The sequence below is a fragment of the Betta splendens genome, chromosome 9 (assembly GCF_900634795.4).
Source record: "Betta splendens chromosome 9, fBetSpl5.4, whole genome shotgun sequence".
Classification (NCBI taxonomy): domain Eukaryota; kingdom Metazoa; phylum Chordata; class Actinopteri; order Anabantiformes; family Osphronemidae; genus Betta; species Betta splendens.
The window spans coordinates 14,415,021-14,487,109 of NC_040889.2; the positions used below are offsets into that span (position 1 = coordinate 14,415,021).

Below are 72,089 nucleotides of genomic sequence, written 5' to 3' on the forward strand. Positions count from 1 at the left end.
AAGAGAGAGAGGAAGAGTCTGCATGCCAGCGCGTGTGCAAATGAAAAGAAAGCAAAGTTACAGAATGTGGCTGACATTCGACCAAACGCCACGATGCAGTGATCATCAGGAAATTAAGTATGAGTACAGGGTGAAAGAGCAGAGAAGTATGACAAAGCACTGGCTTTTAAAATTGTATAGGTGATCAGTAGCACTGTTTGGTCTGACTATGTAAGAGGCCAGTGGAGGGAAGCTGAACCTGATGTAATCAGGTCTCATTCTTTAGAAGAGAGCGTATCAATAATCCAGTCTGGATGACTCAACGGCGCGAATAGAAGTCTCTTTCATCTGTCATGGACTGAGAAGATAGCAGCTTGCCTAGGTACAGTTGGGGAAAGAAGCACGTTGTGGTGATGACTTTAATTTGTGGATCAAACGAGTGGACAAGATCAAAACTTGTGGGTTCATTGCGGTCTGGCCTGAGAAATCACACCATTATCGAGAGTCGTACTGGGATCAAACTGAAAGCAAAAAGGTGAAGCTGAGAAGCGGTTAAGTGGCTACGGGATGTTTTTACATGGGCTTTATTGTACTGTAGTTGACTTCTGTCTTACTGTAGGTTTATTTACAGTACACAAGCATCCACTAGTTATGAAAATATGGATGTCTTAATCAGAAGGAAATACTGTTGCTCTGCAAGAATCTTTTATCTTCTCTATCGTTGTCTGTTCCTCATCATTATCGTTATGATGTGGTGTTACAGTGTTACTGTCATCAAGAACTCGCATCTCGCTCCAAAATTGGCCATTATTGCTTTCATTCTGTATTCAATTGAAATTATTGTCTTTTTTTCTAAATAAGCTAAAATAAATGTACAAAAAGAAAATGTTCCAGCATCCGTATTGATGAATGCTTTATGCTTTATACCAAATTAAAGCTGAAATTCTGTGACTGTAATTACTTACCAATAGAAGAACTGCTTCAGTGTTTGCACCTTTTTCTTTTACCTTGTACTATTGTGTTTTATGCGTCCTATGGTTTTGTGCCATGATGATGAAATAAACATCTTCAACTCCCTTCTGAATATAAACCTAACATTTACTACAGTGATGTAATTGAGTGCTTAGCTTGAGGATAACAACAATTTACTCATTGTATTTCCACAGAGTGAGAACCAGTGGGTTGGCTGGTAACTGGGAGGACGTAGATGTTGGTAGCCTGGATCTTGTTATTGCCTTTTTTTGTAGGCATTGATATAGATTTGACACCTTTTTTATCACAGAGGTCTGTAGCTATTGCCTAGAACACTGGGGCCTGTTTATATCCTGACATGCACTGTGACATTTGGGACCTTATCTGTACAGGTCTGCGCATTTGTAAGTCCTGGAGGTTCTACACACCGCTATCAGGATGTGTCAGGTTGACATTGGAGCCCCAAGCAGGTCCTTTTTTTAAATGCCGTATGTTTACATTTTTCCTTTTCAATTTTCTGCAGCTTAATTAATGCTTCTTTAGTTTTTCTTAACGCCACCTTCACTATAATGAGCTTCCATCTCTGTGAATAGCACATGCCACAATGGCTGTGAATGAAGCCGATGCCATATAAATTAGTGAGATGCTTTGCTGGTTGTATGATACAAAGGGGCAGATGTTCAATGTGCCTACATGTACGATTAATACAGATCTTACTGCTAATGAAGGTGTATTTTACCACACAACTGAAGGCTCAGCCATTAACCCAACCACATGTTAAAAATGTTACTGTTCATAGATTTTATCATGACTGTTTAGTTCCACAATGTTAAAATGGGCTGCATAATTCTGCACGCTCACCAGTTGATGACAGAGCAACATTTAAATACTTACTTTACAAATAACAATAATGAGTACAATCTCAGTGGCGACTTCTCCTCAAAATAGATTTATGAAACAAAATTAATTAGTTAACATAGGTAACATAATTTTCGAAAATAAAGGTTTCACAGTGAGAGTCTAAATATTAGCTGTTATCTCTGTGTTTCTACATAGAGTGCAGTACGTGTGAACACAATGGATGTCTAAATAAATAACAATTTATTATTTTAGCATCACATAACAAAGAGCAAACAGTTATACCGAAAATGAAACAGACACAATTAAGCATGAACAGAGATTTTGTACAATTTCTCAAAAGAATTGGATATTATTTAACCCTTTTCATGAAAAAAAAACTTTTTTTTTACCCCTATTGGGGTAAGTACAGAATCTCATATATTGTGATGCCTCATATAGGTTTAATTTTCAGAGCACTTGTGATTATTTTTTATTAAAATCTAAAGGGTCCAACTTTTTGGGGAAAAGTATCCACCCTAGAATCAAATTAATGATGTGTAATGGGTACACTGAAAAAATAAACCACCTTATTTTACAGTTGAACCCAAAACAGTTTCCTATATTTTTCTTCCATAACTGGTTTAAAATCCATAGACAAATATTCATTAAAAATCTCGAGTGCAAAAATATAATACCTTATTATGTGAATAGGAACAGCAACACTGTATTACTGTCAGTTACACGACATGAGAAAATATAAATGGTTGTGTAATAAACAGATCACATACAGCTGTCGGCAGTTGTGATTCTCCTGAGGCGTCAAAACGCAACACTGCAAAAATACACTAAAACATTAAATGCTGAGCACTGTCTTCAGATGTCAGTAGTTCAAATGAATTAGACCATAACAACAAACATTACGTTTCACTGTGCAACACACTGACATTGTTCATGACGTTTTGTCCGAGCGCTTCTAATGCATTTATAAAATACATTCATATAGGTGCACTGCATATGTAAACAACAAGCTCACTTACTGTACTTAACGGGACATAAAATAGTGAAGTACCCACTCCTGGTGCAGAAAGATACAATACCACCACTGATCTGCATGTTGACAAGCTCACAACCCAGGAGCACATTCAATTTACACAATAGCGTTGTGTGCTTAGCGCAAAAAAAAAAAAAAACAAGAACAAAGAGTCACACACAAGAGCAGCAAGTATTACAAACAAACCTTCAAATCTTTTGTTGTTACTTTTTCTATTTTATACAGTATAAATTAGGTTTATATTTGTTTATTTTTCTTGTAAAATACATTAATTCTCTCATCAGTGAGAAAGCAGCAAAAATAATTTACCACTAGTTAACAGCAGTTAACCAGCTGGTCTACAAGCACAACCGTATTCTGTTAAATGCTCTGTTTCAATGTCAGCAGTGCAAACAACCGTGAATCTTAATTTAAGTTTTAGCTACAATCTTTATTATAGTACTATGATTGAAGTGATATAATGTACTATAATACGCGCTGAGAGACCCTGGGAAATGTTAAGTGAATTAGGTGTTAGCTGGGAAAGCACTACAAACAAACCATAATCCTCATATTTCCAGGAATATTGTTAGGTGAACGTGCTTCCTAATTGTGAATTATTAATCAGTAGCAGAGCCTCAGGCCTTGGTTTAATCAACCAAATCAATTCTCTAGTTGCTTTCATTGTCTTCTCTTTAAGAGGAATTTTGAGTTTGTTAGAATTATGACAATCTGTCATTCATTCAACCAGAATCATCCAAAAACTTGCTAAAGCTAAAGCTAAAATACTCATCTTTAAAAATAAGCCAATTATATACCATGGAAATGTTACCAGGGTGATATGTTTGTAGTTATATTTTGGATGCATAAATTAACTAAATAGTTAATTATTATATTTACAATCACATCAATCCAGAGTAATAGTAAATCTGCCTCCACTTTTCGAATGTTGCATTGATGTTCAGTTCTTATACAGTATGAGGAAACAAACCCTTATAGCTAATGGGAGTGTACTGAGCTGGTATCATAATGTAAGATTAGTGGCGTGGTCTTTCAGTTTACATATATACATGTATATGTATGTAAATATACACATATTATATACACAAATTACATAATCTATGTAATTTGTTTTATTTTTAATCATGATATTTGGCTGGTTAGAAATAATGGCGCATAGATGACACTTAAATTCACTGTCATGTTCTCAGTTTTTCCGCAATAAACCAATGTTGGATGGTGCAAGTGGTTTTATTCCAATGAGATAAATCAATTATGCACAGTTTTCTACATGTGACTTATACATATACACGTCAATAAACTGTCTCCAACACAATTGTGTTATGTTATTGTGTATTTTTGTTCTGCTTTTGATCTGCTGATAAAGCTCCATTCTTTTCAAGTGAGCACACTCCTGGGAGGATTGGAAAATTAATAGTTGCCAGAGCAACAGCGAGATCAGTTATGACCACCAGTGTCAGATTCTGGGAGGCTACACGGGCTTAAAAACAACATTGACAACAATGTCCAGACCTTGATATGTTCGTGAAAGTGTGTCTCATCATTTCTGGTACTGACCACTGTGAAGATGTAATTCAGAACTTCTGTCTCAGCTCTTCTTGTTCTACTCTAGACATAAAGACACCTGTCAGCCTTCAGTCTGACAACCTAAGCATAGTTCATTTCTAAAAATATCTTTCCGGTTCGTGTGTCATAAAAAGCTGCTTCTGCAACCTGCATTTTGCTCCTTAACCGTGGTCATGTTGATGTAAAACAGCAAATTCTTTTCTAAATGCTAAGTTTATATTTGTACAACATCTTCTACGTTTACAATTGTTTCACATAAGTAATTAATATAAATTTTCAATAATTTTCTACAGTAAGTCTTAACTGCAGCTTGTCATGCAGATAAAGGCAGAATAGTCCAACAGAAGGGATGAGTGTGATAACATCATTTGAGGTAATCTACCGTATGATTACTACTTTTTTTGGATGTTTCCATTTCATGGGGAACTAACCCTAAGAACATAAACAAGCAGCTTCTAAAAGCAGCTACAGTAAAACCAACCTCCAGGTGTGAAGGGATGGATGGATGAATAGATGGATGGATGAATGGATGGATGGATGGATGGATGGATGCAATGGATGTTTTTTTTTTCCTTTCCTTGTTTTCAGACACATTTTAATTTAACTTGAAAGTCTTCATTGAAGTCTTTGTTCCAAGCTGTAAATTATTCAGCATAAACGTTACTACTATAGTAGAGTCTGGGCCATATCAAGCTGATGTAACTCGCTCAAACAAAACACACAACAGCAAGAAAATGCCAGAGCATTCGTAAATGCACTAGTTGGATCAGAACATAGAGCACTGACTTGAATAACACACATACTGTACAAAGGCTCGTGGTACTTCACAGGCTTCTGCCTTTGAAAGGTTGTCTTGACTTGACCACTCTTCATAGCGATTCCCCCAGAGATCAGACTTAATGAGAGGCACCTCGTGCCATGGTCCAGTGCACTGGGGGGTTTGAGGTTGGGCGCATTCTGACACCTGAAGCTCTTAGCGCACAGTGAACATACAGTACAGATTCAAAGTTGGCTTCTGTGCTCTATTTGGAGTGTGATTTGTGCTATACCATTATAAGAGCTGGCCCTGGCTGTAGGTCCTAGTAGGACCACTGTCTGTTCATAGGGCACCACTGTTTGATGAAGATTGTTTTTACTGATACTATTTTATGTACAGTAATAGTAACATGCCTTCTGGTCTTGTGCTGTACCATGTTAGTGGGTTTACGGTGATTGTCTAGAATCTGTCTGCTTTATGCCCTATGTTTTCTTTCAAAGAGGACGAGTCATGAAAAACGAACTGATCGGTTATGTATTTAAATGATAATGTTTAGCATTTCTTTACAATACTTCATGCATAGTTTTTCTGTTAAATAACAACAAATATCCACCGCATCTGCATGTAGGGAAAAGACTGTACAGTAAGTCCTCTTGCTATAGACTTCGTGGCTGTCGTCGTTCATCATCAAAATATTTTAAATCTTAAACTGTGTAAGAGACACGTGCTTGAAGGCTGGTCCAGTGGTGTCATTGGTTCTCTTTCTGATCAGCATCATCAGGATCATCACTAACAGACTCCATCTCCATGTCTACCCTAACATTATCCTTGGGACCTTCATGTATTACTGTATGGCTTGGTTTGTGTAAGGCCTGGGTACAAGTTTGCCCTAATTATCCCACGCCTGGTAAACCGAAACTGCCAGTGAACTAACCCTCTCTGATTCTTCGCTGCTAGTCCCCTTTGGATGCACGGTTGCCATTTCTATGCCTCGATTTGAAGGACTCCTCTCCGAGTGGACCAGCGCGCAACCTGCCCTGGCGCTTTTGTTTTCCTCCGCTGAGTCGCTCACCTTGTTTTCGTTGTGGACTCTGTTTCTCAACCCCAGCATGAAGTGGTTGTGATTGCTGGAGCCGTCTTTTAGGTCCGTACTTTCACAAGCTGCTTGCGCAGGCCTTCTTTTCCTGCCCCACCTGGCCATCCTCCTCCACAGCTGACACCGCACAAGGCAACAGAAGGGCCTGGATTTGCACACTGCCTGAAAGCCCCGCTTGAAGTTCTCGTTGTAGTAGCCGTAGATAATGGGGTTAACGCCGGAGTTGGAGAAAGCCAGCCAGTGGGCAAAAGGGAAAATGTAGCCAGTCAGAAGATCCATTTGGTCACTGTCCAGACCTGTGTAGTCTGTCATCATCAGGAGGGTCCAGAGTGGCAACCAGGACAGCATGAAAAGCAAAGCTACTATGATGAGCATCTTTATCACCTTGATCTTCTTCTGGGAGATCATCGGTTGACCCCCCCTCCTGCCCCCCACCTGGACTGTCGCATTGGCCAGCTGTGGCTCTCTGTTTGCAACCACAGAGGAGCACAGTTTGACCCCAATGCTTCCATACATCAGGGTGATGACAGTGAGAGGTGCAAGGTAGATGTGAGCAAACAGGACTGCTGTGTAGATCTTTCTCATCTCAGGATTGGCAAAGTTCTCATAACAGGTGTATAGAGGGAGCGTGTGGTTGAAGTCATTATTGTACACCATGTAGTGGAAAGGGACGATCTCCACAGTCAGTGCGATGGCAGCGGGACACATTATCAGCACCGCCACCACCCAGATTAACACGATGGCTGCCTTAGCAACGAGTACACTTGGTCTTGGTTGCAGAGGGTAAACTATGCAACGAAACCTGTCAGGGAAAGAAAGCAACTACATGAGTAAACATGGCAAAATAACCATGTTGCAACAGCATAAAAGACACATAATACATAAGAAAATAGGTACACAATTGTTAAAAGAGAAGCAAAAAAAGGGACCAGAACTCCTCAGGTTTACTCTAAGGTTTACTAACGTTTAACTCTAACCTTTCTAACCCTGCTATGAAGTGCTCTCTCATTTCAGGGGCTGATCATGAACCTGGCAATCTGTAATGTACTAATATTACACGATGAAGTAAAGATGAACTAAAGCTTCACAATTCAGGGCCCTTAGAGGATGAACCGAGCTATTTTTGGAGAAAACAGCATAAATTCTCATTCACTACGAATGCCTACTGAACAGTCTTTTGCATTTATCATCCTCTTTTTTGCAATTAGTAGAAATTGATTTAAAAGCATTGAGCACAGGTGGGGCTGGTGAAGGCGGCACTAATGGACTAATCCTGACATTAGACGACAGCAAACACCAACCTTTCGACTGCAATCGCCACCAGGGTAAAGACCGACGCCGACACAGACACCCCCTGCACAAAGCCACTCATCTTGCACACCATGTTGGAGAAGGGCCAACCTATTAAAATAAATGACAAGTGCTCTACAGAACAGTTGTTCAAAGTTATAACTTGTAGGTGTACAGTAGTGATGATAATGTTCCATCTCTAGTGAAGCTCAGTGAAGCTGGATCTAGAGAAAAAGAATCTTCAAATCACAGGTCACCACTTGAAGGCATTGACATTACATGACATGTTTTTTATTTAGTCGAGGAGAAACACAAACTGAGCTATGACAGGACAGAGAGTGCTGCATCTTCTATAATTTCCATATGATTTGAAAATGGGGCTTCAATCACATAGTTTAAGTTTGTCCTCCCATTCATGCCGCATGGAGAAGGACACATTGATTGGACAGAGCATGATGGGATTGTAAGAGAAGACTGGCAGTGTGAAAAATTGACATCACCAAATCGCTGAACCCTTGAGTTGGCAAAAACACGTCCTACTAACGTGTCCTACTAAATGTTGCAGTAGTTTTGTAGCAGCACTTCAGGCAGAATCAACATCTCTGATTGCAGGTTCTCAACATCTAGACAACTTTAGGATTTGGACTCGTTTGTTTAGGGGTGATTAGAGTGAACTAAAATGGAACACATTCTGCGAAACAAAACAATGAACAAAGAAGAATTTAAATAAAGCTAAGAGGATTCATAAAAGTAGGCATGTGACCTATTGTTATTAGAACTTTCATTATCCTGTGCTCTTCAAATGTATTTTACTTTATGTAAAGCAACAAAAAAAAATCTGATTGTCTATATATACGCTTCACTTTGGCATTATTTATTTAAGAGAGATGAATATTTTGTTTTCTTTGTCCACTTCTCATTTAAAAAAAAGCTACACTTCAATTTATTATTACTATGACAGGTGCATTAGATCCTCTGGTTGTTCAAACTTCACAATATACCGTAGGACAGATAGAGTGAGCCTTTGCACAAAGAGCACCAACTAATTTATTCATGGAAATTAGGCAGGAGAGTCGTTGTCATCTTCCTTGTCTCATTTATATGAATGTTTCTTTCATAGTTTCTTTTCATTAGCCTCATGTTTTATGCTAGTATGCACATCTGTGTTCTTTCATTGTTATTGTATAATTTTTTAGTTTTGCACCTGAAGTCCACAGTCTGTCTCAGTAACTAGAATCTCAAGTAAGTGGGTTAACTGACTCAAGTCAACAAGCAGTGCATCATAGATTAGATCAGAATATTAGCTTTAGACACAGCAAGTACTGTAATGTATTTTTGAAGTACCCCCTCCTTTCCAATGAACCTGTGCAGAGGATAGGTAAATAAACATTATGAATAATAAAAAACAACAAACCACCAACTCAAAATGAGTTCATTTCATTTAAAAGCTGTAAAACGGTGAAGAAAAGCCCAGCTACTGGTAAATACTGAGTGATAGGGGAACATATGTGTGATGTATTTATGTTGATGGTACCAGAGCTGCCAACACTAACGTAGTAAATGTGAAACCTATCTTCTTACGCTCTCAGTTTTTCATGCTTTCATATTTATACACCTAACAACTCTCTGCAGAAAACCCAATCATCCATATCCAGCCTCATTCTGACAAATCGCACATTTTCTGCCATGTAAATGTAGCACTCAGGATATGATTGACAACATTTTATTGAAATCCTTAAGCAGGATGACTTGCCCTGGGTTACGGGAACAAGAGGCAATGGACCAAATAGCAGAGGGAACAAGGAGTTTCTGCAGCCACAATGATAACAACCCACAAACACACTCAAAACAGGACTCGTCCATGTGGGTGGTCCAATACATGGTATCACTGCCCATCGCAGTGAGGAGCGCTCTGAGCTTTGGGTCGAACAAAACTAAGCAAAGTGTACAGCGTACAGCACAGGAAGAGCAACACAGGTCCACTATAAAAAAAAAAGGGATGAGAGACTTTAAGAAAAGGGAGCGCTAAGAAAATATGGGTAGAATAAGAAAATCTGGTGAAGTATGCAGCTGTTATTTTTATCTGTACAACACTTAATGGATTTATGGTTTCAGTTGATAGCGATGATTTGAAAGTACTAAGCAGCTTATCAGACTGTACAAGCTGGAATGTTAAACCGCACATGATACAGTGCGTTTGCCAAAGCGTTACACACCTGGTTGTTAGAAAATCAACACTGTCATGGTGCTTTTCTCCATTTCTTTCATCTTAGGTATGTTGTTGATTCAGATGAAGCCTGGTAGGTTTGTAATGTGGTAGCAATTTGTGATTTTTGTGTATGCTTTGGAATAATGATGTGTTTAACCTTGGTCATTCATTTTTTCGAAGTGCGGCATTACAACATCTGTCGTGCAGGGACAGCATGTGAATGTAAGCCTTTTGGCTGTCGCATATTTATCGTGATGTTTGAAAATTGTTGATGTCAAGTCAATTAGGGCATCACAAACAATGGACATGGACAAAATTCTGTGACAGGACAGATTTCAATGTTTTTTTTAATGCCGTTGTTGATGTTTGAATTAATTTTAAAGGAAGATTTAAAAATTACATTAAGAAACCTACATTTAAAATCTCTATAGTTTACTTCCTGTCATGTCTTCAATTGTATAAAAGCAAATAAAAATAATGTCAAAAAGTTATTATTTAGAACTGAGAAGACAACTGAGATTCTAATTGTAGAAAAAATTAAAGGAAAACATGAAAAGAAAATGTGTGGTGTATTCACACTTTCAGTCCACAGATCCAAACCTGGGAATCCCTATAAATACACAAAAGGATTAAATTAATGACACAGTGTGGATGGCAGAATGTAGTTTTCCTTGACAAGAACTGCTATTACATGTCTGGCGATAATAATAGGTTGTACAGAACCAGTAGCAACACCACACTGGTGAACGCAGGGAAGGCCCACTTCACATGCTGCCACCCTGGACTCACCACACTCTTCAGACTAGACCAGAGTCTGCAATGCTGCACTGAGGCACTAGACTAGGGAAAAACCATTATGCCAAAAAGAAAAACATGTCAACAGCAGGAGTCCACAATCTGTTGAACTGTTGGGTCTGTGCAGAGGAGAACATGATACCTTCCTGTGTTGTCATCACTACTGCCTGCTTTGAATGGCACTGCCCACAGACAACATCTACAGACATAATTATTCTAATCTATGACTCTGAATGGGAGACTGAGCCTTTTCATTTTCAGACTACTTCACCATTTCCTAAATCATGCCTGGGCAAAACAGCCCTCTAATCTTAATTTTGGAGCAGCGTGAAGCCCACTGCCGGGCCATCAACCTGTTAGAGATCCCAGTGCCTCCCGCTGGACATGTGCGACACGTGTTCATCAACCAGGCCACGTGCGTTGGGCCGGTGACAGAAGCCACGGTGCTCGGGGAGAAAGAAATTCCCTTCTGTGGTACCGTAAAACATACCAGTCAAATCAGCTGCAGTGCTGTTTATACCATCAGCTCGGCATTCAGGAATTTACCGCTTAAATGTGTTTTTGCTTTCTTTAATACTAACATTTTAAACACTTTAATGCTACGTGAGCGCAAGTCTTAATTAACAGAGTACACAAGGTTTGTTTAAACCCTTTTTAACCTCCTACTGCTGTAGCTCCCATTTGCTTTGGTTGGCGTTTCCTCAATGTTCTCTCAGTCAGTCACTCATGAGCTTCAGCAGCTGGAATGGTTTCACAACAATCCTGGAGCGCTTCCCAGAGGACTTGAGGATGTGCTGGCTGCTTTTCCTTCGCTCTCTGGTTGGACTCATCCCAAAACATCTCAGTTAGAATCAGATCAGGTGGTTGTCGAGGCCAGGTCAATTTCTCTGGTCCTCCATCACTCTCCTTCCTGGAGAAATAGTTTTAACAGACCCTAGAGGCGTGTTTTTGGGCATTACATGATGTGTGGTTTGCTGTTGATGCAGGCTTTGTCAAAACAAAACATTTTTCCTAAAGCAAACAATAACCCGCATACTGTAGCACTTGATCAACACAGAACAAGTACATTTAAACTAAAACAATATTTTAATTACATATTATATTACATGTGTTAAAATAAACACTTTTGGATTGCTGTTTAGAGTTTATTTATAATAGTTCAATCAACTGTTTTGTTTTTAGGTGGGCCCCACTTTATTCTTTCAACACAAGAATCTTCACCAGTGCTGAGTTTCACACATCATAAAAAAAATTTTGAAGAGGCTAAGTATAGAAAAAATAAAAAGTAATTAAGTAAACCGAAGAAAAGGTCAGAAAGGGGTGATAATGAGAGATGAAGCCCATTTAACACCTGGGCCAGAAGCCAGAATGATTTCAGTGTGAATTTTACCAGCTGTGGTTTCACCTCTTGTACTTGTACTTTACATCAAGCCTGACAGCTTGAATTGAAAAGGCCTAAATAGAGAGGGAGAGCTTCACATGATGCGCTGAGGAGAGAGACAAAGCTTTAATTGTCCCAGTGAAGACCGATTAGAGAGGAAACCAGCTAATCATTTCACCTCTGGAACCCTAAAGCTGGTTTAGCTGTAACTGTTAACAGCACACATGTTCCATAGGGAAAAACATGCAGATCAATATTTTTGCTAAATTAACTATTAGTTCCTCCAGAAGGCTTCAATTTGATGTCAGTAGTGGGTGCACAGCCTCTGTGACAACACAACTTCAATCCACATCAGTCATGAGCAGCAGAATGACAGCAATAGGATCAGCGTTAACTACAGGGAGTCTCTTTGTATTGTGAAGGCACTTACTTTTTGGAAACAGCAGTGACCAGTGTGAATTGTAAAGTTTGACAGGAGCATTGTCTACCCGATATCACAAACACTATTTAAACAAGTAAGTCACAAATGGCAGCTGATAGAAAATGTCACAGTAATATTTCAATTTCATTTACGTACAGTATGTAACAGCTACTGTAGAGAGAAGAAATGCCAGGGAGCACAAATGTCTTCAACAAATGTTCAGTGTTTTTCATTGTGAGATAAAATTGTAGGCACTTAGAATAAAATATACACCACTAAGTGTGAAAAACATAAATCAGTATAATTTGCTGCAGAACTCTGTTCCTTAAAAATTCAGTGATATATGTCTTTCCTCATCTCATAAGAGAGGAAGAAATGAAAAAGATCCATAACTGAGAAATACTAAGCTGTGGAATTGCTTGATTTTCCCACGAGCCTTTTAAAATAGTTTTTACAGACAAGTGTACCAATAGATTGTTGTGATATATCAAGCAAGCCCGTGTCTGCACAGGTCCCCTCAGCCATCTAATCAGCTGCTAGAGGAAAGTGTCACGACTCGCACGCCGGCTCGACTGAAATGCTGACGGGCTGCAGACAGGCTGGTGGGGCGCAGGAAAATGCTGCATTCATCACGTTAACGGGTTTACAACTGAGCCCACGTAGACAAAGATCTGGGATAAATGGAAAAGCAGCAGAGAAGGAGGTGTGTGCTGTAGAGGTTTGCGGTCCAACAGCATTAAACAATTCACCAACTGAATTACAAATAAGTTAATTTGAGAGAGAAGAAAAATCAGGCGGGCTCAGTTCTGTCGCTCACCTGTGACTGTGGTTGCTGCTTATACTGTATGTGCTGACGGCTTTATTGCAAGTGAGATCGCATGTGTGCGCGTGCGTGTGTGTGTGTGTGTGTGTGTGTGTGTGTGTGTGTGTGTGTGTGTGTGTGGGTGTGCGTGTGTAGTAGGGAGAGAGGGAGCACTGAAGCCTAATTTAATTAAATCCCAGCGGCTGCATCTGTTGAGAGTGTGCGAAGGCGTGCGTGAAGGCGTGTGTGACAGGTGACTGGAGAACAGAGAAAGACAGAAAATACACACAAAAAAAAAGCAACACCCAAAAACAAACTCGAGAAAGAATTATGTCAGCAGAGCTCAGTGTGCCGCTTCCTACTACTGGGTTCATTCACTGAACACGGACAAGAAAAAGACTTTGTCGCCCCCGGATGCAGCAACACAAGGAATTTGAAGCCCCGAATAGAAATATAAATAAAAATGGAGACCTTTAATCGAGACTCAGGCTTACGTTCTACCATAGATCAGTCGATGTTGTCCCTTGTCTGACTGCGTGTGAAGACACAAGCAGAGGCTTTTGTCGAAAGACACCAGTGTTATTTCAAATGCATGCTAACAGGCCACGATGCTGCCATAACGACGTCCCTCCATTATCCCGAGCAGCGCTGCTATTACAGGCCATGGGGGTGCGTCAGCCGTCCCCAGCTGTCATTAGACCAAAGGCAGGATCCATCACAGCTGATCTTACTGTGCATGTATGGAAAAGGCACCAAGCTTTTTAAGACAAAAGGTAAAGAAGAATGAGATGATATTTAAGATGCAGGAAATGAACCTCATCACATACACACTGATAAATGTGGTTAGTGCTTACACACATGTTGTAAAAGCCTCCTGTTATATTCTCTCTCTCTCTCTCTCTCTCTCTCTCTCTCTTTTTATTTATTTGATCATACAGATCATATGGATGGTGGCAGTGAATGTTTTATCTCTCTGCCCACAGCATTACTGGCTCCTTCCCTGACACTGGACTGTAAATCAGGTTCAGCATGGTGTCACTCTCACGTCGCCAGCCAATTCAACCTTTGAGAAATTAGTCTTCAGGTATTTCTGGCCCTCTCCTGACACTTCGGAATGTGTTTTTTATTAAATATTGGCTGTGATTGAGCCTTTCTCACCTTGCCACTGGCTCAGAGGACTTGCTGGCGGCGTGTGCTGCTGCATATTGTAGATAACTAGGATAACGATGGCACTAGGGGCTGAAGCGCCCCCGAAAGTTGCATTTTTTAATCTTTCACAAATTAGTGACAGTTACTGTGGTTTGAGACACTGTGTACTCCTTTTCACTTGTGCAGTGATGTACAGTATTTTATGTTGTACAGCAGTCCAAGTTGCTTTTCGTATGTAAATGTTGATTTGCTAATTATAAAGCAGCTGATGGATCGTAGACGTCTGGCAGCTTGTGCTTGTTCAAACGTGATTTATATGTTGTCCGGAACGCCATTATTTTCACTTGCAGATGGAACAACTGATTGACTGACACATTTAGCTTAATCCTTTATATATTTTGACAGCACAAACCCCAAGTTTTAAAATAAATCAACATGTTTGACATTACTTTATGCAATAAAGTGTTGCAAAGCTTAGAATGTAATTGCTGCCTCCTCCACACTGGACTTTTCGTTGGTGGGGTCTCTCTGCTTTTATTTGTTCAATAGATTTAGTGCATTTTAATTAAAAATAAGTGTCTGGGAGCAACATCTGAAATTCTAAGTTAATTACTTTACTCTCTTGTTAATTAGCAGGGAAGAACATAACAAAAGGCCTCCCCAGTTTCTAAGTGCATGGCCAGAACTGTCGGGGGCGTTGAGAATCCCAACAACTTTGAAATCTTTAGGTCGAAGGTGAAGCATCTTAAAAGAGAAAAGCTGTGATGAACTTGATGTACTTCTCGGGAAAAGTAGTTACTAGAGCTGGTCACAGAAGGCGGCCAGACTAAGAATCTGGACCTGAACCTAGACCTACTGTACTGTACAAACAAGAGAGTAAAATTAAATATACTAAAAAACAAAATCAGCAATATGAATAAATGCTAGAGCTAAACATCACAAAAACATACATATATACATACGTATAGTTCACTGTGTTTCTACTTTTTCTGTGTTGTCACGATATATCATCTGTCTTCTCTATTGGTGGCATTTAACACTTAGTTGATGTGCAATACCATGATTTTCTTGGCAGCCAGTTTGACGTGTGTTCCCTCTTAACATCTGGGTCCCTGCAGTAAGTGTGCAGTCAAACAGTGGTTGGACAAAACCAGCTTATAGAGAAACAATGCACTGACTGACTGCCCTCTGTCACACATTGCGCTCACTTGTATGGCATTGTTTGCAGTGACCACAACCACTGAATTGCAGTAACTAATAAAAATAAAATGTACTGTCAAATGAAATCCCACTGTTGACGGATGCATGCACGAGCTGCTCCTTTATTCTAGTTTAAGAGTCCTTGATGAAGTTCGAAATTAGTCAATATTTTATATATTAGTTTTCATACATTTTAACATAGCTGTAGCAGAAATGCATGTTGTTTCCCTCCATTATTCGGTTTTGATTGTGCTAAATAAAATCTTTGTGTCATAATAAGTTGCAGCAGAAGAATCGTGTTTTTCTGGTCTCTGACTCTGACAGAGTTCCTGAATTCTTGGACACTTAAATTATTTTGTGTCAAAGCATTGAAAAGTGATTCACAGCCGCATGGACCTCTTTGTGTGACTGACTGATCAACTGAATAAAAACTGCAAGCACACATTCAATAACTGTGGCCCTCAGAGCTTTCTGCTCCTTCTCTCTTTCCTCTGCTCCCTCAACGTCTCCGTCTTCGCCACACCTCTTTTGACCGACCTGTCTTCTTTGATCCACTTTTTCAAAGCCAACAGACCGTTCAGGAGGCCGCCCCCTTATCTGCTTGCTAGTGAGCAAACTGCAGGTCAGGCAGGTGCTTAGATTGCAAACAGCTGTGTTTGCCACTGTTTACTTTATTTTTTAGAGATGTCATCGTGGCTGCAGCAGAAATGTAGGTTCTTTTGATTGTGTTTTTTACATGAATTTCAAGACGTTTTTCTGCGCTAGCGATGTGATTCACCGTTTGCTTAAAAAGCAACAGAACCTGAAGGAGATGCTGTTTAGACAAGAACAAAGAAATGCAGATGGAAATTGTAATTGCATAATTGTTCACACTATGAAGCCGATCACTGAGCTGTCACTCTAATCCTTGATTAAGGCTGATCCGCAGTTAACTTCATCAACTAGTCACCTCATCCATATTTACCCTTTAGAGGAAGACAATTGTGATGAGCTCATCTGAAAAAAAAAATAACACCTCAATGAGTAAAAAATCTTTTGTGAATTCATGATTGTTTAGCCAATCCACCCTGACTGTGAACTGAAGATAGTGTTGTTTTGCCACATCGCCTCGTATACAGTTAAAAATGAACAAATGACCATCGCTTCTGTTTCAAAAAAGGTCCTTCTGTGTGAATTGAATCGAAATAGCTTTATCATAATCACACCAGCAGCCTCTCATTACAGGTGCGAGCAGCACATTCCTTACTTGTAATGCCTATTTTAATTGTCTTCAATATTTATGAATCATTAATTTCTCACCTCATATCATATAACAACAAATAGCAAAAACAAATGAAAAGCTGTCACTAGGTCTTACACTGGACACATTGAACTTTCTTCCTCTTGAATCTGTTTTAATATGAAGAGGCAAAACAAACCTATCTGATCACGTAACTGTCTGCTAAAAGCCATTAGAGACTAAATTAAAGCTGAGCAGTCAGAGAACTGTCTTTCAGATCATCCAAACTTCCAAAACTGAGATGACATTGAGCCTTTTCAACAGCGGCCATTTATCCTTTTTTTAATATACCTAAATTTCACAAATGTTGGGTTTCTAGGCTTAATCAGTCCAGCAAATTAAACCCCCTCTTTTTGGGCATTTTTAAAGTCATATCACTCTGGCTGATTATAAGCAATCAGTTTGACTGATTGCTGGCTGATTTAATCGTCTTCCTAACGAATAAATAAATGACACAAACACTGAAAACAAACTGCAGCAAACCCAATCAATAGTGTTGAATAACCTAATTTGTCAAAGTAATCTTTGATAATTTCTTATTTAATATTAGCATATTTCCCAGAATCTTACTGCATTTTGCAGAGAGTGAGGTTGATAGCTCTGATTCACTTCTTGCCTTACATTAACCTGCAGGCAGTAAAATATTAAAATGGCAATTGTCTGCATAAGATAGAGAAAAGAAATGAAGTAGATGATTTTCAGTCTCAGTTAATTGCCCAGGGCTCACTATTACACTATAGTACTGTATGTTTGTGCTATGAATAATGCAAGTGACCACACTGACATACTGTACAGTATAGTCCTATGACCGAGCTCAGGAGGCTATCATTTATTTATCTGGAAGGTGGTGGGTTTTCAAGCATTATTTATTAGTCTTTTTATATAACATTGCACTACAGTACAATATGTCATGATTTAGCATACTGTCTGTGGCATTCAACCCTAAAGCCACTGGTTTCATCTGCCGAGTTGTTGTCACTGGAGTTGTCTGTTAAGCTGTGCTTAATAACAAAGGATTATGGCACAGCTACAGGCCTCCTGAAATGTTGAACTCCATCATGGCACATGTGTTGTGTGTACAGTATACGTAGAGCTACAGTCAATAAATTACTTTACCTTGTTAAGCATAAGTAACAAAAATTCCTCTCCGTGACGTCACTAAGGGCCTATTTTTCTTTCAGTTCACCTATGATATTCCACATAGAACAGTTCAAAATTGCTGTTCTTAGTCAACTGAAAGTGCATTAGTGACATTTTATTTATTTAAATTGATGCAGTATCAATAGAATTTGGTTAAGCACAAAAGCAACCATAACCAAACCTTGCTCTGATATCTACAGGTTCCTGTAAGCTGTTGCTGCTACTACTGTTCACTCATTCAATTATATTTCTGACCAAGAATGATTCATGAGGCTCATTAACAACAGCTCTTTGTTCAGAAAAACAGGAACACATCATGCAAACCACAGAAACGTGCTGTGACAGGAAGAAGGAACAGTTCCCATGAGTGACAAGCAGCGAGCACACAAACAATAAGAAACATGAAATAAAACAGTTAATAGCAAAAATGTACCATATAAAACATGTTTTTGGTGCTCTGTTACTGTATCTAAAGTTTGATGTCAAAAATGTGCAGCTCTGCCATGGACTGATGACCTGCACTGGACCTCGCCTCTCAACCTAAATAACAGCAAAGTGAGGCCCCAGCTCCCTTCACAACCTCTGTGACCCCTACGAGGATGAGTAAGTATACTGTAAATGTGAAAACATGCCTGAATCATCAAACTAATCTAAAACAGAAAGTCCCATTCCTGACAGAAATTAAATTCGAACTGAAAGGGCTGTAGAAAAGCAACTTGAGGCTTCAATATTGCTCAACATAATAATTAAAATGACATTTTCATGACCATATAAGACACACAGTGGTTACTATACACATTTCTACAGTACAGTACACTGCTGTGATTTGATATTAAATCCCCTGTTTACTACACAGTCACATTGGCCAACTATGCCACAGTGGTATGGACAGTAGATGTATCTACAGCTCACCATACACCTCACTTTGCATAACGTGTCAGTAAAAATGTTTCTAACTGATCTACTTCTGTACAGTACATGTTACAATTGCCAGGCATTGCTGGGATTTGAACCTAGGATCTCCTTCTACTGGACAGGCACTTTGAACAGCTAAGCCACAGCGCCTTGTAATAATAATTCATAATAATTCATTTATTATTAGTTACAAAAAAGTGTCACTACTGTGATCTCAAAGGAGATTTTTCCTTCACTAGACAGCTACTTTGACATAGACAGACAAACCTTTCCTGTAACTGTACAGGTGTGTACAGTTTACCTTGTACTTTGCTTTAGACAACTTCTGACAATGAAAATCTTCTAAATCATCCTATAATAATAATACTCACAAAATACTGTACATACAGCACATACGTATGTTACCAAACGGGCTACAGTTTGCACAGTATGTGCTCCAACCTCATGTGTGCTGCTTTACTCTGCTTACTGTATGTGATTACGATCAGACGAGCCTTCACAGAATACAGGTTTCAGGCTGAGGTGAGATGTCAGGCTATAGTGTGTCTACCTGTGATGAGGTTGTCCACAAGTGTTGTGGGAATGCAGAAAATGCCCACGAGTAGGTCACTGATGGCCAGGTTGAGGATGAAGAGGTTGGTGACCGTGCGCATGCGACGGTTCTCCAGCACAATTAGACACACCAGGATGTTGCCCACCATGCACAGCAAGAAGATGAAGAAGTAGGCTAAGAAGTAGCTGGCAGCCACACACAGCGAGTGCTGATAGTACGGGAAGAAGGTCACGTTGGTGACGTTGACCACCGCATTCACACTGGAGTTGATGAGGGCCACACGCGAGGCGGAGCCCTCCACGTCGATCCCTTCTTCACTCATGCTGTCCAAAGTCTCCATCTTTAGGACAGACCCGCACTGCAAAGCAAACCAGAATGACGTCAGACGAGATGAAAAATGATCTTTTTGATTTTATTTTATGATATGTCGTTTGAAACAGAGGTTTTACTCTAGCAGCAGCAACAACACAGTCCAATTTCACTGTTCACTGTCCACACTGCTATGATCTACTGTAGTAACGTCTCCTGCCTTCGTGGTTTCTGGTGACGTGTCCCTGGATGAGGAAAGCTTTGACTCCGTTCAATCACTAATTCTCACACAGCAGCACTACAGTATTTGTTTCCCTGAACATTTGAACAGTCCATTTATCTGTTCAATAAACCATTTAGACCCACTGTTTATTCTCTGGCTACTCACAGGGGAGCGGGAACTGACTCCAGCTGACTTTAGCCATGAGGCAGGTTACAGAGTCTTGCATTCTTTTCTTGTTTTATTATTATATATCTGTATTTATGATGCTTTTCATTTCTTTGAACAAAGCTCAATGTATTCGTTTTCTGGTGGTGTGATGGCCTTTGATCTGTTTTCCTGTGGTTCAGATACATAGTGTATATCAGACCCTGAACGTCAGTCTGTGGGAATTGTTAACTGTATATTAAATGTAATGAAAACAATGACAAACACTGACTGGTAGGTCTACATGTAACTGTGGGAATGTTAAGCTATTCATTCACAGAAAATAAACCCTTCCATGTAGATGCTGTTACTGTAGAATAAAATAAGGGCATGAATAATTTCCAGCTGAGGTTAGAAAACCTTCCCGTCTTGGGTTGAATCCCACTGTAACTGATACTTCTCATCAGTCTGAAATCTTCACTGCATTATTTAGTTCAAGCTCCAAACAATTAACACAATTTGACTCAACACTGTCTTTTCCTTTCAGCTGTGGTTATGTGTCGGTGGAGAGAGCAGCAGGGGCCAAGACACGTTGGATCTTTGGTTCAATAACATTCATTCGTTGTAACATTTGAAAATCGATGCCGTTGTAGTTCACACCCAGTATTAGATTTGGTAGACAGCGTATTATATGCAAAACTCAGGGGCCTTGATTCCCCACAACTTTCACAAGAGATGCGTCAGCCTGTGTTCTTGGGATCCAAGTGCACTTGATGTATACAGTTGAACTATCTACTCTACCGCACATCCCCCAGATTGCAGGTTCACCAGCACAGTGACTTAAAGGAATGAAATGAATAGTTGATTTTCGGAAGTGACATAGAAATTAGATTTCTTAAATATAAAAAAAAGAACCTGGCTGCCTCAGTGGCAGGGAGTCAGTGCTAGTCCTTTACAAGGAGAGAGCCATGGAGCTTTCATCGCTTTCTGAATCTCTGTCAGCTCTCCGTATGAAGCCGCCGATAGCAATCAGCCACGGAACTGCAAATTAACTTTGAGCAGCAGAAAAACCTGTCAGGTCACAATGTGCTGGGAAGTTTGATTATAGTTAAGTTCATTGAATCAGGACGACGTCAAAATGCCAGTGTTTGACAATCCATGAACATGTGATAGATAAGATGGATGGATGGACACTTTGTTCTGTTTCAGTGTTCACATCCAGCTACAGATGAAAAGGGCCACATTCATACAGTACAGTATGTTGCTTGGGATCATGCTGTTAAATCGGTACATCTACAACAGCAGGATACAGTACTGTACATACATGTATGTGGCATAAAAAGGCAAACCTCATGCTCCATAACCTGCAGAAAACTTATAACAAGAAAGCTTGGCCATACACAAAAAACAACTTTTATGTGTACACAAATCAGAAGCAGAGCAAAAAGGAAAACAGAGCAGCAGCAGGGGTGCACGTCTTCAGACACAAATGGAATGTGGCTTCGGTGAAAGGAAAGTGAAATGTAATTCACACCTGTAACATCCTGCTGTGTTCAGAGAATATACAAAGTTGTTGTTAAGGCGATAGTTGTGGTGATATCGACGTTCGTTTTTTTGTTGACAGGCATCAGAAGCATCCCTGAGAGCTTTGGGCTGAATGGATGCATTTATACGGGAGATTGTTTGATTCGACTGGAGCACAGAACCGCGACGTCGGGGGATCGGCTGCACTGTTGACAACCTCAGCGTAGCGTGTGAGGGAACTGTCACAGATTGCCAGCCCACTGCTGCCAGCCAAATCCAGAAACATACAATGGCACATGGAGAGTGTGTGCTCGGGGCAAAGTCTCCTTCAGGGTAAGACAACTCCAGGGAAAACTGTGGCCTGCAGAGGCACCGAAGTGGTCGAGCAAAAAAACAGCACTGAAACATGCGGGGTGGAAGCTGGTTCTCTGCAAATCTGGCCAAAATGAGTTAAATGTTATAGCTTTGTTCACTAGATTCAAAACAAGTTGTCTGAATCACGGGGCCCTTAAAATTTAAACATTATCTCGACTATACTGTAATAGTTCATAGGTTCAGACTGTAGTTCTTCTGTGGAAAGAGTGTATCTCAGATTGGATCATGATCATTATTCATTATTAGGACCAACAACGACTGTACTGCTGTGTGTATTTGTAAGGTTGCATTCGTACACACATGCTTTAGAGCGTAACTCAGTGGAAGACTGAACTGATCTCACTCATTTCACTTCCTGTCTCCTCCTCACGCAGACTTTTGTGAAATTGTCACACTAGTCGTGTTGACTTCCTAACCCTCTTTACCTTCTTTACTGTGATCTTTGGGCTCTTTTTTACTATCCCCAGCCAATGTTGTCACAAAGACCTCAAAGACCCGGATTCAAGTCAGAGCCCAGCTCTTTGTCTTTTGATACTATTTATTGTTAAATCGTGACTGTCTTTGTTAAAGATTCTGTAACTACTCTTGCTAAAGATGTTTTTATTTAGGAATCATAGCAACGGCTACTGTATACTGTAATTATTAGGAAATTGGTTTTGATGTATTTTTGTGAAAGAGTCTCAGAGGGAGAGATCTTTATCCATGGGTTTATTTTTCTGCAGTATTTGTCTCTGTCTCTGTTTTCCATCAGTTCCTGACCTCTTCACTGCCCTTCACCTGGACCAGACTTCACCTCTCATCAGACTAGGATCATTCTCGTCCATATTCTCTTTATCTCCTTCCCTGAACTCCAGCCCCCATTTGATCTCTTCTCTTTCTCTTTACCCAAGAAGATGAAGCCATGCATAGTGATGAACCAGGAGCAACCAAGACTCACTGCATCAGCACAGGATCTGGCAACCGGTCCAACCATACACCTACTGTATTGACACTCAGTGCCTGTAACGGTTTGCTGCCTTCCTCCAAGTATATCTTCCCTCGAACCACCACCGAGCCACAAACAAACCAGTCATGCCGAATAATGTTACAGGCAGCATAACATTCTTCTCCGGACCCTTTTACTGTATGTCTGTCAAACGTGCTCAGGGTGAACCTGCTCTCATCTGGGAAAAGCACAGGGCATCAGTTGACCTGCCATTTCTGCTGTCCTGTGACGAATGCCATTTGAGCTCCATGCTGGCAGGGGGCCCACTAGATGTCAGGCCCTCAAACCACCATAATGTCATTTTATAATTTCTTGGTCAGATATTCACACCAGTGACTTACTAGAGGTCAAATTACTGTACAGTGCTCTGCCAGTGCTCATTGTTTTCCTCCATGCTCAATGTAACAGTAACAAATACTGCTGATAGTCAAGGACCTTCTGCAGCTCTATTAAACTGTCCTGACTTTAAGTAACAGCTGAAGATTCTTTACAAGTTATGAGCTGTTTTCTGTGCACATTGGCCCACGAAACTTAACATACAGTATAATAATACAATAATATGTTGTAGCTTAGTTGAATATATAATAAATAATAAAATGCATAAATTTTGAGCAATAATAATAATTATTACGTGAATTATGAAGACATCCTTATAACAAAATAATACTAGAAATAATATATGCAGTACTAATAATCTACACTGTAGCTAAATTACAGTTTATTGATCAATAAACTAAATTAAAAAATGGTGCTGCCCAATTGTGCTTGTGTGTGTTGAATGTGCTGGTTGTGATGTGCCACTTTTTTATCACTTATAAATACAGGCTGTTAATTGATCAAAAATAGAAACATAAAAGAAGAAGAAAATAAGTGAAAAGTAGAGTGCGTTATGTCAGAGCTGTACTTCAGCGGATTTTATGACCAGAGTTTTGATGTTCTTTTCTGTACAGTATGTTTCTTGAGTCTTGTCACTTATTTTGCACATTTAGCTGTTTCTCTATTGAGATCTGACAAACACTGGCCTTCGCACTTCTGCATATGTTCATTTCATTCACTGCAAAACTAAACTGAAGTACTGTACTTCTCTTTGGATTTTCACATTTTTGGCTAAAATAAACTGCTTTCGGTTTATCCCGTCAGGGGTCGCCACAGTGAATGATTCGCATTGATTTGCCAAGTTTTTACGCCGGATGCCCTGACGCAACCCTTCTCTGAAGGGATTAAACCTGTGACCTGGGCAACAGGAGGGCGACACGCTAACCACTGCGCTATGGCTGGGGACACGTTTGGCTAAAATAACACATAGAAATCATACCGTAATAGGTAATAGATATTGATAGATAGCTTTTTCATAGTTGCTACTGAGCACAGGATGATGATTTTAACCTAATGTACGTATTTATGCCTGCACTTCCAGTGGAGCGAACTGTTACCTCCACGCACCTCAACTGCACACTCGTAGAAATCCAGCCAGTCCAGCTTAGATTGTCCCCATCTTTCAGTTACCGTGTTATTGGTGTTAGTGGTACCTTAAATCCATTTAAAGTAATAAATCCAATAAAGTAATGAACAAGATCCTGTAAGCATATTATACTGTAGGCAGAAGGAGAAGTGTTTATAGTTCAGAATATTTAGAAATATCACTATTATTTAATACATTAATACAGTTAATATATTACATAAATATATTATTGCTGATCTTATTGCTATGCTTTTTAGTGCAAATATATGTTTAGATTTGGTCTATGCCATCAAACCTCAACTTATTTTCATTGTATTCTATGTCTCAACTTTTTTTACCTTATACCTATTTTTAGGACAGGATCACTTTTTGACTCATCTGAATAGTCACACTAAAAAATCTGAACCATTCACCCACTGCAGCTCTGGTGTCTGGCCACACAGTGGCTGTCCACTAACCAAGCACCGGTCCTGCAAACCTGTCTCATTAGCCTCTTCTTCACGGTCGTCTTCCTCCTCACATTATTCAAGATTCAAAATCGAATTGATCCCACGGGTGAACTGTGCACAGAAAGTCACATACTGTGCAGTCAAGTTACACATGTTATATAAAGTTGTAAAATGTTATATAAAGTTTTAGTTAGCAATAATCAGTTTTAAATTGGCTACTTCAGTTGGTTGCTATCGCATGCTGACGTTCCATGGTGACAAACATACAGTACAGGCAAAAATGTTAAAGTTTTGTTTTATCAGAAAATGTGTCAGTTATTTGATGCAGGAAAGTAGAAATTAAATTGTAGAAACAGAATTACAGTAATTTTGGAAACAGTGTGTTTCCAAAAAACAGATGTGTTATTGTTTTGTCACACAGAACATTTTGGATATTTTCATACGTGTACAGTAGCACATTAGTGAACACACATGCTTTAATAAACAATAGCTTTGCTAAATCGTTTCATTTTCCAATGAATGTACTGTACAAGAAATCGTGCTTTCACACATTGCAGCCAATGTAAGAGTTTTGTAGTAATCACAAAAGAGCAAAGGTTATAAAAAACCTTTTAAAGGTGATGAATGATTGTATATAAGATTTATGAAGTGCAGAGCTGGATGCTTAACCTTGTGCTGCCAAGTCACAGCAACTGTTATGACAAATGCATGAGAAGCTTTATGAATGTAATAGTGCTGTTATTGTAGTATTGTTATAGAAAGTGTGGCATAGTAGGAGAAAGTGTAAAAAATAATAAATGCTGATCATGTGGTGCTGCTTGAGCCCAATTTTTAATTGTAATGAGTCTTATTAGAAACCCCATAGAATCTTAAATCAAACTCCGAGCCTAATTTCCAACAAATACTCTATACATTTATAAGTAAGTCACATATTTACAATAAAGTTTATAATTACTGTACAATAAAGGTTGCAATTATGGTCACGTGACAGGATTGACCCATATAACGTAGGTGTTTTAACCATATTAAAAGTCACTAAGTGAAAAATGGACGTAACTAAATACGGAAAAGATAGCATTAATGAAAAGGATGTTGTACTGTATTGGCTCTGTGGGTAGCATTTTTATTAACGTCTGTTTTTCTTACTGTCAGTCTTTTGACACTGGGGTCACGACTGAGAAGTGAGTGATTGCATACTGTATGAAGGACAGAGACTTACCAACTTCCTTGTCATTGTCACCTCATTCAGATTGCTCAAGACAACATGACTTGACTTACTGCAGCAGCAGAGGCTTTCTCCATTTTACCTTGAGCTCCTATACTGTTGCCTGGCTAGTGTATATAAAATTACAATATAGAAACCTATTGAAATGCAACACAATGCTAAAGAAAGACATCTATACTTTCCAATCTTGCTGTATTACAAATTATTGATTGATAAATGTTGCTATTGCACTGATGTTACACTGATGTTCACTACAACAAAACAAAACTCACAGCTTATAGCAGTTGTGGATAGATGTCCCTTTACAGAACAGATACATGTGCAGTGCATTATAGTGACAATTGTCACAATCACATTGTAGCCATTTCTTATTAAGTGCATTTAATCTCCTAAAGGACATTTTCAAATCTGATCATGTACCGCTCATCATATTTGTAGGTTGTTGATCAGTGTGTGAATGTCTGGAGAGATCTTCATGAGCCAATTCTACCAAAGAGAAAGTCAGCAATCATACTACGCCCAGCATCACAGCCAGAGGTGGTGTCGCCCAAGTAATTTCTAATTAGTAGACATTGCATCCTACAAATGCAAATGTTGCACTTCTATTGTGTCACGCTCACACACGCCTCCACACAAATCCCAGAAAAAAGCTAACAAAACAAAGAAGCGCTATTATATTATAATTGTCTTGTAAATAATCTTCTGTTGCCATTATTGAAATGTGATTCCCATCTTTTAGACCAACGTACTATTAGGCATCTAAGCATCTTTTATCACTTAGCAAACATAATATTCTGTACAAATGCTTGGATGGAAAACATGGACGCTCTAGAGTGCAAACTCTCAAGATTGTAATGTACTAGCAGTGATGCAATAAGATGTAACCATAATGCTAAATCACCCAGGTTGTTGTAAGGTAAATTATTTTCTGTTTCAAAATAAGCCTCTAAACCTCCTGCAGAAACTCACTCAATTTGTTGCGCTAGCGTGTGTTTTGCTTAAAATACTGTTGCCCTGTTGTGCTGAGTTTAGACGAATAAGCATTTGCTTGCCTCTGAGGAGGGGAACGCCTGAAACCAGAAATATTGTCCGCAGCTCACATGTATTATGTAACACACTCAGCTGTGAAATCAAACACTTGGCAGCTCAGTGACAGCCACAGAGTGTGACACACTGGGCTACAAAGACAAATTCATTTTCAGAAAACTATAATTCGCAAACCGTTGAGTATGAAAAGTACTTGCTAACTAACAACACGCCTGCTACACTATCAGCAAATGTTATACTGTAGTAGAGTAAAAAAAGGGTGGCATAACAGCACTGAGAACATCACGACTACTCCTGTGTGTATATATATATATATATACACGTGCTCCTGTCTGAGCACGTGTGACAGGTACCCAGGGATCATTGTGAATCCCTGTGAAGAATAGAATAGAATAGAATAGAATAAAATTACCTGAGACAATGATTGACGTGATAAGAGAAAGTATTAGAAGACGACTTTTAGGTTTAATAAAACAACCAATAAATATAACAACCCTGTCAAACCTTTGAGAGCAAACAGCGAACACAATGTCTTTTAAAATGCTTTCATTGAAATTAAGTTGTGTATTATTATAGCACAACTATTACTGTAAATGTCTGAAATTAAATTAAATAAATTGTCTTGTTTTTCCTGTTCTTGTGTCTTATCTACAGCTATGTTTGGAGTCACACAAAAACCTATCCATGGAAATCGATAAATCGATTAATCAGATTAATAGAAAAGAAATTGTACTTCTCAATCTTCTCGTGTTCCTTCTTCTAGTCTTGTTTTCTTGTTTGTCCACCACTACCATGTCAGGTTGGTTGGCCTTTATCAGTTTGTCAGTCTGTATCTGGAAGTCCCACGGGATCTTAGCTCTGTCATTTTCAACCACCTCTGGAGGTGTGTCCCATTTGGACTTTGGGACTTCCAGCCTGTACTCAGCACAGATGTTCCACAGTGTGTGTGTGTGTGTGTGTGTGTGTGTGTGTGTGTATGGTTGTCTGTCTGTGTGTGTTGTCCTGCGATGGACTGGCGACTCTTGCCTATAGATACTGTAGCTGGGTAGGCTCCAGTACCCCGGCATGGGAATAAGTGCCTAGAAAATGGATGGATGGATAGTTGTTTCATCCTGGATAGTGGCTTTGACGCTCACTAATCCTCGGTTTCCCACCTTCCGCTTAGCGTACAGTCACTCAGGGTGCTGGATTTAGGGTGGACATGCATTGTAAGGAACTTTGTTGTCTTAATGTCAGTGGCTTCTATCTTCTCTCTTGGCCAGCTTATTATGCCAATGGGATTATGACATCTGTACCTGATGACCGTTACTGAAAGTGCTAGAACAGCTAGCTGCTGTTAACCTGCGATTTCTGAGGCTGGTGACTCGGATGAACTTATCCTCCGCAGCAGAGGTGACTCTTCCTTTCCTGGGGTGGTCCGCATGTGAGCCAGTTTCTTTGTAGTGCTTAATGGTTTTTCTGACTTCATCTGGGAACACTTTCAAAATTTTCCCAATTTTTCGGACTGACTGCCCTTCATTTCTTAAAGTAAATTTCAACAGTCTATTCAGTAGGACTATCAGTTGGGTATCCACCTGACTTCTGCACAACACAACTGATGGTCCCAACCCCATTTCTAAGGCAGAAATCCCCCTTATTAAAGCTGACAGGGCACACCTGTGAAGTGAAAACCATTGCAGGTGACTGCATCTTGAAGCTCATCAAGAGAATGCCAAGAGTGGGCAAAGCAGTAATCAAAGCAAAAGGTGACTTTTAAGAACCTAGAATATGATATATTTTCAGTTGTTACACACATCTTTGTTACTGTATGTATTTAATTTCACATGTGTGAATTCATAGTTTTGATGCCATCAGTGTGCATCTACAATTTTCAAAGTCGTGACTGCCCTACGACCCAAACTACTCTTCTGGGTCCAGCTACAATTCGCGACCCGATGGGTCAAAGTGTGTTGTGTTCCGGCTTATGCCATGGATTTAATTTCTCCCACTGGTTAGGTTCCACAATGGGGGGACCATTGTGTACTTTGTTGGTTTTAGTATAGTTTGTTTGGTTTGGTTTATTTTGTTATTTATTTGTTCGATTTTGTTTACTTTAGCCTTTTTTCCATGCATAGTGTGATTTTGGTTTGTATTGCTTTCTGATGTGTGGATGTGTATATAAATTATCAACTTACCTCATGTTCGGTGTTTAACTTAAAGAATTGTAAATACTAATGAACCTTGTTAAACGTACTAGTCCTCCTTTTTCCCCCTGGCTTCACCCCCTTCAGGAGCAAAGAACTGTCCTACTTCAGATCATGAGTTTTCTCTGCAGGCATTTTGCACAATCAAAACTAATAATTATGTCACACCTTGTACATTGTTAAACACATTAGGCAGATTGTAAGAAATTGTTGTTTAACAAACATTGCAAACTCTATTCTGCAAACATCATATTGGTGGCAAGCTGTGAAACTGAAACACGACCACTTGTTATTTCATTTTGTGACTTTGTGATTTTTGCTCTTTAGCGTGAGGCTCGGCTTGTTGTATCCACACCTCGAGTCTCCCCATATTAGATCAGGAAATGTGTGTCATGATCTGTGTTTTTGTTCTTGTCATGATCTGTGTTTTTGTTCTAGTTGATTCCTTGTCTTATTTTGGTTCCAGGTTCCGTTTCCTGTTTTATTTTGGTAGTTCCCCGGTCTCTGTTTTGTGTTCTAGCTTCACTTCCGAGTCATGTCACGTCACAGCTGTTCTTGTTTCACCCGGTCGTTATCCTCACCTGCGCTGCATCAGTAATCACTCACCCGTGTATTTAGTCGCCTCCTGTTCCCGTAGTCACTTGCCAGATTGTCGTATTCGAGTCCCATGAGTGTTCGTGTTTCTTGTGAATCCCTGAGCTGAGCGTCCCTAGTTTCCGGAGTCCCCGTGTTTCATGTTTCCCGTGTTTTGTTCCTGTCTGCATCGTGTATCCTGCCCGACCCTGGATTATCTACTTACCGTGAGTTTTGCCTGTTCCCTGCCTGTACTGTTGCCGAGCCATCTTGTGTATGACCTGGACCGTCTGACCGTGCCTTTGGATAATAAACCTTTTGTTGATTATACTCTCGCCTCCGTGCTGTGCATGTGGGTTCGCCGCCTGCCCGAGTCCCTGACAGAACAATCTGGCCACTCTTGGACCCAGCCAGCACTTAGCCTCCGGTCAGGTCAGTGACTGTTTTTTCCCTTGTTTTTTTACGGCAAATATAACTCTCCCGCGGAAGTATGGAGTTTACCTGCGCCGAGCTACCCAGCGACCTACATAAGTATTTCGAGATCCTTGCGGAGGATTACCGACGGGCTAGTAACTCGGAGGATCAGCGCAGCGCCGTAGAGGTGGCAATAGTGACGCTGGAGGACGATGACACCGCGTTAGATCACCCCAGCGTTCATCGCCTCTACGAGCGACTGTGCGCGAAGTTTGACGAGTTAAGCGACGCGCTCTGCACCACGCCAGCGCCAGTCGCACCGCCGATGGTTTCGGTTTCCTTCTCCCCGCCCCGTCGGATCGTCGTGCCTACACCAACCTGCCCAGCTCCATGGTTGTTTCCCTGGGAGGATTTCCTGCTCTCACGCGGCCCTCAGTCTCCAGTTCAGCCGCGCGCTGCTCAGTCTCCAGTTCAGCCGCGCGCTGCTCAGCCTCCAAGTCAGCCGCGCGCTGCTCAGTTTCCAGTTCAGCCGCGCGCTGCTCAGTTTCCAGTTCAGCCGCGCGCTGCTCAGTTTCCAGTTCAGCCGCGCGCTGCTCAGTTTCCAGTTCAGCCGCGCGCTGCTCAGTTTCCAGTTCAGCCGCGCGCTGCTCAGTCTCCAAGTCAGCCGCGCGCTGCTCAGTTTCCAGTTCAGCCGCGCGCTGCTCAGTTTCCAGTTCAGCCGCGCGCTGCTCAGTTTCCAGTTCAGCCGCGCGCTGCTCAGTCTCCAGTTCAGCCGCGCGCTGCTCAGTCTCCAGTTCAGCCGCGCGCTGCTCAGTCTCCAGATCAGCCGCGCGCTGCCCAGACCCCAGTTCAGCCGTGTGTTACTCACGCCCCGGTGCAGCCCTGTCGTCTCCAGGCCCCAGCCCAGTCGAACCTAGTCCAGACCCCAGATCAGCCGTGTGTCGCCCAGACCCCAGATCAGCCGTGTGTCGCCCAGACCCCAGATCAGCCGTGTGTCGCCCAGACCCCAGATCAGCCGTGTGTCGCCCAGACCCCAGATCAGCCGTGTGTCGCCCAGACCCCAGATCAGCCGTGTGTCGCCCAGACCCCAGATCAGCCGTGTGTCGCCCAGACCCCAGATCAGTCGTGTGTCGCCCAGACCCCAGTTCCGTCCTTGTCCCCGTCAGAGGGCACCGTCCGTCTGACGACCGTTAGCCCCACCCAATCAGGCCCGACGTCTTCCCCGTCGAGCTCGGCAGCGGTAAGCTGTCATGCCCGCTCCGGAGTTGACGCCGTTCCAGTCCCTGTCGGCCATGTTGCGGCCGTTCCAGCTCCTGTCGGCCATGTTGCGGCCGTTCTAGTTCCTGTCGGCTCCTCAGAGGAGGACGCCGTTCTAGTTCCTGTCGGCTCCTCAGAGGAGGACGCCGTTCTAGTTCCTGTCGGCTCCTCAGAGGAGGACGCCGTTCCTGTTCCCGTCGGCCATATTGAGGCCGTTCTAGTTCCAGTTCCTGTCGGCTCCTCAGAGGAGGACGCCGTTCTAGTTCCTGTCGGCCAAGTAGAGGCCGTTCCAGTCCCTGGCGGCCATGTTGCGGCCGTTCCAGTCCCTGTCGGCCATGTTGCGGCCGTTCCAGTCCCTGTCGGCCATGTTGCGGCCGTTCCAGTCCCTGTCGGCCCTGTAGAGGTCGTTCCAGTTTCTGTCGGCCATGTTGAGGTCGTTCCAGTTTCTGTCGGCCATGTTGAGGTCGTTCCAGTTCCTGTCGGCCATGTTGAGGTCGTTCCAGTTCCTGTCGGCCATGTTGAGGTCGTTCCAGTTCCTGTCGGCCATGTTGAGGTCGTTCCAGTTCCTGTCGGCCATGTTGAGGTCGTTCCAGTTCCTGTCGGCCATGTTGAGGTCGTTCCAGTTCCCGTCCCTGTCGGCCATGTTGAGGTCGTTCCAGTTCCCGTCCCTGTCGGCCATGTAGAGGTCGTTCCAGTTCCTGTCGGCCATGTTGAGGTCGTTCCAGTTCCTGTCGGCCATGTTGAGGTCGTTCCAGTTCCTGTCGGCCATGTTGAGGTCGTTCCAGTTCCTGTCGGCCATGTTGAGGTCGTTCCAGTTCCTGTCCCTGTCGACCAAATTGAGGTCGTTCCAGTTCCTGTCCCTGTCGACCAAATTGAGGTCGTTCCAGTTCCTGTTCCTGTCGGCCATGTTGAGGTCGTTCCTGTCCCTGTCGACCAAATTGAGGTCGTTCCAGTTCCTGTCCCCGTCGACCAAATTGAGGTCGTTCCAGTTCCTGTCCCCGTCGACCAAGTTGAGGTCGTTCCAGTTCCTGTCCCTGTCGACCAAGTTGAGGTCGTTCCAGTTCCTGTCCCTGTCGACCAAGTTGAGGGCGTTCCAGTTCCTGTCCCTGTCGACCAAGTTGAGGGCGTTCCAGTTCCTGTCCCTGTCGACCAAGTTGAGGGCGTTCCAGTTCCTGTCCCTGTCGACCAAGTTGAGGGCGTTCCCGTAGGCCAAGTTGAGGGCGTTCCCGTAGGCCAAGTTGAGGGCGTTCCCGTAGGCCAAGTAGAGGTCACCCCTGTCTCTGACCCCGTTCCTGTCGACCCTGTAGCGGTCGTTCCAGTCCCCGTTCCTGTCGGCCCTGTAGCGGTCGTTCTAGTCCCCGTCACCCTTGGAGCCGCCGCGCCCGCCGGCCTCCAGGAGGAGGCAGCACCTGCAGCAGTTCCTGCGCACCTCCAGGAGGAGGTCGCGCCAGTCGCAGTTCCTGCGCACCTCCAGGGGGAGGTCGCGCCAGTCGCAGTTCCTGCGCACCTCCAGGGGGAGGTCGCGCCAGTCGCAGTTCCTGCGCACCTCCAGGAGGGGGTCGCGCCAGTCGCAGTCCCTGCGCACCTCCAGGAGGAGGTCGCGCCAGTCGCAGTTCCTGCGCACCTCCAGGAGGAGGTCGCGCCAGTTGCAGTTCCTGCGCACCTCCAGGAGGGGGTCGCGCTAGCCGCAGTTCCTGCGCACCTCCAGGAGGGGGTCGCGCCAGTTGCAGTTCCTGCGCACCTCCAGGAGGAGGTCGCGCCAGCCGCAGTTCCTGCGCACCTCCAGGAGGAGGTCGCGCCAGCCGCAGTTCCTGCGCACCTCCAGGAGGAGGTCGCGCTAGCCGTAGTTCCTGCGCGCCTCCAGGAGGAGGTCGCGTCAGCCGCAGTTCCTGCGCACCTCCAGGAGGAGGTCGCGCTAGCTGTAGTTCCTGCGCGCCTCCAGGAGGAGGTCGCGTCAGCCGCAGTTCCTGCGCACCTCCAGGAGGAGGTCGCGTCAGCCGCAGTTCCTGCGCACCTCCAGGAGGAGGTCGCGTCAGCCGCAGTTCCTGCGCACCTCCAGGAGGAGGTCGCGTCAGCCGCAGTTCCTGCGCACCTCCAGGAGGAGGTCGCGCCAGCCGCAGTTCCTGCGCACCTCCAGGAGGAGGTCGCGCCAGCCGCAGTTCCTGCGCGCCTCCAGGAGGAGGTCGCGCCAGCCGCAGTTCCTGCGCGCCTCCAGGAGGAGGTCGCGCCAGCCGCAGTCCCGGCGGATCCCCAGGAGGGGGTCGCGCCCGTCGCAGTCCCGGCGGATCCCCAGGAGGGGGTCGCGCCCGTCGCAGTCCCGGCGGATCCCCAGGAGGGGGTCGCGCCCGTCGCAGTTCCTGTCGACCCCCAGGAGGGGGTCGCTCCCGTCATAGTTCCTGCCGACCTCCAGGAGGGGGTCGCTCCCGTCGCAGCTCCGGCGGACCTCCAGGAGGGGGTCGCGCCCGTCGTAGTTCCTGCCGACCTCCAGGAGGGGGTCGCTCCCGTCGTTGTTCCTGCCGACCTCCAGGAGGGGGTCGCTCCCGCCGTAGTTCCTGCCGACCTCCAGGAGGGGGTCGCTCCCGCCGTAGTTCCTGCCGACCTCCAGGAGGGGGTCGCTCCCGTCGTAGTTCCTGCCGACCTCCAGGAGGGGGTCGCTCCCGCCGTAGTTCCTGCCGACCTCCAGGAGGGGGTCGTTCCCGTCGTAGTCCCTGCCGACCTCCAGGAGGGGGTCGCTCCCGTCCCGGCTCCGGCCGCACCTGCATCGGTTCCTGGCGGCCCGGCTCCGGCCGCGCCTGCATCGGTTCCTGTCTCTCGTCGCGGTGGTCCAAAGAGGACGCCGCTGGCCCCTGCCTCGTCCTTGCCCCGGCCGCCGGACAAGTGGCCTCGCCCTCGGCGCCTCCTGCTGCCCGGATGGCGCTGCCTCCTGCGGCGACGCCCGCCTCGACTCCTCAGCCCATCGGATCAGCGTCCGCCTGGAGGACGTTGCCATTCGGGTTGGCTCCCGGGGACATCGGTCCAGCCCAAGGGCACTAAGAGTGCCACCCTGGCTCAGCGGCTGCTGAGCAGGATCTCGCCACGCCGTCACCCTCCGTGACGGAATCTCTGAACTTCATGTCTTCCCTGGTCGTGGACTTTGTTGTGGACTCTTGTTTTGGCCCTCCCCCGGTCCTCCCTCCTCCCACCCTGCTCGTGTACCTTGAGGGGTAGGGATCCGGTCCCTCCGCCTGGGACCACCCTCCGCCCGCCCTGGTTTGGGGGGGGGGGCTTCCGTAGGCGCCGTGGAAGGCGCCATAGGGGGGGGGGGTACTGTCATGATCTGTGTTTTTGTTCTTGTCATGATCTGTGTTTTTGTTCTAGTTGATTCCTTGTCTTATTTTGGTTCCAGGTTCCGTTTCCTGTTTTATTTTGGTAGTTCCCCGGTCTCTGTTTTGTGTTCTAGCTTCACTTCCGAGTCATGTCACGTCACAGCTGTTCTTGTTTCACCCGGTCGTTATCCTCACCTGCGCTGCATCAGTAATCACTCACCCGTGTATTTAGTCGCCTCCTGTTCCCGTAGTCACTTGCCAGATTGTCGTATTCGAGTCCCATGAGTGTTCGTGTTTCTTGTGAATCCCTGAGCTGAGCGTCCCTAGTTTCCGGAGTCCCCGTGTTTCATGTTTCCCGTGTTTTGTTCCTGTCTGCATCGTGTATCCTGCCCGACCCTGGATTATCTACTTACCGTGAGTTTTGCCTGTTCCCTGCCTGTACTGTTGCCGAGCCATCTTGTGTATGACCTGGACCGTCTGACCGTGCCTTTGGATAATAAACCTTTTGTTGATTATACTCTCGCCTCCGTGCTGTGCATGTGGGTTCGCCGCCTGCCCGAGTCCCTGACAATGTGCAAACTCAGCTATTTAAGTGAAAATGTAAAATGAAGGATTCTTTAAATTAGACATTCAAAACAGTAGACAGATGTGGAATTTTATAATTATATAGAATATATTATATTATTTATATATACATATAAATTGTATTTTCTGGGCAATAACTGCATGTTCCTGGGTTACAGAGCACACCTACTGTACAGTACTGCTGACGTTTAATGCAGCTGTCTAACAACCCTTTCTCTAAAAGGGAGACTGAATTGTATCAAGGCTCCAGCATAGCCTTGCTCTTGAACTCAAAGTAGATGCCAGTAGCACAGAAGTATTTTGGTCAGACAGCCAGCACAACACAGGAAAGAAGCACTTTCCTGTCTTTCCTCTAGAGACATGCTCCTTTGAGAAAGCACTCAATGGCTTCTCAACAGCATCTCAGCTCACTCGATACAACAAAAAACAAAATATCACTTTCATGGCAAGAAAAATATAGATTATGTGTGTATATATATACGCACACACTTGGTAGATGTTGATTTTTGCTTTTGTCACGTCCACCTCTAGCTGCCATCTGTTGATCAGGTCTGGCGTCAAGATTGCTCCACTGATGTAAGCGTGACTCCTGCCACTTTAATGCAAGTGTCTGCTCACTTCAGCCACTCCACCATTTCTCCCCCCAGTTAACTTCAGCTCTGATTTATATGGGGCATAACTAGAGTATTTGATGCATTGAGGTGTCATTGTGTGGCTAAAACTGCCCTCCACTCTGAGGTCCACCAAGTAACTTTCAACCAACACTCAATTCAACTGTCAACAACCCAATCTACTGGAGTGGTCCTTTAACTAAACAACATTTGATGCCATGGTGATTTTCTGAGCTTTCAGCCGTCTGCATGGATGCAGAGCCATCTGTGTTGCCGACTTTGAGGTCATCCTGGAGCTGTAGAAATCCAAAAAAAGCCTTTTAGTGTCACTATACCATTCACCAAATGGACATTGCATACTGTAGGGTCTCATGAACTAAAATAAGACCACGTCATTACATTCGCACAATTCAATTCAAAGATGTATGTACTCTTTGTGTATGTTAGTCCTGTGAAATGCAAGTAGACCAGCTTCTAGAAGGGAGTGTGGTTTACCGCTCCCAATAAATACTGCATTCTGTATACTTTTGCATGTGACCTGTGGCCTCGTCATTGGCTTACAGTAAATCACGGGTGCTCTACAAAAAAGAAAAGCAAAAGAATCACAAGCTACCCAAATTCCTTAGAAGGCAAAAACCTATATTCAGTAGTAGTGTGTGGTTTTTGTTGTCATTGCAAATTGATATTACTGTACATCCACACATTTCCAGTTCATAAAAAAGTTTGCAATGTGAAATTATATACTAAAAAAGTCTTCCTTGAATTTAAACTAATAAATTTTAAATACTGTGTAGACTGTATTAGATTGAAAAGCACTTATAGTAGTGAATCTTCAAATACTGTACCTCCTATAATAACAGGTATAATCATCTGTCTGCTGCTGCAGAAATGCCATGTTTTTTTTTTGTTCTGTCTATGACATTTCTAAATTCCCAAGGGGCAGCTAACATTAGTCTTTCTAAGATTCATGCCATTGGGTGGATCCCTGCAAGAGCTGATATACTCTATTTGATATTAACAAGCATGCAGGTGAAATATAATCAACGATACCTTGGGTCATTTTGCTTCCATTTACTGTAGTAGTAATAACAGATTATACTGTAACTGCACTTGAAAATCTCCATCTCCCTTACAAATGGCACTTTGTTTGCAATAAACCATCAGACACATGTAATTCCTCCAAATAAATAAACATCATGTGCAGCTTTTATTTTTGTGACTATTTAAACCCACAACAATTTAAAAAAAATTTGGGGATACTTTTGTTTGTTTTGTCAATGATGAAATTGTTACAAGCAGCTGTTTTTTTATTTAGACTGGAACCGCATCAATTGTGGCCTTTTCTACTGATGTAAAACTGAATTATTTCTGTAATTGTTTTAAACGGTTCCACCAAACAAAGTGCCAAGACACTAAAGATCACACACTACTCAGAACAGCGTAAAGTGGCTTTGACCATATTAAAAACCTCAGCTGCTTCATTAAACAGTGCCCACAAAAGACCAGTCTCAAAGTCAACAATGAAGAGGTGATTGCAGGATGTTGACCTTCCAGCCAAAAGTACAAAGAAAAGGTCACATCCCAAACTGACCAAGAACCAAGAAAAGGTTAAGAAGGGTAAAGCAGCACAAAGAGTAGGATGCCTCAGAGGAGTGTTATTTGTGTTCTTTTCTTATGCTAATGTTAAAAAGCTACATTTTCTTCTGAAGATATTGGAAGAAACTCTTTTCAGCTGCAAAACCCCAAACAAACAGCAGCTTTCAGTTACTATTCAAATGCATCACACCTTTAGTGACTTTCAAACACTTTCACAGCAGAGAGAACAATTTTATTCCAGATTCCTAAAATATTTTCCAATTCTTCGTTTGCAGCATTTAAGACGCCACTTATTTCAATATTTCTGAAGACTAAAGTATACATTGCCGTCTGCGTGTGTGGCTTGTTTACATTCAACTGTAATCGGAGGCTTCATGCAGCAGTTTCATTTCATGTGATCCTCGTGCTACGCTTTAGCATGTCCAATTTTCTTGTCAGCTGCAGAAGGCAGGTAAAAGTTTAGGGTATACTTTTGGTTTTTGATGTCGACCATGTGAAATTTACTGGCCTGTTGCCAGGTCTGTTTTCCTTCATATCTTTTATAATCATGCATAGTAATTTGCTTTGGGTCTGATTGAGAAATGTTTCACGATGCACTAGACGTCTCTTTGCACAAGAATTGGCGTGGATTCAGCACCACTTTGAAAAACCAAAGATTTTGCCTTTGTCACTGTTGTCACCTTTGTTACAGTTCAAAAACAGCTGTCATGGAAAGTAGCAGCCAATTTTGAGCGTGAGCTCTGATCTCTGAGCTGCGCATGTATATTTACTGTATGTGTCTGTGTTGCAACATGTCCAGGGTCTCCTCCTCATCACCTTTGCCTCCAGGCTTCGCTTAAGGCACTGCACATGTGCAGTGTTAAATATTGATCTGCGTGTGTTCCAGAGTGCACTCCAGCCTGGCATATATCCCCTCTACTCACAGAACTCTCCCTCATAATAAACCTCTTAGGTTTGCTTGACATTTTATCTGCAGAAACTCTAAGAACCAGCTATTAAGGTGCAGCAGCAGCTTCCGTCTAGTAAATTTCAGTAAGCTACTTTTTAGTAAGGTAGAGTACTTACTGTACAGCACTAAAAAACTACACAGTGTTGTACTTTAAGCTGTTTCTTGTCTTGGACCAGGAAAGCAAATCAAGTTGTCACTGTCTTCTAACTGACTACTCAACATGACATTTTTGTATGGCTATGGCAAAGGTGACCTGCCATCTATTCTGCCCTTTCCTGCTCAGCGTGACTCTGTATCTTTGTTGGATGTCGCCCTATTTAATGGCGCAAACGTTGATCCTTGTCTTCTGTTCTTTTATTAATTAATTAATGGAGCACCTCCCTCTCAGCAGTTTGGATTGGCAGCATGTATTCAGCTTAGCAAAACCGCTTCAACTCTGTGAGTTTGTTCCAGCATTTGCTCCTTTTATTTGAGAGCCAAATGTAAACAAACTGACAAACCCCTTTTATGCTGCAGCAAAACCATTCCTCCTTGGGCTCATTTAATCTATGCATGCAAGCACTCCATGCAAATACAGAAAAATGTCATAGAGTGAGATGATGTAGACCTCTCTTACTTTTATAAATTTATAATTTAATTTAATTCCCACACTGGCCTTTGTAACTTCTGTGATGTGCTTGTTCTCGCTGCTGTTGCGCCAAGCAATTCCGTGAAACCCAAAAACACCCTTGAACTTACAATTTACCCGCCAATTCACTTGCTTTCTGTTTTTAATTAAAAAAATGTATTTACTTCAAAACCTCAAATTATTGTATGACTGTTGTAAAGGAGGTTTGTGAAGGATTGCTGAACTTTTAATCACCATGTGTTAGAAAGAATTATAAAAAAGGTGCCTGTTGAACAGAACTTTTATAAAAAGTGCTGTCATTCTTTTCACTCTGCAAGAAATGCTAGTAAGAAGTCATTTATAACAACCTAAAATTCCATTTGCACATTATGCTAACTTTAAATATGTTTAATATATAATGCACAGACAGCTTTTTTGAGTAATGCATATTTGTTTGTTTAACTGACTACATACAGTACAAACAGCCTTGGAACGGAGCACTCGTGTACAGTAGCTATGTTAGTGAAGGCCGCCTACTGATGTCTTTGATAACATACAGTTGCTGATTGGTAAAAGGTGTAATAATAAATATTATAAGCTTTTGCTACAAATTGCTTAAACATATTCCAATCTTAGCTTCATCAAAGGCACTTTCTGTCACATATTCAGTCATATATAGAGCTACTAAATAGACAAATGCAATTTAAAATCGAATATATGTGTGTGGAGTGACCATGACCTTCTGCCCATTCATAGGGCGCCAGAGGCCACAGGCCGGTTTGATTAGTCCATACTGCACACAATGTGAATGTTATGCTATGACCTTGACAGTCTCCACCCTAACATGAGTATTCTATATGAATTCTATAAAAGGTTTAAAACCTTCTGTACAGTACATGTTAGACAATGGTCTTCATTACAAGCATCAAAACAACATGGGAACTCGGTGTCTCAACAGCTTGTTAATACGTTTTTACAAAAACAACTTCTCAGTTTCTTCATCTGTAACCTAACCCCATTTGGTTTGTAAGTTAGGTACATAAATACTAAGCAGAGATGGTTTCAGGTAACACAATCTCGTGTGATACCCCACTGATGTGTGACCACATAGTATAATAGTATTAGGTCTACTATGTGTGTAATCTTGGTGAAAACCCATTTTGTGTTTACTGTAATAAGGGGAGAAGTATATGGGTGCAGTAGCTGACTCATAACAGTAGGGGCAGTGCAGGGGCTGTGGTTTATGCCGATGCGAGTTCGCTGTGCTTCATAACGAAAGAGAACTCAGCACTCGGAGAGACGATTGTGCCGCAGTTTTAGTTAGTTAGTTAAATCTTAAAAGGGAAATGAGAACGTGTTGGTATAATTCATTTATTAAATACTAGTGCAAGGATGCACTCTGGGCTGAACTATGTTTAGAGGTGACCAGCGAAAGAGGAGATCAATGTATGTATAGAGGAAAGTATTTTGGGTTTATTATGTTATTGTGGGTATTTCATAATCTAAATCAGTGTAGAGCTACATTATATGTGTATGTATATAATATGCAGTAATACTGCTTAAAATGAATATGAACCTTGTGGTATCAGGTAGATGGATTTGAATAAACACTAACAAAGGAGAACTCAGCAGAGGAAAATCACGTTGTCCGTGTCTGGTGCTGTCTTCACGTTCATTTCAGCTGTACTCTAGGTGCTGCAGTCCGGTACCTGCAACACTCAACGTAAATAGTCTTGTGTCTTTAGTAACTTGTGACTTTTCCAAAGGAAAGGCGCATGATGTGTTCTGTTTCACTTTTTCATTCTTGAGGTTACAGCTATGTAATATAGACTAAAAACGGATATATTTCTGAAAATAATTTATTGAACTTGAAATTTAATGGTGACTCTTCCAGTGATTCTTCCAGGTTTAGCTACTTTTATCTTAGAGTCAGTAGGAAGAAATGAATAAATTTACAACAGAAGACATATTAATTTATATTTACATCTACTGAATACAGTATTACTAACAATACTTATATTTGTGAATAAGGTGGATAGTGTGATCTTCATGAAAAAGCTTCCTCCAACAGACCAGACCCCTATGACGATAAAGGATGGATTGATGTTGTAAAAGAACAATTAAGCACATCTGTTTGTCATCGTCTATTTCTGTCCTACACTTTATCAAAAGTTGCCTGTAATGGCTGATGTCTAATGATTTAATGACTCCAGACTGCAGAATGAATGTGACTGTAAAGCAGGCATAATGAAAGGGATTACTTGAGTGCACCTTATAAGACTGAACCTACAGTTTATGAATTAATAAATTCAGACATATGAACATGAGCAGTGTCCTTCCGACGGTATGGAAGTATTGTTGTATCGAACACCGTGGTTGTGCTGCATGGATCCGCTGCTCTCAGAGAAGTGGCATCAATGTACAGTACAGGCACTTGTTGAATATGAAAGCACACAGCGCTTTCAATATGCTCAGCCAGCGGAGTGTTGTATTTTTTTCCTGGTCCTTGACCAAATGCCAAAGTTCACAAACAGACTCAATGTGTTCGCACAGTTTTCATAATAGTTCATTACTGTTTTGTACTTGCAATGAGTCTGAAATTAATGACTTTTCAACTTATAGAATGACTTTGTGTTCATCTCTGTCTCTATAAGCAGACACAGAGACAGTAGCTTAGTCAGGCTACTGTAGCAACACTTATTTAATTGTCCTCACTGAACCCTCTTACTAAACATCAAAAGTGATGTCTGTTCATGTCAGACAGCCGAAGAATATGACTCATATCTGGAGAAGGTTAAAACAGGAAATGCTTATGCATTTTCCACACAGCACTTTAAATCTTTAAAGGCTATAGTCAGTAAAGATACAGTTTTCTGGTCTTGTCATTGTACTGTATGACAGAAAACACAGCTGTACCTGTCACATAATACTACAGTGTTCTAATTTAAGCTTGTTCAAACCTTCAAGCTGCAAGACTTAACAAGTGTAACCATGGTGATTTTTCTGGGATATATGCACATTTTATGATGCACAGCTTTAAGCCCATGCACTCATAACACATTTGGATGTTAATGGCATAAAAAGGAAAAAAATGTAGCCACAAGCCAACTGCCTTGAAGTATAACTAGTGTAAATGTCAGTGCTCACCTGACAACATTCTGTGATAGAGCTCAGACAGAGCGTTTGCAGCTTTCCAAGTACACAGCTCCTCTTTCAAGGCTGTTTGAAGTCCTCATTACATAAACCGAAATCCCAATATTCATCAACAGTCCAGATCCTGTTCACTTGATCTTAATGACTTAAAGAATGACCTTGTGGAAACATTTTTAGTGGTATTAGCATTAACTTCAACCACCTGTTCATTTGGAGCTACATGCTTTATATCATGTGGCATCTTATAGAGTAAAGTGGTGTACAGCATGTGTTTGACTTGGTGTTCATTCCATTGGTCCTTCCATCTGATCCAACAGTGTGAATGCCAACACATATGAATCCTAGTGTCACGATTCCTCTCTGGTTTGTGTTTATTTTGGCCAGTCTGTTTTTCAGTCCCTGTCAGCCACAGTCCCACACACCTGTTTCTTGTATCCCTCATTTGCTCTCTATTCACACACCAAGCCTCTGTCTCGCAGACATTTCCTATGTCACAGTTGATTGTTTAGTCATCATCTTTAGACACTAGTTCCTCACTTTGAGAGGAACCATAGCGACATAACAACCATTTCACTGCTGTTGGTTCAGGTCTGAAAATTGCTCGATTAAAAACGTGACTTTTCTTTCTGAGCCTCCTCTCTGTTTTGGGCTGGTAATTCAGTTACATTAGTGAAAGCACAACATCACTGAATTGCAGGACTCTTGATTTATTTCATTCATTTTTTTGCAGAGTCTATTTTTTTTCCTTTTTTCTACACATACTGTAGCACCTACTGACTTGTGTGCGTGTTATGTGTATATCTGTTCAGCGGATGTTAGAGCATTTACTGACATTTTCTCCTGATCTGGCTTTGATTCCCATTTGCCAAAGTCTCCTTATTTCAGTATCGTTCGTGATCTTCAGTGCACGATGCTCGGGCATTGCCACAACAGCCACTGTGATCGACCTTATTTCCATTTGCCACAATGCTCATACAGCTTGCTTACAAGGTCACAGTTTGCAAACAGTAAAAGTGTATATCGTCATCATTTACCTTTAGCCTCACACTGCAGTAGGTGCACACATCCAAGGATGTTTAAAATAGACATTTTAAACCATGAAACCAGGACAAAAGGAATATTAACTGCAACTTTTGCTTTCTTGATCTCTGCCTCTGACAGGAAGGGGAAGTCAGGCAAACCCAGGGGAAAGATATGAATTGGATTTGACTGAATGACAATATATGCCATCGAGCCATTTATTAAACATTTGCAAAACAAACAGAAAATGCAGAACATACATTTGCACAAATAAGCATTTTTTAATGCTAAAGGTTCTGATTGTGCATAAGCTTAACTTTGAGAGCTTTTCATTTTGTGGATCATCATTTAAGAGCACATTACCATATGCAGGAGCAACCAATACCAGCCTTGTTAAATTTATCAGAGCAATATTTTGCTCAGTTTGATGAACGATTTCATGAATAGCACTAATGACAAAGAACCTGATGTTTATTAACAGGTTGAATGAACATGTTGATCACTTAGTGTCTGTGCCTTTTGATGCTTTAGATAAGATCCAGATGCCAGTGTGCCCCTTTGTTCTACTTTCATTTTAAAAGAATAAGGAAATGTCTGACCCTGAAGAGATGACTCATGTACTGAGCCACAGCAACTCCCCAATGGCCGTCCACAGTACTACAACGAAAAAATGTGTGCTGCCCCAAATCCCCATGGTCTGGTATATAAATTAATATAAGCTTTTGACTCTGAGGCTGAGACTGACCAACCCCTCTAATAGCAGTGTTGGTCTAGCACAGTCTGTTTTTAGTTGAAGATGATTTGACACCTTTTTGAATAATTATTTGAAGTGGTGGCCTTGACCTGTTTGTTTACATAAAAGTTTTATGTAAATTCATTTGTCATCAACAGCCTCTCGGTGTATAATTTAATCAAATCAGAGCGTGAATAAGAGGAAAATTAAGTGTCAGTTATTGCACTTTTCTGATAATTGTAAATTTTACAATTATCATAGAATTACTGCATGATTATTAAGTACTAGGTCTAGTGCTCAGATCTACCTATCAGCAGATTGTTATCAGTGTTTCTGCCAAAAAAAACAAACCAGCAAACTGAGAACGGCTGCCGGTGAAGAATTTTACTTCTCTACTTCTGAGGTTCCAGTCACCAAGTGTGCAGCTGTATATTTGTGTACTGACTGTGGTCGTCTACAGCTCCCACGCTCTATAAAAAAGATATATGGGTAAAAAATGTAAGAATGTTCTTGTGCATAGTCATAATTTATCTGTGACCTGAATTATTCAGATCCATTTTTTGACCAGCTCTTTCCTGCCTTGTAATGTTCTCCTCTCTAATAACAACAAAACTGATAACAAATTTCAGATAAGTTTAGATAAGTTTTGGAAGATATTTGTACTTCTGTCATTTTTCCTTCACCAGGAAAAACATTGACCATTTGTTGTCTTGACAACATATATTGATCTGCAGTTTAGCAGCCTTTTGAATTACTATTCCCTCCTGTGACTCCTCCATGTAATACTGCGTTGATATTGATCTTGAGCAGCCTGACTTCTTCTATCAGTAGACTAATAAAAATAGATATTCCACAATTCATGGCCTACTTTGAAACATTTGTTGATGGATAGTTAGAGAAATCTATAACAAAAAGGTTTTCAAATGTATTCAAGTATTTCAAATGTAAAGGCAAGACAATTGTGTACAGTAGCATTTGGTCTGGTGTAAGAAGGTTTTCTGTGTAGTAGAAAGACTGACAAAGTAGAGACCTGTCAGTCATGTAGAGAATGGTCCTCATCCTCATTATCTCTTTGTCAACATGGCTCAGCGGCTCTGTTTATGGAATGTCTTTGTGAAGACAGTGCATAAACAAACCGTGTGTGTTTGGATCAGTCACCTGTTGTATCTACAAGCTTGCAACAAATACAGCAAGATATAGCAAATTAGGTAGTAAAACTAACCAGTCTTCTGTTTATCCAAAAGATACACACAAAGAGATCCATTAAGCCAGTTTTCAGTCAGCTTCTAACAGATCTAAGGAGTTCCGTAAAACATCTGTAACCAAGTGATCAGGAAAATGCTTTGGTTTAGCTCAGAGTCTGCAGTTATTAATAGATGAGGTGCTGATGCTTGGAGGCTTGACTGTGTGGCTGCTTTGACTATAAACATAACAGATGTCTCAAAGAGACGCTCTTATGATGTGTTATAGGAGGCGCGTGTTTTTTTTTTGGGGTGGAGATTTTATCTGTGACGCTAAAACACAAGAACACGGACTCAACCTCAGCAGTGACTCATGTTTCACAGTGAGCCACTCCCCCTTCTTTTGCTACTTTAATGCCATGTTTTAAATTTATTAATAGAAATTAATATATTTAAAACGTATAAAACATTGAAATATTCAAAACACAAAAAAATAAAATGTTTAAAATGTATACAAATATTACATATAATGAAAAGAGAATAAATTCCTTATTTATTTTTGATTTCACAAAAATAACTAAAATCGTAACTAACCTAAATAGTCTACAAATTGTCTCGAGTGTAGATTTGTTAAGCAAAACGGAATATAGGAAACAAAGAAGACAGATGAACAAAAAGTTCAAGCTACGGTAATTTGCCGTGGCAAACTTACAATTTTCTTTCTTTGGACAGTGTCTGTTCGGCGGTAATAGGACATATGTGGGTGGGAAATAGCAACGCGTGGATGAGAGCACAGATGTGAAGCATGAATGGTGACCTACCTGTGCGCTCCAGACGCTCCTCAATTTGCAGATATCCAACAGTCGCTGGCGGAGAAAGAGCAAACACTCAGTAGCGTTAGCGCTGGAAACGAAGAAGGTGGCCGCGAGTCGCCCGCAGTTTTAGTGATAGAAGTCCTGAATCCGAAGTTAAAGGACAGCGCGACGCTCCGCTGCCTCAGAGACTCCGCTCCGTGTGTGTGAGCGCACAGACCAGAGCGGTCACACTAGTTGAATGAAGACAGCCTGCCGTTCAGCTTTACTGTACATGTTGGAGTCATCAGACAAGTCGGAGATGGAGCCGGCGAACCTGGGCGTCTTAATGATTTAACTTCATTTTAAATTTATCCTAAAGTCTTGGAATATAAACTATTCACACGGAGCAAATGCATTCGAGTAGCAGGCTTCTTGAAGCGGTTTCCTGCTACAACAGCATGACTGCATCGTAAAAGCACTGGTCTGCTCGCGCCTGATGCTGCAGCAGCTCGCATTGCCTGTTGTTTCTGATACCTGCATCTGCATAACGTGCGACAAGCCACGACAATTCAAAGGCACCACCACACAATTGTAGACGTATATGGTGGGAGATCGCAAACATTAATAAGATGGAAAGGTCACAGCGTGCACATGTGATTTCAATCCATTAGATAAAACGGGGTGAAGTGTTTGCAGCAATCAGGACCGAGATGATGAAAGGATGAGGTTAACAGAGCCACTCAGGGTTTAAATCTTAGCTTCAGCACTTAAACATAAATAACATTGATATATATATATATATATATATATATATATATATATATATATATATATATATATATATATATATATATATATATATATATATATATATATATATGTATATACTGTCCTCAACTGTGTGCTATTGACTTCAGCTGTGACTAGGTTTCAGTTCTGAGACGTGGTGGTTCATGACAGTTTCATCTAGTCTCTCATCTTGGTGCTGATGCGTTGTAAGCTCCACATTTTCCCAGTCATTGCTGCAGCTACATTCTGCCTGAGCTGGCATTGCTCAGCATGAACAGCAGCTGCACCATGAGCCTGTAGTCCTGTTTTGGATTCCAAATTCCTCATTAGTGACAGGATTGGCGACCTGCTCTCAGTCCCACTCGCAACTCTTTCTACAGTTCAGCCCCTAGTGCTCCGATCACCACAGGCACCACTGTGGCCTTCACCTTCCAAGCCTTCTCCAGTTCTTCTCTGAGCCCTTGGTATTTCTCTAGTTTCTCATGTTCCTTTTTCCTGATGTTGCCATCGCTTGGTATTGCCACATCCACCACTACGGCTTTCCTCTGCTCTTTATCCACCACCACAATGTCTGGTTGGTTCGCCATTACCATTCTGTCTGTCTGTATCTGGAAGTCCCACAGGATCTTGGCTCGCTCGTTCTCTACCACCTTGGGAGGTGTTTCCCACTTTGACCTTGGGGTTTCCAGTCCATACTCCGCGCAGATGTTCCTGTATACTATGCCAGCCACTTGGTTATGGCGTTCCATGTATGCTTTGCCTGCCAGCATCTTACACCCTGCAGTTATGTGCTGGACCGTCTCAGGGGCCTCTTTGCACAGTCTACACCTTGGGTCTTGTCTGGTGTGGTAGATCTGGGCCTCTATGGCTCTGGTGCTCAGGGCCTGCTCCTGTGCGGCCAGGATGAGTGCCTCTGTGCTGTCCTTCAGCCCAGCCCTTTCAAGCCATTGGTAGGATTTGTTGAGATCAGCCACTTCAGTTATGTTCCCATGGTACATCTCGTGTAAGGGCTTGTCCTCCCATGATGGTCCCTCTTCCAGCATCTCATCCTCTGTTCTCCACTGCCTGAGACATTCACTCAGCACGTCATGTGTCGGGGCCTTCAGACCTATGCAGAACAGCAGTGGGGACAGTGCATCTCCTTGGTATATGCCACATTTGATGGATACTTGGGCAAGTGGCTTCCCATTGGCTTCAAGGGTGGTTCTCCATAACCTCATCGAGTTTGCAATGAAGGCCCTTAGAGTTCTGTTGATGTTGTACAGCTCCAAGCATTCAGTGATCCATGTGTGTGGCATTGAGTCATAGGCTTTCTTGTAGTCGATCCAGGCTGTGCACAGGTTGGTGTGTCGCACTCTGCAGTCTTGGGCAACTGTTCTGTCTACCAGGAGTTGGTGTTTGGCTCCTCTGGTATCCTTACTAATGCCCTTCTGTGCTTCGCTCATGTATTGACTCATGTGCCCACTTATCTTAGCTGCGATGATGCCTGACATGAGCTTCCATGTTGTGGAGAGACAGGTTATTGGCCGGTAGTTGGATGGGACTGTGCCCTTTGAGGGATCCTTCATTATCAGGATCGTTCGCCCTTCGGTTAGCCATTCAGGGTGAGTCCCATCCCTTAGCAGCTGGTTCATTTGTGCTGCCAGGCGCTCATGGATTGCAGTGAGCTTCTTTAGCCAGTAGGCGTGGATCATGTCAGGGCCAGGTGCTGTCCAGTTTTTCATACCTGAGACTCTATGTTGGATGTCTGCCACTGTGATAGTCACTGGATTCTGTTCCGGGAGGTTGCTGTGGTCTTCCCTCAGATCCACCAGCCACTGTGCATCACTGTTGTGTGATGCCTCCCTTTCCCATATACCCTTCCAGTACTGTTCAGTTTCCAGCCTTGGTGGGTCTGCTCTGTTGTTATTACCCTGCCATTGAGAGTACACTTTCGCAGGTTGTGTTGCGAACAGCCGGTTTATTCGTCTGGCTTCGTTATCTCTGGTGTATCTCTTTAGGCGGCTGGCCAAGGCTTGTAGCCTTTGCTTGGCAGTTTCGAGTGCTTCAGGTATGGTCATCTGGCTGTACCTCTTAGGCATTGGTCTTTTCATTGCACCTCTCTGGGCCTCTGTCATTTGGCTCACTTCCCTCCGAGCTGCCTTGATTTTTGCCTCCAACCTTCGTTTCCATGGTGGGTATTGTTTCTCATGGCTCCCATGGTTGCTCTTATAGCCAAGCACCTCTAGGATCACTGATGCTGAAGCGTATATCAGCTCATTGGTTTCTGTGATTGTTGTGGTAGGGATCGCTCTCAATGCTGCATTCACATCTTCCATGAGACTTTCTGATGGTACTTCACTTAGCCGTTGTAGTGGGGTTCGGGGTTGCCTGTTCAATCTCGCCATGATCTTATCTTTCAGGTCAGTCGCTGCCTCGCTCAGCGTATCTGTGCTTATTGGGGCTTCGTACCCAATTTCCGGTTGGGGAGATGGTGAAACCTCCCCTCTGACCTGGCGTCCTGGCTCCCCCTTGCCGTAGCATTTGTGTTGTATCTCGTCAATCTCAAGTTGTGATAGCAGTTGCCGTTTGTGGATGTTGGAACACTGAGCTACTAGTTGCTTTGCCGTCAGCCTTGAATGTGGGTTTCTCCGTTCCCATTCACCACACATTCTTTGCATGTAACCCCTCTGACTAGGGTTACTTGAGTAGTAGCATTCCAACAGAGCCTTGTTCTCGCATCTCAGCCATTTCTTTCTTGTTCCAGTAGCCCACTTCTCGCCAAGGTGCTCTGGTTTCCCAACACCTGACGCAGACCTTGTTAGACCGGGCGACGTCTGAGCCGGTATCTCATGTGGTTCATTGTCTCTCGTGATATGAGGTAGGCGGTAGCTTGAAGGGTCTTGCCCAAGGACCCACACTGGAACCCAGGATCTCCTGTTTACAAGACAGGCACTTTGACCAGCTAACCCACAGGGCCTTGTTAATATATATATATATATATATATATATATATATATATATATATATATATATATATATATATATATATATATATATATATATATATATATACTGTCCTCAACAGTGTGCTATTGACTTCAGCTGTGACTAGGTTTCAGTTCTGAGACGTGGTGGTTCATGACAGTTTCATCTAGTCTCTCATCTTGGTGCTGATGCGTTGTAAGCTCCACATTTTCCCAGTCATTGCTGCAGCTACATTCTGCCTGAGCTGGCATTGCTCAGCATGAACAGCAGCTGCACCATGAGTCTGTAGTCCTGTTTTGGATTCCAAATTCCTCATTAGTGACAGGATTGGCGACCTGCTCTCAGTCCCACTCGCAACTCTTTCTACAGTTCTTTCATTAATTCGTCACACAACACATTTTTGTGCACCGCACTATAATCCAGAAGTTAAAATTAAAATCTAAACTACAGTACTCTTACATTAGATGTGGATAAATTGGACATTCTGGAGTTTATACATCTGTAAGATGCTAACAACATTTCAATTATAAAGTAGCACAGCTTCAAAACCCCAAAGTATGGTGTCCCATAACATACAAAACACAACATAAAAAAGGCAAGCAAAAGAGAAAACAGATGAGAAGACAAAGTTAAAAGGACAAAAAACATTTGTTGAAACAACATTTCACAAAAAAAACATAATGCCAACGAGAAAACATCTCACAAAACATAGTGGCTAAACACTTAATTTGATAGAACACAACAGAAAGAAAAATAACACAATTCCATTTTACATAAAACATTAATGAATAAAGTCACAAAATAGAAACCAGAGCAACATTTCATAAAGCTTTGGATCCAGGCAATGCAGTCACATCATGCGCCTGGCATTTCAAAGGCATGATGAGAAATGCCTGCGCCTGATCTTACCATCTGATCGGCAGATTACACTGAAGAAATGTAGTGACTGATCCTACAGTATGTTATTATGTAAGGAAATCAAGCGTGATTTTTTTTATATGGCATTAATTGCATGGCAAAGTAATGGCACAGATAATTCAGCCTTGACAGACAAAACATCTGACATACTGTGTGTTCTGTATTTCTTTTGACTGATTAATATCTTGTTGCAATTCATGAAAACTTACCAAACACGTACCAGTTTTCCTGCAGGTCTAAATCCCCAATAAAGTATATTAATTTGTCTATGGAAGAGGACAGGCTTCTATAAGTGCTGAGAGACATGTGCCAAGTAAATAAAATGCAATAAAATGCAATTAAATACAAAGATGTACTTAATCGCAACACTTTCTTCCCCATTGCCTGGATGATCTAATATCACTGTGCATATCTGTATTATTTTGATTACATATGTCTGTGGAGGTAATGAAAGTATATTCCCAACATGTGAAGACAGATTAAGATTATGTTTGAAGAGTGAAGAATTTGACAATGGACGATTTGCATTAATACTAATAAATAATTAATATGACAGTCAGATGCAGCAACAAACTATCATAAAAAAGCTATGAATGTAATATATGAGATAATTAGCAGTGTATTAAGTTTGATATAGCCTATTCTATATTATATTTATATTATATATAATTATTATATTCATATTATATAAAATAGAAATATATTTTTTCTGTACTAAACTTTACTTAGACACAGAGACTATATTCCCAGTTTATTGCTTAATACCACTTCAGCTACACAGTTCATGGCACAGCACAGTCTGTATTAAGAGGAAGTGATTCTTTTTACTCCAATCTACAGTGGCAAAATGTACCTTTTACTGCAGTACATTTGTTTGAAAACTTTAAGATTGAATGCAGATGCAGATTCTTAAAACACATACATAATTGGTCTGTTAATTAGTGATGATGTGCAGTTGTTTCCTAAATAGGATAGGATAGGAATTAATTAATCTACATAAATGCATCTTAAAATGGACAGAAATGGACAAAGTGCACCTACATAGCTATTTATTTAAGACACAAACTTTCAATGTATCCAATCTTAATCACTTTTCATGCAAAGCATACTCTAGAAGCTCATCTAAAGTGGATTCTGTTCTTTCTACGCTAGTTTTCTATGCTGGCTTTGTGTATGCATTGCATACCGTGTGTGTGTGTGTGTGTGTGTGTGTGTGTGTGTGTGTGTGTGTGTGTGTGTGCAGGATGTGTCTTGCAAACAAATTCATAACTAAATAATTTTACTTGTTTGTCCCAAATAACCTTATTTCTGAACAGTAAAAACACCAAGGTATAAACCTGCCTTTAGAATCTCTTATAATTTGCCATCGGGCTATTATTGAGGTTGTTTTTTTTAACTGATAAATATTTTTTTACAGGGCATGTAAGGATGTATAAAATGCATTGATGCATCATTACCTGGCCTTCACTTTTTCAACACTGTAACAAATTAACTGTATTTTTAGTCTTCTGTAGTCTTTTCATTCTCTAAGTCTAACTGGCGATGTTACCGTGACACAAGATTAAAAGGCTAAATAGGTGGAACACAATGCAAAATCTTGCATCATGGTCTGTTCCCATAAATTAACAACACTGGTAATATAAATACATGATATGAGTTGTTGTAGATTCAATTAAACCTTTTCCAAATTACAAAATGCTTATTAAGTTACTAAGAACAAGCACAGACATTCAGTGTGAAATGCTCCTCTTGAAACAAATTGTAGTGTCAACAGGTTGTAAAAATAACAGAATAGTTGAATAGGTTCATAGCCTTCAGCTATGAAGAACTGCCATGGAGGTGGTATTAGCTTATATAATGTGATGTACTTTTCAAGTATTAATTATATGTTCTAATGCTTGAATGTCTATTTAGGAAGGTGAACACTATCTTACTATTTCCACCCACACAAATTAATCCTTGTTTAACCAAACACACATTTAAATAAAACGTTTTTTTGCTGTAACATTTGTCCTCTGGCTATGAGGCGGCTGGCTGAATACAGAGGAATATAATTTTGAGGAAAAATATAGATACTTCAGGCTCTAATTAAATTGTGACATCTTGAGTCTTGATGTTCACTACTGTATGTTTGGATTACAGCGATCGATTTATCCAAGCTTTCTGGGGGCCTGGAAAACTACTATGTGGCATCTTGTGAGCCGATTTCTCTTTTTGCTGCCGTCAACTGTTCACTTCTTCAGCATCAAACCCCAACAACCCAGTCACCATTGGTTTTCCTCCGATTCCTGCTGTATCCTTATCTACAGCTGTCTAAGTCCAGAAAGTCAGAGTGCATCGCCTGAAAGAAGCCTGACATCCCCTTAAAAACGATGCTTTATATTCCCCAAAGACTCCTCTTCTATATCTTTTGTGCTCACTATGTCAATAAACTCACGGGTATATTATTTCTGAACTTCTTCAATTGTGTCTTTTTGATTGGAAAAAAAACTGTGGTTTGTACTGATGTGACAACAGGCAGCCACGTTTGGGATTCTGCTCGTGGCAGAAAGCAGATAGCAAAAATTGCACCTACTGGCTGTTGACACTGCTTGCTGCTATGATTTTAAATGGCTTTTTTTGACAGAAGTTATTGTGACTCTATCACAAAACACTAAGCAGACTACAACATCGCCCACCATATCATTGTACAGCCGTAAGTGGAGCAGTGTGTTTTTATGTTGCCCTCTGTTCATTCTCTCTGTCCTGTTGTTGACAAATATGGAAAATAGAATCACAAATACCAGATAAAATAACATATTGCAAGTAAGTACATACGACTATCTAACAAAGACTTTATGTAGTTTGAAGTAAACAATGATGGGCACTTGTAGCAGCAGGCTGACCCTCAACACAGGTGAAAAAAGCCAAAAGACACCTGCCTTCCAAGGACTCCTCTTTTCCATATCACCTACTTTACCACCTCTAGCTAAAGGCAACACACACTGCAGACTTATCAGCTCAGATTAATGTTTTCATGGGAGTCCGCTAAGTGCTATCATTTTAAAATTGTTCAACAGTATCAACCCCGGGTCTTCACTTATACAGCACTAGGAGATTAATTGAGTGTGATGAGAAAATACTATTGTTAAATCTGAATCTCTTCTGTGTTGTACTTCTGCAATATTCATTTGCTGCCTATTACTTAGAGATTCTGAAATAACAGCTCAATTATTATGTGACAATTAATATGCAATGCAGGTAATATACAAGGTCAGACAAGTGAGCAACAACTGTACCCTTGCACTTTAATAGAAACCCGAACCCACAAAGCAATTTTTCATATGAAAGAGCAGCTGCACTTACATTGAATGATAATTATTATTTAGTACTTAATCAATCACTTCCACTTGCATTTTAATTCTCTGTTGTGTTATTTAGGTACAAAACCTTTAAACCATGTTTAAATTAGTTAAAAGCATTGGATTTCATGGGAACCATTGTTTTAAATCTCTTTCATGCACTGTGCTGTTCACGGCCACCTGCTGCAACTCATTATGTGTTTCCCACTGCAAACTTAAATGCAACAGGATGTCACATACTTCACATATAGAAAAGTGACTCATTTTAATATTATTATCTACGTCTGTGGTTGAAGCTCGGAATAGGCCAGTTGCAATGAGGAATAGTATATTAATAATATAATAAGAGGACCAGCATTTTAAAACACTTCACCAACACTGATTAAACAGGAACAAAGGACAGACTCATCAAGCTGCTAGGAAACAAGCACTGAGACGTAAAACCTTGGGACCTTTACCATATAGTGTAGGCTTATGTATGAAAAAAAAATAAAAAAGATGTGCAAGTGAAAGTTTTTTTTGTTTATAGGCATTGAGAGAGTGAGCAACAGAGCCACCATACAGTAAATAAAGAGTACTTGTCATTGCAAAGCATTTTACTTGTTTCAAAGTGTCACAATTTACTCAGCGAGCGGTTCAAGCGGTATGAAGCAGTGGAGGAGGTTATGGCGAAGGAGGGTGTGTTCCGGTAATTGAAGCAGGACAGATGGTTTAGGCTGAGGCCGCAGCTGGGTAGCCTTCAGCAAGGTAGCCTTCAGCAGGGTAACAGCGGATGGGTTCCTGTCCGGGTTTTTCTTCGCAGAGCAACATCTGACGAACGGACTCCACACTTGGCTCTATGAATTAAACAAAACATGCAACGCTCCCGACTAGCGCAGTAGCACAGTCACTAATTACCCGTTCACCTATGCAGATGTCCTCGGCATTGGAAACCAGATCACCAACGATCAGACTAATAATCCCACCAACAAAAATACCTAAATGACTTTAGCACTCTCCGTGTCAAAACACACTGAAAACCACGAGCACTGGCCACACAGCAAACCCAGCGAAATAACTCACTTGTTGATGTCTCGATCTTCGCCAATGAAAACAAGGTAGAGCGGCCCTTGTCGGCAATCCGGTAGTAACGACGACGATCCGACGAGGGACCGGGGGAAAACTGAGGGAATAAATACTCGTTCCTAAACAGGTGAAAACAATCACAACAATCAAAACTCGACCCCAACCGGAACTAAACCTATCAAAACAAAACCCCAACCGGAAATAAACATGCCGCCATCACACAAAGTGTGTGTGTAGTCTTAAGACATAATTATTGTCACAACTCTGGACTCTTAGGGCACTGTCACTGTCATTGCCTGTTTTATTTTGATGTCCACTTCCGGTTTAGTTCTGTTCTGCTTAGTTTCACCTTGATTATTCTGTCATGTGATTCTCAGCTGCTATCAGTTAGTCATTAGCTCTGACCAGTACTTTGCTTCTTTGCCAGATTATCTGCTCTTCCGCGTATGTTACAGACCCCTTCTGCGAGACGCCACAAAGGCGCCCAGCCTTGAGGTTTGGTTAGATGCAGCTAACGAGTTGGACAACATACTTATCGAGGCATGGTGGCTCAGTAAGGTGGGCATGGAGGATCTATCGTACAGCTTGCATTCAATGCACGAAACTCTGGAATGTGCTGTGCTCTCCTCATGCACCAAGACATCACGTCCAAGGCTTCACACCAAGGCTTCACGTCCAACCTCAGCTCCTGTCTCTGCCCATGCTTTGCCTCCAGTTTTTAATTTTGCTGCCAATGCCTAAGCAAATCCCTGCTTGTGCCCCGATGCCAACATCAGGACTGATCGCAGTCCATGTCCTAGCTCCAGCTTCATTCCTGCTTCCTGTTCCTGCCTCAACTCCGGCTTTGCCGACGTTCTCACGCTCCTGCCCCAGCTCCACAGCAGTCTCCAGGCCAGGTTTTGGCTCCACCTTCTGCAGAACAGCCTCGACCTTCCTCCGCAGCAACTACCCTGCGTTTTGGAGGGGTCTTCATGGACCTTGCCCCCTGCAGTGCTCAGGCTTAGCTGCCGACCTCCGTGCTTGCTCCCAACAAGGGACGTCAGATATGGAAAGAGCTGAACGCCCAGTGCAACCCAGAGTTCCGTGACCCATCCTCCAACTCTGCCTTGATTCTCACGAGGGGGTTCGTAATGGAGGGGCCGTCTTCTAAAGTACACACCAGCACAACAACAGACTTAAGCCCCACACTGCAGACAGCTTGGAGGACTCAGACTTTATCCTCCCTGTCTGGTGTGTTTGAATGGTGCTCCAGAATGTAATAATGTAGTCAAGACAGTGTCCCAGCCTGCCTCAGCCACAGTGTCTCAATCTGCATCAGCCACCGGTCTCTTGCCTACCACATATTGTAGGCATGTCGCTGCCACTGATATCCACCCTTTTGCGGCTTCTGACACACTGACTGTTGCTGCTGACTCTCTCCCAACCACATCGCGCTCAAGCTCCAGCTCAGTCACGTCACGATCCTGCTCTAGCTCCTGCTCAAGACCCGGCTCAGTTGTGTCAAGTTCCCGCTCAACGTCCAGCCCTTGTTCCTCGTGGTCCAGAACTGACCATTCCCGTCCTTGTTCCTGGCGGCTTGGTCAAGCGGACCCCTCCAGCCTTAGTTCCTCATGGCCCAGAAAGGACCACTCCCCGATAAAGTGGACCCCTCTAGGTCTGGTTCCGATTGGCCTGAGAGTGTCCATTCCAGCCCTAGTTCCTGGCGGCCTGGTAAAGCAGAACATGAACAGTGTGGATAAAACACCAGCTACTGGTAGACAAAGCAGTCACTGGAGACTGTAAGACCAGACATACCAACCTGTGCACTGCCTGGATTGACTACGAGAAAGTAGACTATGACTCAAGGTGTCACACATGGATCATGGAATGCTTGGAAATCTACAAGATCAACAGGACTCTAAGAACCTTCATCTAGAACTCAGTGGGAAAGTGGAAAACAACACTAGAGGTCAACTTGAAGTCCATTGCTCAAGTCAGCATCAGGTGTGGCATATACCAAGGAGATCCTCTGTCCCCATTGCTGTTCCGCATAGGCCTGAACCCTCTCAGCTAGATCATTACCAGGACTGGATAAGAATAAAGACACTTGCGAGAAATTTGGCAGAAGCTGAGACAAGTTCTGTGTGGTTAGGAAGCGCTCCCAGATGACTGGGAAACTACTGAAGACGTTATTAGGGAAACAGGTGGAAAGATGCGCCATCTGGATGGAGGAAAGAAGATAAACACACTTGGTGGTGGAATGAGGAAGTACAGGACTGAATCCAGAGGAAGAGGTTGGCTAAAAGGAAGTGGGGTGTAGAAAGGACTGAGGAAAGTAGACAGGAGTACAAGGATGAGCTGTATGACAGGTTAGACGCAAAGGAAGGAGAGAAGGGCTCGACAGGCTAGCCAGACAGAGCGATAGAGATGTGAAGAATGTGCAACAGATAAGAGTGATTAAAGACAGTGACCCAGAAGTGTGTGAGATGGAAAGTGTATTTAGAGGAGCTGATGAATAAGGAGAATGGCAGGAAAAGAAAGGAGGAAGGAGATCACAAAAGGAGATTGTGGAGGAGGGAATAGCAGAGATTAGAAAGGATGATGTGAGGAAGGCTCTCAAAAGGATAAAGAGTGGAAAGGCTGTTGGTCCTGATGACATACCTGTGGAGGTGTGGAGGTGTGGAAGTGTCTAGAAGAGACAGCAGTGGAGTTTCTAGCAAGCTTGTTCAACAGGATTCTAGAGAGAGGGAACATGCCAGAGGAATGGAGGAGAAGCGTTCTGGTGCCGATCTTTAAGATTAAGGGTGAACTGGGACTACACCAAGGAGTCCCTTCTTGTTTGCTATGCTGATGGACAGGCTAACAGACAGGACAAGACAGGAATCTCCCTGGTCAATGATGTTTGCGGATGACATTGTGATTTGCAGTGAGAGTAGGGAGCAGGTGGACGAACAGCTGGAGAGGTGGAGGTTTGCTCCGGAAAGAGGAGGCATTAAAGTCAGTGGTAGTAAGACAGAATACATGTATCTAAATGAGAGGGGTCAAGGTAGAACATTGAGGCTACAGGGGGCTGAGGTGAAGAAAGTGCAGTAGTCAAATACTTGGGGTCAACAGTTCAGTGTAATGGGAAGTATAGAAAAGAGGTGAAGATGCAAGTGCAGGCAGGTTGAAGCTGGTGGAGGAAAGTGTCAGGAGTGTTGTGTGACAGAAGAGTGTCAGCAAGACTCAAAGGAAAGGTGTACAAGACAGTGGTGAGAGCAGCTCTGCTCTATAGGTTAGAGACGGACGCAGTGAGGAAGCGACAAGAGGCAAAGAGTTGGAGATGTTGCGCTTCTACTTACAGTAGGAGTGACAAGGTTGGACAGATAAAGGAAGGAGCTCATCAGAGGGACGGCTCACGTTGCCCGTGTTAGCAACAAAGTCAGAGAGGCCAGACTGAGATAGTTTGAACATGTGCAGAGGAGGAAGAATGAATATATTGGTAGAAGGATGTTGGAGATGGAGCTGCCAGGCAAGAGGGCAAAAGGACGACCAAGGAGGAGATATATAGATGTGCTAACAGAGGACATGAGGTTGGCTGGTGTGAGTGTACACGATGCCTAGGATAGAGTCAGGTGGAAAAGGATGATTTGCTGTGGAGACCCCTGATGGGAAAAGCCGAAAGAGAAATAGCTTACAGTATCTCTGATGTTGGCACTGCTCTATTAAGCCTTTGTGGACTATTAATGTTACAGTATACTGTTTTAACATATCAATGTAAATGAAACACCGCAATTTAAAGTGTGCACTTCCTTTGCAGAATCTCCACATAATAGTTTATTTCTTTAGATCTTTTATAGCAGCAGCAAAAGACCACACACAGAACAAATTTGCTTTGTGCCACGTGTTCTTCACATTTCACAGTCATTCTAGATAAAACTATAGAGGTGTTAAGTTTGAAATGTGACCCATAGTGAGTGTTGTTGTTCTTAAAACTTTAAATTCTGGGACCCATTCATCAGCAGCTGGTTCATTTGTGGTTATTTTCTTTATCTTATTTAACAAGTAGGTGTAGAGCATAAATACATAGATGAAAAATCCACTGAGCATTGCTGTAATGTGATGCTTCCGTCTCCCACATATTCTTTGGTCTTGCTCTCTCCAACCATTCCATTAACATTATACTTCCAATGTCTCAGTCAGGCCCTGCGATGAACTGACGACCTGTCCAGGGTGTACTCTGACTAGCCTGTAGATAACTGGGATAGGTTCCAGCACCCCCGTGACCCCGCATGGGACTAAGCAGTAGAAAATGGATGGATGGATGGATGGCTGGATGGATGGCTCAGTGAGGAACATTTATTCTCCCACCTTCCCTCTTTAGTGTAGCTAAATGTGTGAGCTATGGCAGTATCTAATGCCTCGGGTACAGACCGCTTGCATTACATCTGAAGCGTGTCCTTCAACACACCTAACTTCTCTCCTGCTGCCTTGATTTTGGCCTATAACCTGCTTCTACATATTTAGAAATCCTCTTGCAAGCAAGCAACTCAAGGTTGCTGTAATTTATTGCAGTATATGTCAGATGCTGGGTCTCAATATTGGGTGCAGTAACCATTATTAATTTCATATTCTAGTATAGCTTATTTCACTTAGTCTTAGTAACCAGCTACGAGGGCTTATGATAGTATCTCTCAGTTCAGCTGCTTGCTGCCATTGCGTTTGTGAATACTGTGACACTGAGCTATAATTTGTTTAGGTATCCATCACATCTCTTTCATGGAACCCATTTTATATTTGTACCATTAACGAATTATTACTATTATCTTCTATAAATGACCAGCTAACAAATCCAGGACTCTATTATAGTGCTAGGCAACCGCTGAGAGGCATTTGCTTTCTATTGCACAATGAACTACGAGGAAACATCTCCCTTCCATACCATCCATATCCACCAGGGTTGTGGCATAGTTACTTAGCTTTCTTTCCTGGCGGTGGATTCCTGAGACCTTCGTACTCTGACTATCCTTCTAGGCCAGGGGTCAGGCCAAAACACCCAAATAGCCATTTGAACCCGTTGTCCATGAAAAAAAAAACACTGGGAGACATATGGGCCCTGGAACTGCTGAACGTAACACCAATGTGATTGTGGTGACCGGTTAATCTAGCTCCTACTGTTCAGAAAAAGCGTCTTTAGGTATGTCATATCTGTTGCATGATGTCAAATCAGTAGTGAGCTCTCAGTGGTGTGGTGGTTAAGGCCATGTGTGAAGTGTTATTTTGCTGCAGAGACAGCAGGATCAAATCCCATAAAAATTTTGCTAATTTCACAATATTTGAGGAACAGTTATGTTTATACCTAAACAAGACTCAAAATACGGGATTCAAAGGTTTAACATTTTATATTTTACTGACAGAAGATCGAAGCAGTAAACAGCAGAATTATCCAGTCCTCATTCTCTTTTACCTACTTCCAATCTCAATGATCAAACTGCATCAGATCACGCCTTGTAAAATTGTAAAGACTGTTCAGATTGCATACAGACGACAAAACATTGACATTGAAAAGACATTGAAAGACCCCAAACGCACAACCCAAACACAGGAAGTACAGTTTAACATAAAATGATTTATTAAATACAAACATAAACTCACTCAAGATCAAACAAAAACGTGAGAACTAAAAATCGCTGCTATGCAGGAAAACTAAAAACTACTACGTAAACGAACTATAGTACTGTAGAAACGCTCCATTCCTAATTGGCACACAAACCTAAACATAAAACACAAGACACTCACTCGACACAACTCTGAATAAACTAAACAGTACTGAACCCATCCGGCTAAACTACATCTTTAAACAAAGAAGACAGATACACAATACAAACCTTAAGGACAACCATCAAAGAAAACAAAAACTCCATTCCATCAAAAGGCTCCTCTCTTCAAAACTTGTAACCCAACATAGCTTACCGAGCTTATGACCGTGTTTACGACTTAACACACCACCAACGGGTGAAACAAAAGGCATGACTTAAATACAACATGAAGCAGGTGGATATCATCAACTCATTACAGAACACAGGAAATTAACTCAGGAAATGACTCACACAAAAACACAGGAGTGCCCCTTGCGGTGCGAAGGCTGATTGTCACAACTTCATCCAAGAGGAATCGGCAGCAGTGAAGCTGACATTGCCTACAAAATGAAGTAGTAACATAGAATTAGTTACTGACAGCAAATCAGAGCTAATATACAAGCTAGCGTTAGCAACATAAGCTAACGCTACTTCTGACAGTCTAAAACACCAGAAACAGCAGCTCGTAACTTTACTTAAACTTCAAAGCGCAAGTTGAAACAATAAAAAGTGTAATATATTACTTAGTCATTGCTCCATTGACCGACGCCAGCTCTGGGCTCCCTGCTGCAAGAGCCGGTTCCTTACAGGCAGCCTCGTCCTCCGCTAAACGGAGTAACTTGTTGGCGCTGTACTCTGGCTAACACAACTAACCGCGAATATCAGACTGTGCTGAAGAACTTGCTGTCTTCCAAATAATCTACAGTGAGACTTTCGGCCATTGAATATTAGTGCTGTGCGTGTATGCGAGGAAAAACAAAGACAGACTGAGCAGTTGTGCTCCAGCAGGCTGGCCCTGCCTCCCTCTCAGCCTGACCATTGCTGGGGAATTGAAAATCGGTCATGTCAGCTGCTTAGTAGTGCTTCCTGCCTTTCCTGATGACTACCAAGATAAGTGTGTGTACTAATTCAAATATGTTCACATATTTTGGGCTGTAGGAAATTTCTATCTGTCAGTAGAGATGTAGTAATGTTTCCGCCTTCGCCTGTCACTGATAATTAGATCCCCACTTCTTGACTCTGTTTGTGCATGGCTGCTTCGCACCTGATTGTAGTACTGTTGAGTGTAGAAAAATGTAAGTTATGCTTGTTTAATCACATGTTGTCTCTTTTTATTAAGGTGACGAGCCAGCCGCATTCCGACCGACGGGTCATGTATCGATTTATTTGCAGTGTTACAGGGGAAGAATAATTAAATTTTTATATTGTTTAGTGATATTCGCTTGTCATAATTTTGTTATATTTAGTACATTATTTGTTTCTTTCTGCCATTTCATATACCAACAGTGTCCACCTTTTGAAATGATTCACCACTTTAAGATGAAATAAACCAGAATGAAGTCATTCTGACACAGCATTTTGGTCGCACCACACTTAGATCCAGACACTGCTCCAAATATCCAAATCTGACCAGATTCTTACACTTACTAAAACAAGCTTTTAGTCTAATGCATCCTTAAGGAATGAAGCAAATAGACCAAATTATCCACCTAGTCACCAATACATAGCATCATGTAAAAATAAACATTTTAGTGCAGCATGTGAGTTAACCGCAATTTGATGCCATCTGCTCTAGTTGTTATTCTTGGGAATCTCACCTGCATCCAGCACTCATCCATGAGTGACCAGACATATCACAATGCACAAGAAAAGACTAACTATGTATGATATTTAAGTTTTGTTGTTTTAATGTATTATATGATATTATCTTAACCAGACTCACATCAGACTTTACTCCATGTTACAAAATTCCCCCGTTAGTTATCTACCCATGGGGCTTGATAGGGCACGGGGACAGGAGTGGAGGAGAAGTGGATGGGAAACCGATAACTTGCTCGCACTGAGCGGGAAACTACTGCTCTTACACAGAGCACAGGAATTCAGTCACTATGGCCCACATGCACAGCTGCCACCACGCTACTGCGCTACTAAAACATTCGATTTAACTCTAAACCCTGAAACATTTCCCTGGCCGCATCTACAGATCAGGTGATGGGGAGAAAGGACTAGACATAAAAGCAACGTATTGGAGCAAACCAAGGCTGCCTTACCAGCCCTGGTTTGCTCCAATACGTAGACTAGAAATTTATTCAAACTTAAATTGAATATTCTAATATTGTAGAGAATGGGTTTTGATATCCGTCAGCCAAGAGCTGTAGCTATTGGAATTAATATATAAAAGCTTCAAAATATTTAATTTCATGTGTATGAAATATTACTGTCTTCCTCTTCTAGAGATTATACAACTATTGTATAAAAGCATTAGACTAATTAATTTCTATGGGAGCCAATTTATTTAAGCGCACAGGAATGGGATAATCAGTCAAGTGAAAACATTAATTGTGATAAAGAATCAAATTGGCGAAGGACATGGGATGAGAATTCCAGAAGGGTTTGGAAAATTGTTTTTGAACTACGTACATTAGGATAATCACACTGGGACCAATTACGTTAAGTTAAGTTAAGATCATCTCTATATCTACGTCTATAAAAAATTATCCAAATGGGAATTTTGATGCCTGGTAGAACATATACTTTTTTTAAAATTGTATTCACTTAAGCATATAAAAGGAGAAACAGTCAATTAAGATTAATCTGATGAATGAATTAGACAAAACTATGACAAGAGTAAAGATTAAAAGGGTAGCTGGCTCGCATTATGTACAGTACTGTACCAGTAAATTGTAAATTAGGACAGATTACTGTGGAGTGGTCAATAGATTGTTTAACAACATACTAAATAGTAAGATATCTGCAGAGTGCAGAAAACATAAAAAGGAGATCTGTAGAGCTACACAGGCTTAAACTACAAAGGCATATGTTTGATTAACAATAACAATACCAAGAATATATGAAAAGCATATGAGAGGTGACAATGAAATATGGTTTCATGCCAAGACAGAGCAATATACAGTAGTTGTAATTTTTTACTTTGAGGTTGTTAGGAGAGAACAAGTGAGATCAGCAGTTGCACTGTTTTTTGTGGATTTAGAGGAAGTTTCCAATACAGGAGCTGTGGGGTAAGTCAGGAGAGGTGGAGAGGGATGTGGGGGTAGTACAGACTATGACTGGGGACAGGCTGATAGCGGTGAGGTGTGCAATAAGGATGATGGACTGGTTCAAGGTGGAAGTGGATTATCAAGGAATGGCACTCAAACCCTTCTTTATGTGCAAAAGTGATTGATAGGAGTCTCCATAAACTTTGACATTCCCAATGACACTGATTAGTAGTGAAAACAGGGAGCCAGTAGAAATAAGAAAGATATACTGTAGGTACAAGTTGGTGGAATGGTGCACTTGCAAGGTGAAGAGATGGGAAAGTTTAAATGCTTAGAGTGAACTGTTAAAAGTAATCATGTTGGGGTAGACAAATTAATAGGTGGGGTGGAGTGAGTGGAGGAGAGTGTCAGGAGTGATTGGTGAGAAGGTGGGAAGGGTTAAGGTTATACTACTGAGACCAGTTGTATTGAACTATTGGACTTGGAGGTGACGGCACTGACAACAGTCTAAGCCAAGTCAATAATTCCACAGGGTGATAAAGACAAATAAAAAAATAATTTAGTGACATCGATGGCTTACTGTAGGCTTGTGTTGTGATGAGTGGGGAAATATTGTGGAATAATAATTGTGGAAGAACTTGTTATCGGCAAGAGCAGATAACAAGTTTAGAGGAGAAGGCTTGTGGTTGTTGAGGTTTCTGGAGTAACGTCCCGTCTATATGTTCCGATGGGACCCTTGACACAGGCAATGATTGTAAGTGCAGCGACAGGGATTAGTGAGCTAAGTGGCCATTCAGGAAGAGACCAGATAAACAGTCTAATTTATGTGTTGTGTTCTTCTTTGGGCAGAATCCACAAGTGACTACTGCTGTGTGACTCTCTACTTTGGAGGTTGACATCCACTGCTCTAATCTCATTTCCCACAACATGTGCTTAATGCATCACATACCTGTCAGGTACAGTCACATTTTATTTCTTCTTCAAGATAGACAGAGTGGTAACCTCAACTCTCCCACCTAATGTATCTGAGAGTGCATTGGTTCACGTATGATTGACTAGTTTGTTGTGAGAGAGTCTATGGTGTGTGTGTGTGTGTGTTGATGTGATGATGTGTGTTGCATATGTGGGTGGGTGTATGCGTCTGTGTTTGTGTGAGTTGGTATGCGTGTGGTGCGGTTGAAGTGTGGGGGGTCCGGTTTTCAGCCCGGGGTACGATGATCGTCTGCCTGGGTGGTCTCTTTTCTGCTGACCCCACCAATTGCTGGCCTTGTGCTGCAGGCCACTGTGGCGCCAGGGGATGAGGTCGGGCCGATGGGGTAGGCCCCGCTCCGCTCGTGGGGGTGGTGGACTGGGGGCGGGCCCCACTCTGGGTGCGGGGGCATCTTCTTGCGGGCTCCCTACGGACCGTGGGTCCTCGGGCTCTACTCTTTCAGGCCGACCCTCCCGACGGGGGGAGTGTTTGCCCCTGGTTCTCATGGGGCGGACAGCGCTGACCCCCGGTGGCCCACTCTGGCCTCGGGTGCTGTCTCTGTGGCTGCTGCAGCTCTGCTTGGGGGGCTCTGTGTGGGCGGCTTGGGTCATAACACCTGCCCTCCTGGAACTGAAGGTGTGTGGGCTCCCTGGCTGCTAGGGTTCCTTCCTCTGCTTGCTGGATGGGCGTGGTGGCCGAGCCCCTCACATCACCCTGGCTTCCACAAGTGGCATTGTTCATGCACCAACGTCTGCCTCACCCTTTGGGTGAATAATATTAAGCTACAGCCTTACTAACCTTGTAGTGGGACACTTTCCAAATCCAACTGTAAGTACTATTGATACTTATCACTACCAATATCAATAATGTGTGAATATGTAATTTGTGGTGTTGTATGTCATGACTTTTATTAAGTAGTATGGGATATGTATAATAATGCACATATGTATGTATATGATATGTATATGTTTGTATGAGTATGTGCACATACCTTAGCACTATTATTGGTATTAGTATTAATCTCCAAGGTAAACCACAGTACAAAAGTTGTTTAGTTATGAATGTGTTAGCCTAAGGTACATCCCTGCTCCGATTGTTTACTTAACAGATTTGCTTTGTTTCAGCAGCTGGTTGCACCCCTAATGGGAGCATTCTGCACAATGGCCGTGGCTATTACAACGAGATAAGGCAAGCAATGCAGTTTCATCCTTTGGACTATTAGCCATTAGCCACTATTAGCTATAAATTAGCCAATTGCCAACGTGAGCCATTACAGTAAAGAGGCGTATTAGAAATTAATGTGGCTAGTCTTTGCTACTCTACTTTAAAGTAGAATTACGGGAAATCCAAGTACAGGAAGGAAGGAAACACTTAAGACCTGTTTGGAAAATTGTTCTTTCTATAGCAAAGATGTGCAGAAATTGGGCCATCTCATCAAAAAATGAAACTCCACTGAATCGAATAAGTTCTTGGCAAGTGCTACAGTAACTAGCCTTAGAGTATCTGTGGGAACAAAGCCACGTTGTCAGGTTTTGGCAGAGATCGGACCCACATGCACAGCGAAGATGCAGCAGACAGATGGTATAAGTAAAATGGGCTTTAATACAAGAATCGTAGTTCAGACAGTCCAGGTCATACACTTGTAGGCCCGAAGATTGAGGCACAGAGGGAGTAGGCTTAATCACGTCCAGTAAACAGGCAGGGTTCAGCAGCAGAATCTACAGAGTACGGTACCGGTCAGGATCAGGCGAGAATCAATAGTCGGGAACACGGAACAGGGTCGAAGACGAGGTAAGCTTAACAACTGAATGCTGGAAAGTGACGACATGCGTACAAACGATCTGGCGGATAACTGACGTAACAGGTGGTGGTTAAATGTCCTGGTAAGTAATGACAAATGAAACACAGGTGCGTGTACTGAAAACCGGAAGTAAAGTTAGCGTGAACAGAATGATACTGGAAACCAGAACTATAGCGCTAAAACAGGAAGTAGACCTAGAGTCCTGACACACGTGGTGTGAACCGTTTGTCATTACAATGTCCATAATGATAAAAGTCCAGATGTTCTCTGATACTCAGCAAAAAAGGTACTGATGGTAACACTGAAAAATTATCTTGTCATGGCTTAAGTTAATGGTCTTACTGTAAATTGTTACAAATGTGTTGCAGACCAACACGCTCCATTTGATAAACAGCATATACATCAAGAATTGCAATAATGTGAAAATGCATAAATCTACAAATTATTACACATTACCAGAATTCTGTCAGCAGGGTTTGTTAGAAGTCAGCAGGACTTTGATGACACTGGAAACACTGGAAAGAAAAATATGTGGACTGATATTAAAAGATGATTTCTCGCCTTCTGAGACACTTTATCCCTGTAAGTGTCACGGCGTGAGAGGAAGCCAGAGTTGCCGTGCAGACATAGGGAGACATGCATGAACATGGGCAACCCTGGGATCCTCACACAGGCAACAGTGCTAACCACTATTATCTCATTGTGAGTCCTGACAGGGTCTTAAACCTGGGCCTTATTTATCACTGTCAAGCAATAGCCTGTATTTATTCATGGAGCAGGTAATGTAGGTGTTGGTGATCCCTCTGTGTCAGCTTGAGTTATCTCATAGCACAAGTGGCAAGTCTTGCAAACGGTATTTTGGTGTAAGTAGTTGCAATAAGCACAGGCCAAACTACAGGTTTGCTACTAGTGGCATGAATATTATAATATTGAGAATGTATGGTTGCACAAATGCTGGTGGTGCATGTGTATGAAAATAGGGACTTGGCTGTCAGAATCTGAAATTACAGTTGTCAAAATTGTCAAAACAGGACGCAGAAAAGGAAATTAGGAAAACCTGAATTATTCAGGTACATTTTTTGAGAATACAGATTTCTGTATTGCTTTCTAACCATCTTTTACAACAACATCATGCCTCTTGATGTTCTTTCCCAAAACGAGGCATCCAACAGTCTGTCAAACTGTGGTGCCAGTCAGCTCCAACACACCTGCACGCATGCACGCACGCACGCACGCACGCGCACACACACACACACACACACAGACAATCAGTGTCTTCCTACAAAGCTGTGACTCTTACTTGACTTCAATAAAGTGCATTCACTTTGCTTCACCGTTTCAATTCTACAGCAAAAATAATAACAACAATTTAGTTCTCTTCACTGTATGAGGTATAAAGGGTCCACATTCTTAAAAACATCTGAAAGTTTTGAGACAGATGTGTGAGGAATTTACTTTTCTACAATCTACAGATGCTGCAACAAAAAATCAGAGGCAATATAAACAAGTGTCTTCCAAATTCCTATGTGGTGTTTAGCACATTCTGAAGCTGGTCCTACTCTACAAGCAGACAAACAATCATGTTACTGAAATTAAAGATGAGAAAAATATAAACCAGCTGTTGTGGTGAAAGTTAAATGAAAAGAAAAAAGGCACGAGGTAGTTTACTCTGTATACTGTATGTACTATAGCTTTTATTTGATGACATTCACAGTTTAACTTTCTAGGATAAAAAAATACAATGCACTGGAGAAAATATAGAGCCCTGAAAAATATTGTGACCTTTGGAGGCACTTTTGTGTAGGCGCTGTTGTGTAGGATGCTCAGTCCTTTTTTTTTGCTTTTTGTTACCTCATGACCTCACTTCCTGTTAGTACTGTAGTAACTAACAGTAGTTCAATGTACAGTATATGCAGTACTGATGGACTCCTGACCTGACCCACTTTGACAGTTTGCCATTTAAGTAAGTTAATTGGTTGATTTTGGTATCCGCCTCACTTGATATAATTTCTATAGATCAGTGTTTCTCAGCTGGTGGCTTGCTGGCCTTTGCCAGGCTTTTTTTTAAGACGAACCATCTTCATACTATATTCATACTCCTTAACAGTAGGTGACGATTATGCCCTGTAATGCTAATTGGCACTTGCTGTTTGACCATAGCCCACATATGATAATTTAAACACAAGTAAGACTACCTAAACACTGCTACTTAAGAAACTGTCACGATCTGGGGTTTTGTTTCTTGTTGTGTCCCGTTTTAGTACATTAGTTCCTGTTTTATTTTGGTAATCTCCCGGTCTCTGTTTTTGGTTCTAGCTTCACTTTCCGGTTTACGTTACATCACAGCTGTTCCTGCTTCACCCGGTCATTGTGCACACCTGCAGTTCATCAGTCATCACTCACCTTGTATTTAAGCTCCACCTCTCACCCTCGTATTTTGCCAGATCGTTGTTTCGTGTGTCATCGTTGTTTCCCCAGTTCATTGTTCCTGTCCGGCTGTGTTTTCATGTATCCTGGCGTTAATGATCAACCTTGTTTGCCTGCCTGACCACGCTTCTCCGCCTGACGACTCGGTACTGTTATTTTCTGGCTTTCGTGTACGAACCTTGCCTGTCCCTGACGCTGTCTCTGCCTACCCGGAATAAACCACCCTTTGATCACCGTCAACCTGTGTTCTGCTGTGCATTTGGGTCCTCATCCGAGCGTTTCCTGACAGAAACAGAATTTTTTTCTATAATGCAGTGTTGGAACTCACAGATTTATTTAGTATTCTCAGTTAAAACTATATAATATCAGTCAATGTATTTTAAGTTAAAACACAGGGGTCTATTAAAAATGATTACATTTAAAAAAATGTTGCTTGTTTGTTATGCCAGCCTTATAATTAAATATAATTAAAAGCTTAATAGTGAGTCCTGAAGCCAGGCGAGTTGACATCTACTGATCTAGATTAACTCTGATCCAAAGATAAACTGTTACTGTACAAACACCAAATTTATTTCATTGGCATTTTAAGTGATAGGCTAAAACAAAGTTTTAATATGATTTGGATGGAAAACAAAATGATGGCAAATGTTTCACAAATATATGAAGGGTGGATTTCATGCACCTTTAGTCGGCCCATATGTTACTGCTTTCTAGAATCACCTTTCACAATAATTACATCTGAAAGCTGATTTTTGCTCAGTCTTCTTGCAAAACAGCTCAAACTCAGTCTATTGGATGGGGAGCATCTGTGAACAGCAATTTTCTAGTCTTGTCACAGATTCTTAATTGGATTTAGGTTCTAACACATGCACATGCTTTGATCTAAGCCATTTGAATTGTCGCTGTGGCTGGATGTTTAGGGTCGTTGTCCTGCTTGAAGGTGAACCCCCGGCCCAGTTTCAAGTTCTCAAGTCAGAGTCTAACTGGTTTTCTAAGGTTGCCCCTTATATGGCTCCATTCTTCTTTTCATCTGCTCTGAGCAGCATTCCCGCTGACGTAAAACGTTCTCACAGCTACTGTATGATGCTGCCATGGTGGGGATAGTGTGTGTGTGGCGTGGTATGCAGTCCTGACTAGAGCACCTTCTTCGTCATTTGCTGTGTATACAGTATAGCAAATGTATGCCTCTCTTTTAACATTGGCCTACATTTTGATACTCTAACATGAAATAGATTGGTAGCAGGCTTCTGTCTTCTGAACAAATTCTTGTAGCAGAGCTGTTAGTCTCCATCAGAGTTACCATGGGCCTCTTGGCTGCTTCTCTACTCAATGTTCTGTTACCATAGGTTACCATTCTTTTTTTGGAAGATGGATTGAACAGTGCTTAAATAAATATACACACCACACCTCTTAATATTTTCTGATCATTTTACTTTTAGTTCACTACTATGTGCCACTTTGTGTTGATCTGTCAGATAAAATCCCAATGAAACACTTATGTTTCATACAGTATTAATATTTTATATTGTATATTTAAATTGTATTGTATATCATATTTTTATTGTTTAATGTTGTGATAGATCTATAAATGTGAAACATTTTGTAAATTTCTATTTTCAAGCTTGTTTTCCTCATCCCTTTGCTTTTTCATTCTCATTTACAACCTCTGTGATCTGTGAATGTTTCTAGTGATGTCACTGTCGCTTGACTCAGAAAGACGGAGGCAGTCAGAAATGATTACCACTGCTCAAACGATTACAAGAAAAGGAAGCATATTTATTGGAATGCACTCTGGAGGCTGGACTGAATAAGCCAACCTTTGGAATTCAATGGAAGGAGGATTCTCTCTGAAGATTGGGGGATTGAGTTGAACCTTTGCAGGACTGACAAGATTTGAGTCAGTGCTTTGAGCACTGGTAAGATATAAGATGTGTTTTACACATTTACACGGTACCCTGGTGATTGTCATGATGCCATAATTTACAGTGTTGACATTAAAACCACATCAACTTTAAAATGGTGGGACTGAACTGCACATTTAAGACATGGTTTGATTCGCACATTTATTTTGCTTTAGGTAAAACCTTGTGATAATGGATTATATGGTGTTCTACAGCATAGTGTAGGTACAGTAATCAGAAGCTAGAGGAAAAACAAAGAAACTCTTACTGCACATTTCTCGCTCTGAAGGAATAATTTGCTGGGTAGCTGTATCAGTGGAAGTCGACTGGCTGTAGCCGTTAGCATAGCTAGCTAGTAACTTGCCCCACACATAGGTTACTACATTTAAACGGACAAACTAACATTTTAAAACATTATAAATATCAAGCATGTACTTACTTCAGTGAGTGGATGACGGACTGTAGGAATAGATCCTTTTTTTCCAACAGGAGCCGTTAAACAAATCCAGCATTGTACGCACCCTCGTTTGAAATGCACATACGTATAAATGCTGAGGCAGTGTTTCTGGCACCGGTCCGTTAAAAATAAAAGTGACCAACAAATCCTCACTTGTTGATCCCTTGTTAAAGTGAATAGACTTTGGTGTTGGTTAGAACACCCAAGAACCGAACTATTTCTATGGGAGGACTTGGGCGCTGCCGTGCTGGTCTGTTCACGGTGAGTGAGAGGGGGGAAATGGCGGAAGTCCAGTTTTGGTTCGGGATCATTGTGGGGGTGGTGGTTCAGGATTTGCAGGGAGAACTTCCGACCAAGGTGACGACAACTGGGACACGGCCTCAGAGTAGGTCGTGGTCTGTTTTCATTGGGTGAGAAAATTTACGTTTTCAAAATGTGAAAAAAGCAGGAAGTGCATTTCTACCGTGCTCAGTGTGTTTATATGTGACCCATAGAGTCATAGGAACGCTCCAAAATGTCTAAAAAGTGGATTTTGCATG

At 42.0% G+C, this 72,089-nt stretch overlaps 1 protein-coding gene and 1 long non-coding RNA gene across 2 annotated transcripts; both read right to left on the reverse strand.

Moving 5' to 3' along the window:
* Positions 1-2,035: 2,035 nt before the first annotated feature.
* npffr1l2 (neuropeptide FF receptor 1 like 2) lies at positions 2,036-46,734 on the reverse strand. The gene is made up of 4 exons (XM_029163745.3): positions 46,127-46,734; positions 19,393-19,753; positions 7,563-7,662; positions 2,036-7,063 (listed from the first exon to the last, which is right to left on the reverse strand). Exons 2-4 carry the CDS (start codon positions 19,733-19,735, stop codon positions 6,055-6,057), a joined length of 1,452 nt encoding a protein of 483 aa, XP_029019578.1. The 5' UTR covers positions 19,736-19,753; positions 46,127-46,734; the 3' UTR covers positions 2,036-6,054.
* A 13,775-nt stretch (positions 46,735-60,509) lies between these two features.
* Positions 60,510-69,552, reverse strand: LOC129604665 (uncharacterized). Its single transcript, XR_008695732.1, has 3 exons — positions 69,169-69,552; positions 67,222-67,280; positions 60,510-61,336 (listed from the first exon to the last, which is right to left on the reverse strand). It is a non-coding gene; the product is annotated as an uncharacterized LOC129604665 (long non-coding RNA).
* Positions 69,553-72,089: the final 2,537 nt, after the last annotated feature.

What these genes read in the sequence shown, in the direction of transcription:
- npffr1l2 (XM_029163745.3), bottom strand. Translation starts at nt 19,735, where the DNA reads ATGGAGACTTTGGACAGCATGAGTGAAGAAGGGATCGACGTGGAGGGC. An exon ending in TGTGGACAACCTCATCACAG is followed by an intron (nt 7,663 to 19,392) that starts GTAGACACACTA and finishes TTATTTTAATAG; the next exon opens with GTTGGCCCTTCTCCAACATG. An exon ending in GTGGCGATTGCAGTCGAAAG is followed by an intron (nt 7,064 to 7,562) that starts GTTGGTGTTTGC and finishes TTTCCCTGACAG; the next exon opens with GTTTCGTTGCATAGTTTACC.